Source organism: Pseudophryne corroboree, chromosome 6 (assembly GCF_028390025.1).
Source record: "Pseudophryne corroboree isolate aPseCor3 chromosome 6, aPseCor3.hap2, whole genome shotgun sequence".
Classification (NCBI taxonomy): Eukaryota; Metazoa; Chordata; class Amphibia; order Anura; family Myobatrachidae; genus Pseudophryne; species Pseudophryne corroboree.
The window spans coordinates 761734248-761806336 of NC_086449.1; positions in this window are offsets into that span (position 1 = coordinate 761734248).

Genomic DNA, 72089 nt, shown 5'->3' on the forward strand with positions numbered 1-72089 from the left:
CATTCCATCTCTGACCAAGGAGTTTACTGCCACACCCGTTGGTAACCCTTTAGGGTTTTGCTGTTGCCCTTAGCAACAGCATTTCGGGTTCTCTACGTATTAAAACACAACATCTTGCTTTTCCATCTGAGCAGTTCTCATACAAGGGAGATACCCAGTTCCTTAGCCTCTGGGCTTCTCTGTTCACTTTGTGTGTATTTTGTTACCCTATCACCTTCTGTGTACATTATGTCATATCCCCCAGTTTGTCTGTGAGTCCATCTGTTTTGCATAACAGTTCAAACACCAGTACATTCCTGCAGACACTGGAGTGCATAACAGTCCTGACACCAGTACATTCCTGCAGACACTGGAGTGCATAACAGTCCTGACACCAGTACTTTCCTGCAGGCACTGGTGTGCATAACAGTCGCTTAGCTTAGCCATCCAGCGACCTTGGTGCACCTCTTTTTGTCTTTGCATCATGTGCTGTTTGGGGACAATTTTTTTAAGTGCCATCCTGTCTGACACTGCAGTGCCACTCCTAGATGGGCCAGGTGTTTGTGTCGGCCACTTGGGTCGCTTTGCTTAGCCATCCAGTGACCTTGGTGCACCTCTTTTTTTCTTTGCATCATGTGCTGTTTGGGGACTATTTTTTTGAAGTGCCATCCTGCCTGACACTGCAGTGCCACTCCTAGATGGGCCAGGTGTTTGTGTCGGCCACTTGGGTCGCTTAGCTTAGTTATCCAGCAAGCTTGGTGCAAATTTTAGGACTAAAAATAATATTGTGAGGTGTGAGGTGTTCAGAATAGACTGAAAATGAGTGGAAATAATGGTTATTGAGGTTAATAATACTATGGGATCAAAATGACCCCCAAATTTTATGATTTAAGCTGTTTTTGAGGGTTTTTTGTAAAAAAAAAACACCCGAATCCGACAAAAAAATTTCAGGGAGGTTTTGCCAAAACGCGTCCGAATCCAAAACACGGCCACAGAACCGAATCCAAAACCAAAACACAAAACCCGAAAAATTTCCGGCGCACATTACTAGTACACAGTAAGATTAGCAGCCAGTTAACCCATCAGTATTTATTGATCAATAGACAGAAACTAGAGCACTCAGTGAAATTCATCACTATCTTGGGGAGAACGTACAATATCCCCCACAGATTGGACCCTAGCCAAAATCAAACCCATGGCCCCATAGATGTGAAACAGTAATGCTAAAATCCCAGCGGGATTTAAGTGGGTAGAGCATGTGTAGTAGACGGCCTATTATTTTCTGCCAGGATCATCCACCTGGTCTCCAGCGGCAGTCCAGTCCTGAAATGAAAGGGAAGCACCCCCACAATCACATGCTACCTGTTTCTGTATTTACATACAGTAGTGGAGGGTAAGCAGCTATTCCTGATCACATACTGTGCCCCCTTACCTCCATCCGATATCAACACTTCCTGATCTCTGCTCCTCCAGTGTTTCCGTCACATCACATTTTTGGAAATTGTTTATTTTAGAGTGAATTAACCCCTCCCCCTCCCCAGTGAGTCTGCCTACTTCTGTTTATCCTTCTAATCCCTACTACCCACCACACCTCCTACTTTTTTTCTGTGCCGCTCACTACCCACTGTTCCTGTGCTTTGATTTGGTTCCACACCTACTGTAGGGCTAGATGACGTTCTCGGCTTTGACACAAAAGATTTAAAGGGGCAATAACACACCACAATTTACTCTTAATATTATTGCTGCTTCACATTTTTTAGGTCAAACCCGCCTCCTTCGGAAATCTAGTCATAAGTAGAGATGAGCGGGTTCGGGTTTTACTCGGTTTTACTCAGTTCTCAAAACGGCATCTTATTGGCTATTCAAAACACGAGACATCCGTGAGCCAATAAGATGCCATTTTGAGAACCGAGTAAATCAGAGTAAAACCGAGTAAAACCGAACCCGCTCATCTCTAGTCTTAAGTGTCGGAATATTTTCCCATTGGATATATTGGTACTTGCTTAATTCTACAGAGTAGAAGGCACAACAATCTCTTAACCACAAATATTACAATTTCCTACTACTTCTTCTTGAATTAAATAAGACCTCTCAGCCAAAGAGATACAGTACATGGGAGCACATACTGTAAAGGGTTGCATTAAAACGTACAAGAATGGGTTCCTCCATGGATGTCCTTTGTGGCTAATTTGCAATTCCACCAATGTTTTTCTGTTTTTAATGACTGGCTGAGGGATGGGATCTATCAGATTGATGGACGCATTGGTAGTGATCCCATAGCTATATGGTACCTTTCCGTTATATACCAGGGGAAGTACCTACTGGTAGGTAACTTCTTAATTACTAAGAGCCTGCCAAGAGTGCTGCATTAAGGCATAACACCTTTGAACGTCTGCACATGGCTACTGCAAAATCCTGTGCGTATAAATTCCCAATTGTACAAGCTCATAATCGAGACCCTAAATAGCACACTGCTATGCTATACAAAGTCTAGAAGAAGGCCCCAGGTACTTAGTCAATGAAGAAAGATGGGCTAAAATCTTTCAACTAACACATGACGGCTCTCTAAGCACAACTGTGATTGAAATGCACTTCCAAGGTCTATCAAAACTGTACCGATACTCATTTATCAGGAGTACAATGTGCACAAGGGATTCCAAATCCCAGCTGGAGATGTTAGGTGGTACAGAACAACACACTACAGGGGAAATTTACTAAGGTGGGAGGTTTTTTTTTTTAGCACTGGTGATGTTGGCCATAGCAACCAGATTCTATTATCTTCTAGAAACAGCTAGATACATGTTAAGTAGAATCTGATTGGTTGCTATGAGCAACTTCACCAGTTCTAAAAAGTTCCCACCTTAGAAAATGTACCCCTATATATTTGGTGTGAGTGTTCCTAATGAACACCCTTTTGGAACAGCCTGAGACACATGTCCAAGGAGATTTTGTAAGAGATGTACCTAAAGATCCCAGCTTATGGTTCCTTAACTTGTCAGAAATATTCACAGATATCGATAAAAAATGAAAACATTGCTGAAACATCTAACTAATGATGCCAATGTGGTGATGCCACGAGACAGAGATTACCTCCAACCATGTCTGATTGATATTTGGGAGCTGTTTATTATATGAATATGGATGTCATCATTTCCACGGCAGATGACAGATATGAGATATTCAACTAGTAATTAATTCAGATTGGCAGTGGCTCTCCCGGAGACTTGCACTGCAGCCAGTCACTATTGTTAGCGCCGGTGTCCCAACGTGCCGCATTACAGGGAAGAAGATGCACTCAATAAACTGCAACTCCCAGCAGCCCTTAGCGCCGGAATGCTTCAGCGCTAAGAACTGCTGGGAGCTAGAGATGAGCGCCTGAAATTTTTCGGGTTTTGTGTTTTGGTTTTGGGTTCGGTTCCGCGGCCGTGTTTTGGGTTCGAACGCGTTTTGGCAAAACCTCACCGAATTATTTTTGTCGGATTCGGGTGTGTTTTGGATTCGGGTGTTTTTTTCCAAAAACACTAAAAAACAGCTTAAATCATAGAATTTGGGGGTCATTTTGATCCCAAAGTATTATTAACCTCAAAAACCATAATTTACACTCATTTTCAGTCTATTCTGAATACCTCACACCTCACAATATTATTTTTAGTCCTAAAATTTGCACCGAGGTCGCTGTGTGAGTAAGATAAGCGACCCTAGTGGCCGACACAAACACCGGGCCCATCTAGGAGTGGCACTGCAGTGTCACGCAGGATGTCCCTTCCAAAAAACCCTCCCCAAACAGCACATGACGCAAAGAAAAAAAGAGGCGCAATGAGGTAGCTGTGTGAGTAAGATTAGCGACCCTAGTGGCCGACACAAACACCGGGCCCATCTAGGAGTGGCACTGCAGTGTCACGCAGGATGGCCCTTCCAAAAAACCCTCCCCAAACAGCACATGACGCAAAGAAAAAAAGAGGCGCAATGAGGTAGCTGTGTGAGTAAGATTAGCGACCCTAGTGGCCGACACAAACACCGGGCCCATCTAGGAGTGGCACTGCAGTGTCACGCAGGATGGCCCTTCCAAAAAACCCTCCCCAAACAGCACATGACGCAAAGAAAAAAAGAGGCGCAATGAGGTAGCTGACTGTGTGAGTAAGATTAGCGACCCTAGTGGCCGACACAAACACCGGGCCCATCTAGGAGTGGCACTGCAGTGTCACGCAGGATGTCCCTTCCAAAAAACCCTCCCCAAACAGCACATGACGCAAAGAAAAAAAGAGGCGCAATGAGGTAGCTGTGTGAGTAAGATTAGCGACCCTAGTGGCCGACACAAACACCGGGCCCATCTAGGAGTGGCACTGCAGTGTCACGCAGGATGTCCCTTCCAAAAAACCCTCCCCAATCAGCACATGATGCAAAGAAAAAGAAAAGAAAAAAGAGGTGCAAGATGGAATTATCCTTGGGCCCTCCCACCCACCCTTATGTTGTATAAACAAAACAGGACATGCACACTTTAACCAACCCATCATTTCAGTGACAGGGTCTGCCACACGACTGTGACTGATATGACGGGTTGGTTTGGACCCCCCCCAAAAAAGAAGCAATTAATCTCTCCTTGCACAAACTGGCTCTACAGAGGCAAGATGTCCACCTCATCTTCACCCTCCGATATATCACCGTGTACATCCCCCTCCTCACAGATTATCAATTCGTCCCCACTGGAATCCACCATCTCAGCTCCCTGTGTACTTTGTGGAGGCAATTGCTGCTGGTCAATGTCTCCGCGGAGGAATTGATTATAATTCATTTTAATGAATATCATCTTCTCCACATTTTCTGGATGTAACCTCGTACGCCGATTGCTGACAAGGTGAGCGGCGGCACTAAACACTCTTTCGGAGTACACACTTGTGGGAGGGCAACTTAGGTAGAATAAAGCCAGTTTGTGCAAGGGCCTCCAAATTGCCTCTTTTTCCTGCCAGTATAAGTACGGACTGTGTGACGTGCCTACTTGGATGCGGTCACTCATATAATCCTCCACCATTCTATCAATGTTGAGAGAATCATATGCAGTGACAGTAGATGACATGTCCGTAATCGTTGGCAGGTCCTTCAGTCCGGACCAGATGTCAGCATCAGCAGTCGCTCCAGACTGCCCTGCATCACCGCCAGCGGGTGGGCTCGGAATTCTGAGCCTTTTCCTCGCACCCCCAGTTGCGGGAGAATGTGAAGGAGGAGATGTTGACAGGTCGCGTTCCGCTTGACTTGACAATTTTGTCACCAGCAGGTCTTTCAACCCCAGCAGACCTGTGTCTGCCGGAAAGAGAGATCCAAGGTAGGCTTTAAATCTAGGATCGAGCACGGTGGCCAAAATGTAGTGCTCTGATTTCAACAGATTGACCACCCGTGAATCCTTGTTAAGCGAATTAAGGGCTGCATCCACAAGTCCCACATGCCTAGCGGAATCGCTCCGTGTTAGCTCCTTCTTCAATGCCTCCAGCTTCTTCTGCAAAAGCCTGATGAGGGGAATGACCTGACTCAGGCTGGCAGTGTCTGAACTGACTTCACGTGTGGCAAGTTCAAAGGGCATCAGAACCTTGCACAACGTTGAAATCATTCTCCACTGCACTTGAGACAGGTGCATTCCATCTCCTATATCGTGCTCAATTGTATAGGCTTGAATGGCCTTTTGCTGCTCCTCCAACCTCTGAAGCATATAGAGGGTTGAATTCCACCTCGTTACCACTTCTTGCTTCAGATGATGGCAGGGCAGGTTCAGTAGTTTTTGGTGGTGCTCCAGTCTTCTGTACGTGGTGCCTGTACGCCGAAAGTGTCCCGCAATTTTTCTGGCCACCGACAGCATCTCTTGCACGCCCCTGTCGTTTTTTAAAAAATTCTGCACCACCAAATTCAAGGTATGTGCAAAACATGGGACGTGCTGGAATTTGCCCATATTTAATGCACACACAATATTGCTGGCGTTGTCCGATGCCACAAATCCACAGGAGAGTCCAATTGGGGTAAGCCATTCCGCGATGATCTTCCTCAGTTGCCGTAAGAGGTTTTCAGCTGTGTGCGTATTCTGGAAAGCGGTGATACAAAGCGTAGCCTGCCTAGGAAAGAGTTGGCGTTTGCGAGATGCTGCTACTGGTGCCGCCGCTGCTGTTCTTGCGGCGGGAGTCCATACATCTACCCAGTGGGCTGTCACAGTCATATAGTCCTGACCCTGCCCTGCTCCACTTGTCCACATGTCCGTGGTTAAGTGGACATTGGGTACAACTGCATTTTTTAGGACACTGGTGAGTCTTTTTCTGACGTCCGTGTACATTCTCGGTATCGCCTGCCTAGAGAAGTGGAACCTAGATGGTATTTGGTAACGGGGGCACACTGCCTCAATAAATTGTCTAGTTCCCTGTGAACTAACGGCGGATACCGGACGCACGTCTAACACCAACATAGTTGTCAAGGACTCAGTTATCCGCTTTGCAGTAGGATGACTGCTGTGATATTTCATCTTCCTCGCAAAGGACTGTTGAACAGTCAATTGCTTACTGGAAGTAGTACAAGTGGGCTTACGACTTCCCCTCTGGGATGACCATCGACTCCCAGCGGCAACAACAGCAGCGCCAGCAGCAGTAGGCGTTACACGCAAGGATGCATCGGAGGAATCCCAGGCAGGAGAGGACTCGTCAGACTTGCCAGTGACATGGCCTGCAGGACTATTGGCATTCCTGGGGAAGGAGGAAATTGACACTGAGGGAGTTGGTGGGGTGGTTTGCGTGAGCTTGGTTACAAGAGGAAGGGATTTACTGGTCAGTGGACTGCTTCCGCTGTCACCCAAAGTTTTTGAACTTGTCACTGACTTATTATGAATGCGCTGCAGGTGACGTATAAGGGAGGATGTTCCGAGGGGGTTAACGTCCTTACCCCTACTTATTACAGCTTGACAAAGGGAACACACGGCTTGACACCTGTTGTCCGCATTTCTGGTGAAATACCTCCACACCGAAGAGCTGATTTTTTTGGTATTTTCACCTGGCATGTCAACGGCCATATTCCTCCCACGGACAACAGGTGTCTCCCCGGGTGCCTGACTTAAACAAACCACCTCACCATCAGAATCCTTCTGGTCAATTTCCTCCCCAGCGCCAGCAACACCCATATCCTCCTCATCCTGGTGTACTTCAACACTGACATCTTCAATCTGACTATCAGGAACTGGACTGCGGGTGCTCCTTCCAGCACTTGCAGGGGGCATGCAAATAGTGGAAGGCGCATGCTCTTCACGTCCAGTGTTGGGAAGGTCAGGCATCGCAACCGACACAATTGGACTCTCCTTGTGGATTTGGGATTTCAAAGAACGCACAGTTCTTTGCGGTGCTTTTGCCAGCTTGAGTCTTTTCAGTTTTCTAGCGAGAGGCTGAGTGCTTCCATCCTCATGTGAAGCTGAACCACTAGCCATGAACATAGGCCAGGGCCTCAGCCGTTCCTTGCCACTCCGTGTGGTAAATGGCATATTGGCAAGTTTACGCTTCTCCTCCGACAATTTTATTTTAGGTTTTGGAGTCCTTTTTTTTCTGATATTTGGTGTTTTGGATTTGACATGCTCTGTACTATGACATTGGGCATCGGCCTTGGCAGACGACGTTGCTGGCATTTCATCGTCTCGGCCATGACTAGTGGCAGCAGCTTCAGCACGAGGTGGAAGTGGATCTTGATCTTTCCCTAATTTTGGAACCTCAACTTTTTTGTTCTCCATATTTTATAGGCAGAACTAAAAGGCACCTCAGGTAAACAATGGAGATGGATGGATTGGATACTAGTATACAATTATGGACGGACTGCCACGGTTAGGTGGTATAAAAAAACCACGGTTAGGTGGTATATATTGTAATACAATTATGGATGGACGGACTGCCTGCCGAGTGCCGACACAGAGGTAGCCACAGCCGTGAACTACCGCACTGTACACTGGTTGATAAAGAGATAGTAGTATACTCGTAACAACTAGTATGACTGACTATGACGGTATAAAGAATGAAAAAAAAACCACGGTTAGGTGGTATATATTGTAATACAATTATGGATGGACGGACTGCCTGCCGAGTTCCGACACAGAGGTAGCCACAGCCGTGAACTACCGCACTGTACACTGGTTGATAAAGAGATAGTAGTATACTCGTAACAACTAGTATGACTGACTATGACGGTATAAAGAATGAAAAAAAAACCACGGTTAGGTGGTATATATTATAATACAATTATGGATGGACGGACTGCCTGCCGACTGCCGACACAGAGGTAGCCACAGCCGTGAACTACCGCACTGTACACTGGTTGATAAAGAGATAGTAGTATACTCGTAACAACTAGTATGACACTATGACGGTATAAAGAATGGAAAAAAAACCACGGTTAGGTGGTATATATTATAATAATACAATTATGGATGGACGGACTGCCTGCCGAGTTCCGACACAGAGGTAGCCACAGCCGTGAACTACCGCACTGTACACTGGTTGATAAAGAGATAGTAGTATACTCGTAACAACTAGTATGACTGACTATGACGGTATAAAGAATGAAAAAAAAACCACGGTTAGGTGGTATATATTGTAATACAATTATGGATGGACGGACTGCCTGCCGAGTTCCGACACAGAGGTAGCCACAGCCGTGAACTACCGCACTGTACACTGGTTGATAAAGAGATAGTAGTATACTCGTAACAACTAGTATGACTGACTATGACGGTATAAAGAATGAAAAAAAAACCACGGTTAGGTGGTATATATTGTAATACAATTATGGATGGACGGACTGCCTGCCGAGTTCCGACACAGAGGTAGCCACAGCCGTGAACTACCGCACTGTACACTGGTTGATAAAAAGATAGTAGTATACTCGTAACAACTAGTATGACTGACTATGACGGTATAAAGAATGAAAAAAAAACCACGGTTAGGTGGTATATATTATAATACAATTATGGACGGACTGCCTGCCGACTGCCGACACAGAGGTAGCCACAGCCGTGAACTACCGCACTGTACACTGGTTGATAAAGAGATAGTAGTATACTCGTAACAACTAGTATGACACTATGACGGTATAAAGAATGGAAAAAAAACCACGGTTAGGTGGTATATATTATAATACAATTATGGATGGACGGACTGCCTGCCGACTGCCGACACAGAGGTAGCCACAGCCGTGAACTACCGCACTGTACACTGGTTGATAAAGAGATAGTAGTATACTCGTAACAACTAGTATGACACTATGACGGTATAAAGAATGAAAAAAAAACCACGGTTAGGTGGTATATATTATAATACAATTATGGATGGACGGACTGCCTGCCGAGTGCCGACACAGAGGTAGCCACAGCCGTGAACTACCGCACTGTACACTGGTTGATAAAGAGATAGTAGTATACTCGTAACAACTAGTATGACTGACTATGACGGTATAAAGAATGAAAAAAAAACCACGGTTAGGTGGTATATATTATAATACAATTATGGATGGACGGACTGCCTGCCGACTGCCGACACAGAGGTAGCCACAGCCGTGAACTACCGCACTGTACACTGGTTGATAAAGAGATAGTAGTATACTCGTAACAACTAGTATGACACTATGACGGTATAAAGAATGAAAAAAAAACCACGGTTAGGTGGTATATATTATAATACAATTATGGATGGACGGACTGCCTGCCGACTGCCGACACAGAGGTAGCCACAGCCGTGAACTACCGCACTGTACACTGGTTGATAAAGAGATAGTAGTATACTCGTAACAACTAGTATGACACTATGACGGTATAAAGAATGAAAAAAAAACCACGGTTAGGTGGTATATATTATAATAATACAATTATGGATGGACGGACTGCCTGCCGACTGCCGACACAGAGGTAGCCACAGCCGTGAACTACCGCACTGTACACTGGTTGATAAAGAGATAGTAGTATACTCGTAACAACTAGTATGACTATGACGACGGTATAAAGAAAGAAAAAAAAATACCACGGTTAGGTGGTATATAATTATACAATTATGGATGGACGGACTGCCTGCCGAGTGCCGACTGCCGACACAGAGGTAGCCACAGCCGTGAACTACCGCACTGTACTGTGTCTGCTGCTAATATAGACTGGTTGATAAAGAGATAGTATACAACAATATACTACTATACTGGTGGTCAGGCACTGGTCACCACTAGTCACACTGGCAGTGGCACTCCTGCAGCAAAAGTGTGCACTGTTTAATTTTAAATTAATATAATATTATGTACTCCTGGCTCCTGCTATAACAACCTGCAGTGCTCCCCAGTCTCCCCCACAATTATTATAAGCTTTTATACATTGATGTGCAGCACACTGGGCTGAGCTGAGTGCACACAGACTGAGTCACACTGTGTGACTGCTGTGTATCGTTTTTTTCAGGCAGAGAACGGATATAGCAGAGAACGGATATATTAAATAAAAGTTAACTTAACAACAACTGCACTGGTCACTGTGGTAAACTCTGTCTGCACAATCTCTCTCTCTCTCTCTCTCTTCTAATCTATTCTAATGGAGAGGACGCCAGCCACGTCCTCTCCCTATCAATCTCAATGCACGTGTGAAAATGGCGGCGACGCGCGGCTCCTTATATAGAATCCGAGTCTCGCGAGAATCCGACAGCGTCATGATGACGTTCGGGCGCGCTCGGGTTAACCGAGCAAGGCGGGAAGATCCGAGTCGCTCGGACCCGTGAAAAAAAAAGTGAAGTTCGTGCGGGTTCGGATTCAAAGAAACCGAACCCGCTCATCTCTACTGGGAGCTGTAGTTTATTTAGTGAGTGTACAGTACTTCCCTGTAATGCGGCGCGTTGGGACACCGGCGCTAACAATAGTGACAAGCTGGCAGAACTGACTGACTCGCTGAATTAATGTAAAAGGTGAGAGTGCTGTGCAGTGTCAGTGACACTGCACACCCACTACACTGCACAGCACTGTCACCTTTTACATTGATTCATCGTCCAGACATTGCCCTCCGCAAAATCAACCACTCTATCCATTACATTAGCCATCTCGGGGCTCTCAGGTCGGCAGCCCAGGTGCTGTGTTGCGGAGTCAGGGCCTCTGGGGATCTGGGCGCGGCTGTGGCGGGGAGGCACTTCTGTGACATCACGCGCAGGTGAGGCTCCAGGGCTCAGAGAGTATGCGGCGCAGGCAGGGCTGTGAAAGCCTTCCGCTGTGTCGCTTTCATTCACATCTATGCCGGTGGCCGCAGCTGCTTTTGTTCCACCTGTGCCGCGGCTAGGGAGTGGGGATTGTTGATGTTGAAGGGGGCATGCGTACTGGCAGCAGGACACAGGACGCTGCAGTAAAAGGATTTTTTTCCCCTATCTACAGTGCAGAGACTTGCTGCAGATGCAGTGGCATACCCTCCAGCTGCCACTCATTGCAGTAGCTTGTGATTTAAAAAGCAAGATAACATATCTCCCTCTGTGGCATATGATACAAGCTCCAATAATACGGAAAATATAGATCTCGATTAAATCTAGCACTGTTACAGTGCATTATAAATATACATACGTTCATGTACATTTAGAACAATTCCCAAGGGAATATATAAAGGACACGACACATTAGCATTGTTTTTAAATCTTTATTCACATTTGTTGTATTTCTGTTAGAGATGAGCGGGTTCGGTTTCTCTGAATCCGAACCCGCCAGAACTTCATGTTTTTTTTCACGGGTCCGAGCGACTCGGATCTTCCCGCCTTGCTCGGTTAACCCGAGCGCGCCCGAACGTCATCATGACGCTGTCGGATTCTCGCGAGGCTCGGATTCTATCGCGAGACTCGGATTCTATATAAGGAGCCGCGCGTCGCCGCCATTTTTCACACGTGCATTGAGATTGATAGGGAGAGGACGTGGCTGGCGTCCTCTCCATTTAGATTATAAGAGACTGAGAGAGATTTACTGGAGCTGACTAGGAGGAGTACTGTTACTGTAGAAGTGTAGAGACTGAGTGGAGAGAGTTTACTAGTGAGGACAGTGCAGTTTACTTTATAATCCGTTCTCTGCCTGAAAAAAGCGATACACAGCACACAGTGACTCAGTCACATACCATATCTGTGTGCACTGCTCAGGCTCAGGCCAGTGTGCTGCATCATCTATTATCTATATATAATATTATATATATCTGTCTGACTGCTCAGCTCACACAGCTTATAATTGTGGGGGAGACTGGGGAGCACTACTGCAGTGCCAGTTATAGGTTATAGCAGGAGCCAGGAGTACATAATATATTATATAGTGAGTGACCACCAGACACACAGTGCAGTTTATTTAATATATCCGTTCTCTGCCTGAAAAAAGCGATACACACAGTGACTCAGTCAGTCACATACCATATCTGTGTGCACTGCTCAGGCTCAGGCCAGTGTGCTGCATCATCTATATAATATATTATATATCTGTCTGACTGCTCAGCTCACACAGCTTATAATTGTGGGGGAGACTGGGGAGCACTACTGCAGTGCCAGTTATAGGTTATAGCAGGAGCCAGGAGTACATAATATTATATTAAAATTAAACAGTGCACACTTTTGCTGCAGGAGTGCCACTGCCAGTGTGACTAGTGACCAGTGACCTGACCACCAGTATATATAATATTAGTAGTATACTATCTCTTTATCAACCAGTCTATATTAGCAGCAGACACAGTACAGTGCGGTAGTTCACGGCTGTGGCTACCTCTGTGTCGGCACTCGGCAGCCCGTCCATAATTGTATATACCACCTAACCGTGGTTTTTTTTTCTTTCTTTATACATACATACTAGTTACGAGTATACTATCTCTTTATCAACCAGTCTATATATTAGCAGCAGACACAGTACAGTGCGGTAGTTCACGGCTGTGGCTACCTCTGTGTCGGCACTCGGCAGCCCGTCCATAATTGTATATACCACCTAACCGTGGTTTTTTTTTCTTTCTTTATACATACATACTAGTTACGAGTATACTATCTCTTTATCAACCAGTCTATATATTAGCAGCAGACACAGTACAGTGCGGTAGTTCACGGCTGTGGCTACCTCTGTGTCGGCACTCGGCAGCCCGTCCATAATTGTATATACCACCTAACCGTGGTTTTTTTTTCTTTCTTTATACATACATACTAGTTACGAGTATACTATCTCTTTATCAACCAGTCTATATATTAGCAGCAGACACAGTACAGTGCGGTAGTTCACGGCTGTGGCTACCTCTGTGTCGGCACTCGGCAGCCCGTCCATAATTGTATATACCACCTAACCGTGGTTTTTTTTTCTTTCTTTATACATACATACTAGTTACGAGTATACTATCTCTTTATCAACCAGTCTATATATTAGCAGCAGACACAGTACAGTGCGGTAGTTCACGGCTGTGGCTACCTCTGTGTCGGCACTCGGCAGCCCGTCCATAATTGTATATACCACCTAACCGTGGTTTTTTTTTCTTTCTTTATACATACATACTAGTTATGAGTATACTATCTCTTTATCAACCAGTCTATATATTAGCAGCAGACACAGTACAGTGCGGTAGTTCACGGCTGTGGCTACCTCTGTGTCGGCACTCGGCAGCCCGTCCATAATTGTATACTAGTATCCAATCCATCCATCTCCATTGTTTACCTGAGGTGCCTTTTAGTTGTGCCTATTAAAATATGGAGAACAAAAATGTTGAGGTTCCAAAATTAGGGAAAGATCAAGATCCACTTCCACCTCGTGCTGAAGCTGCTGCCACTAGTCATGGCCGAGACGATGAAATGCCAGCAACGTCGTCTGCCAAGGCCGATGCCCAATGGCATAGTACAGAGCATGTCAAATCCAAAACACCAAATATCAGTAAAAAGCCTCTTTTTTTCTTTGCGTCATGTGCTGTTTGGGGAGGGTTTTTTGGAAGGGACATCCTGCGTGACACTGCAGTGCCACTCCTAGATGGGCCCGGTGTTTGTGTCGGCCACTAGGGTCGCTAATCTTACTCACACAGCTACCTCATTGCGCCTCTTTTTTTCTTTGCGTCATGTGCTGTTTGGGGAGGGTTTTTTGGAAGGGCCATCCTGCGTGACACTGCAGTGCCACTCCTAGATGGGCCCGGTGTTTGTGTCGGCCACTAGGGTCGCTAATCTTACTCACACAGCTACCTCATTGCGCCTCTTTTTTTCTTTGCGTCATGTGCTGTTTGGGGAGGGTTTTTTGGAAGGGCCATCCTGCGTGACACTGCAGTGCCACTCCTAGATGGGCCCGGTGTTTGTGTCGGCCACTAGGGTCGCTAATCTTACTCACACAGCTACCTCATTGCGCCTCTTTTTTTCTTTGCGTCATGTGCTGTTTGGGGAGGGTTTTTTGGAAGGGCCATCCTGCGTGACACTGCAGTGCCACTCCTAGATGGGCCCGGTGTTTGTGTCGGCCACTAGGGTCGCTTATCTTACTCACACAGCGACCTCGGTGCAAATTTTAGGACTAAAAATAATATTGTGAGGTGTGAGGTATTCAGAATAGACTGAAAATGAGTGTAAATTATGGTTTTTGAGGTTAATAATACTTTGGGATCAAAATGACCCCCAAATTCTATGATTTAAGCTGTTTTTTAGTGTTTTTTGAAAAAAACACCCGAATCCAAAACACACCCGAATCCGACAAAAAAAATTCGGTGAGGTTTTGCCAAAACGCGTTCGAACCCAAAACACGGCCGCGGAACCGAACCCAAAACCAAAACACAAAACCCGAAAAATTTCAGGCGCTCATCTCTAATTTCTGTCACATCTAATTTTTCTCCCCCCCTTTTTTTTGGATTTTAATATTTCGCTCTATTATTAATAAAGGACATTTCTTAGTCCCATGAATAACAATAATCTTCAGTACTAATTTAGGTAATGGGCATTTGAGCCTTTACTTGATACTACAGTGTGGATATACATCTTTGAGAATAAATACATTGAAATCTGTTAAGTTGGGTTGAGTGCACCTTAAATTGTACCTGGTTTCTCCTTCCTTTCCCCTCTCTATGGGGATTTGATTCTATATCCCTGTTCAAACCAGTTGGTAGCACCTTGTGAGCCTTAATCCCTGTTTTACATATACATATATGAGACCCCAAAATAAGGGTGGAATTGATATTATGGAAGGCACCCCAACAGTATAAATTAAATTATTCTATCTTGGCGCGGGTTACTCTCCTGATTTGGTGGGAGCTTTATGCTTGACCAATATCGGAAATATTTTTGATACCCTCCGGCTGTACCTTTTTAGCAGGTACAGTACCTTTTTTTATGATCTGTACCGATTTTTGGCTCTTCAAACGTCCATTGAAAGTATAGGAAACGGGCGTGACCACGCCCACTTTATATGTGGCCACACCGACTTCCCGAATTTGAAGAGATTTTGATGTGTAAATTGTTGGAGGGCATGTTGCTGCAGATGCAGTGGGCCTATTTTAGGGTGTGGACCTGGAGCTGCAGCTCCATCAGCCCCATTGTTAATCCTGCTCTGTTAACACACAGCAGCCAAAGGGCAGAGCCAGTAGCGGATCTTGCCACGGGCAAGCAGGACTTTTGCCCGGGGCGCCTCCGGAAGGCGCCGCACCAGGGCAAGATCCGCTGCTGCTGTGTGCCCCCCGCTGCCCCCCTGCTGCCGCTGGCCGCTGCCCCCCCCCGCTGCTGCTGTGAAGGGAAACTAGACGCGTACGTGTCTAGTTTCCCTTCGTGGAGAGGTCCTTTACTGTGCGGTGCGCGATGACGTCATCGCGCACCGCACAGCAAAGGTCCTCTCCACGAAGGGAACTAGACGCTACGCGTCTAGTTTCCCTTCGTGGAGAGGACCTTTGCTGTGCGGTGCGCGCGTCTAGTTCCCTTCGTGGAGAGGACCTTTGCTGTGCGGTGTGCGATGACGTCATCGCGCACCGCACATCATTTCAGTCTGTACAGGGGGCTAAATGACCACGCCCCCTTACAAAGCCACGCCCCCTTTTGCCGCCCGGGGCGCACAGAGCGCCAGAACCGGCCCTGGGCAGAGCCTCCCATTGGATGTAACCTGTGTGGGAGGGCGTTTCTCGCCCAATCAGCTGTGGACTGGGTGTGATAGACCTGCTGCTAACCCAATGATAGCTTCTAGCCACTCCCAGCGTTATATACACAGTCACAGAGTCACAGATCTGGGCTATTATATGGGAGATTATTATTATTATTATTATTATTAATAATAATAATAATAATAATAATAATAAAAAATACCAGAAAACATTTATGCCCTTAGTTATCAATGAGTGATAAATTTCACTGTGAGTCATAAATTGCACCAGCCAATCAGCTCCTAACTTCCATGTCACAGGCTGTGTTTGAAAAATGACAGCTAGGAGCTGGTTGGCTGGTGCAATTTATCACTCACAGTGATATTTATCACTCATTGATAAATAAGGGCATTAGTATGTCCACCTGCAAGTCAGCAGCTACCATGATAGGGAAAAAGTACAACTTCAGGTTAGCCATAAGGCCCTCAAAAATGACGCTCCTTCAGGCCCCTGTTTCCTCCTCCTTAATTTCCCAAGTGAGTGACAGGTTGTTTGGAGGAGGCAACAAGGGTGGCTAGTAATATGCAGGTGTGTTGGGACGGTTTTCTAGGTATGCCATAGTCAGCCACTGCAAATTCTTATGCAGCTGGAAGCGCTTAGCCTGAGACAGCATAGACTGGTGCAGGTCCATTGGTGTGAGTGACGTGTAACCATGTTCTCGATGTTTCCACTTTTGTATGTAAGCTGCAGATGTGAGACCCTGGCAGTGGGCATCTGTATGCACAATGCCGTGTCTGAGTCATTAGCATATTTCTGCATCTCTGAAACAGGCCCTATGTTTTCCTTAAGCTGTAATGCACTATGGGCCTGATCCATGTTTGTATGCAAGCCCGATGGTTTGCGTACAAATACGATGACCAGGGGTCTGCGCATGTGCAGAATGGGTCTTAACAATAACACTTACAGCCCCCTGCCAGTCACAGCATGATTAACATGCTACGGCATTTTTAGGGGTGGAGCAGGTGCATCGCCCCCCATTTTGAAGGTGTGACGAGTCCATGCAGACTTCCTGGACCCCCGTGTCTGGATCTGACCAGTGGTGCTGAGAGAGGAAGGGAGAGGGTACAAATGACCCGGGCCTAGGTCTAATGGGGTGGGGGGGGGGGGGGGGGGGGGGCAGTGAGGGCCCCAAGCTTCCTCCCCATTAACTGACAGTAGCAGCTGCACATCTTCTTTTCTAAGGGTGCATGACCACGCCTCCCGTGATTAGGCCATACATACTTGCCTACCTGACCCTCTCCATGAGGGAGAAAATGCTCTGTTCCTGGACTTTCCTGATAATGTATGATTGCCATCACCTGTGGTGAAACACCTTTCTTATCAATTAACTAGCTCACCACAGGTGATGGCAATCATACATTACTAGGAAAGTCCAGGAACAGAGCATTTTCTCCCTCATGGAGAGAGTCAGGTAGCCTAGGCAAGTATGGATTAGGCCACACATCCTGAATAGTACCTGGGCCCAGCCAGGCTCTCTACTGCCCTGGGTCTGATGACCAGCTTGAGAAAGCTTAAGCTTGCGCAGGCTGGCTGATCCCTATAACCAGTGGGATTCATGACCGATGGTTGCGCCGGTCAGGATGGTGATCCGAGGCTACATCCTCAGACGCAGCACTCGGATCATTGCTATTGCTAACAGGAGGCGTCTATCTCTTACCGATGCCTCCTGCTGCATTAACATTTTTATTAGATGGAATCGCACCGTCCCTACCTTGAAGCTGTGCAATTTCATACACACATAAATTGGGCCCTATGGCCACTATTTATCACTAGTCACATTTTACATACGATAAATTGCCTGAAATAGCATTGCGATAATGAAAAATATTGCATGCATTAATCAGAATGCAGCTGCTGGGACAGAGTTTGCTTCCTGGGGATGCATAGATTCTGCAGTGGTCCCTCAGGGAATTTCTCACAATATAAGTTTAATAAATATTCCTCTCAATGACTTTGGGCCTTATTCAGGTTTGCAAACCAAAAAAAGACATTAATGGGCAAAACCATGCTGCACTGCAGGTGGGGCAGATGCATACCTCCCAACTTGTCATTCTTAGAAAGAGGGTTACCGCGCGCTCCCGAAAAAGGGATGTGGCATAAGAAAAGGGGGCATGGCTTCACAAGAGGAACCACGATCGCGAGCCACGCCCCATTTCCGTCACTGAGGGGGCATGCCCAGCGCTCTGTGAGCCGCTGGCATGCCCCCTCTCCCTCTGACTCCAATGAATAGACGCTGTGCGTCTATCCACCGCTGCTCTGCTAAACAGGGCAGCGAGAGCCTCCCAACTGCCCCCCCCCCCACCCACTGTGGGACACTGCGGCCCGCAGGTGGGACAGCGGGACAGTCCCCAAAAACCGGGACTGTCCCGCGAAAATCGGGACAGTTGCGAGGTATGCAGATGTAACATGTGTAGAGAGATTTTTATTCGGGTGGGGTCTGTTGAAACTGAAATCTAATTTGCAGTGTAAAAATAAAGCAGCAAAGTATTTACCCTGCACAGAAACAATATAACCCACCCAAATATAACTCTCTCTGCCCCCCCCCCCCCCTCCCCTGCACTCCACATGGTTTTGCCCGTTAGTGTGCTTTTTTGGGTTGCTAACAAACCTGAAAAAAACCCTTTGTGTCAGTTTAGCAATACTGTATAGAAAGATGACAATTACACAGTATTTTTTCTAATCTCTATGGGAAACCTATAAAAGCAAAGTAAGCAAGAAATGGAAGTTAATACTTATTTTTTATTTTTATTAAATAGTAAATAACTGTCTTATATCTATAAAAAGAAAATACTACTTTTATCTCAGTTTAGAACCAAAAAGTTTAATTGACCTCTAGTTTAAGGACAGTTTGCCTAGAACGTCTGCTTCCTCCTTTCTCCTGCTTCCTGCTTCTTCCTTTCTTAAAGAATTTCTACTGTGTGTGTGTGATATAATATCGTAGTGAAAAATATGTGGGCCATTTGATTATGTGAGCTTTTTAGGTACATGAATTATGCAATGTACAGTATGCAGTATTTATACGCAGCATTTCTGTGTGTGCGGACATTATATAACGCCTACTGCTATAGCGTGGAAGTGATAATTAGGAATGGCATTTTTTTCACCTCAGCAATTCCATAATCAATATATGTTTACCTATATTTAAATGATTCAATTAAATAACTGATTTTCCTAGTTAACTCTGACAGTATGTGCCATTATAGGAGAGTGTCTGATGATAAGTTATTAGTAAGAAGACCCCGCTGACGTATTTATTTTTTAATAGCTCATTAAAGCTATTCCAAAGTGCCTGTAGGCAAAGCCATCTGTTTTACAATAACTCCAGATTTATCAAGTTCCTTTCTGAGTAAACAGTTGCGCTACAGTAATAAATCTTGATGACTCAAATGCAAGTTAACTTATGGAGGGATGAATTAACATTGTGGCCATTCTCAAAATACGTAGATGCTGGTAGCTGTTGTTTAAATGATCCTTGTCTGCAGCTGGCTGGTTAATTTAATATGTACAGGAAATATCTTGTTTTTGTTTTGTTTGTCGGTGGTAATTTTCAATTAACACAGAACCTTTTCAATCCGACCTTCCTAGTGGAATTTCATTCTGTTCTTCATAATACCATGTCATTGTGCTGAAACCTCAACCACAAGTTACAGTCTTAAACCAAATGCAATGTTTTCCTGTGAAACACATTTAGATGTATACTGTGTTACGACCTTATCACCCCGCATGTAACCATTGCTTTCCTAAAGGCGTAGAGGTTATTGATATTTGTATTCTCTTTATCTGGCGGTATTGATTTCAGAAGCTGTTTTACCCAGTAGTGATATTTGTTCCTGAAAATATTAGAGATGAGCGGGTTCGGTTCCTCGGAATCCGAACCCCCCAGAACTTCAGCCTTTTTACACGGGTCCGAGGCAGACTCGGATCTTCCCGCCTTGCTCGGCTAACCCGAGCGCGCCCGAACGTCATCATCCCGCTGTCGGATTCTCGCGAGGCTCGTATTCTATCGCGAGACTCAGATTCTATATAAGGAGCCGCGCGTCGCCGCCATTTTCACACGTGCATTGAGATTGATAGGGAGAGGACGTGGCTGGCGTCCTCTCCGTTAGTAGATAGAGACACTTGAGTTGATTACTTAGTAATTTTGGGGAGCATTAGGAGTACTCAGAGTGCAGAGTTTTGCTGATAGTTAGTTACTAGTGACTGACCACTTTATTATTTAATATAATCCGTTCTCTGCCTGAAAAAAACGATACACAGTCACATACCATATCTGTGCTCAGCCTCAGTGTGCTGCATGATAATATCATCTATGTATATCTGACTGTGCTGAGTGCTCACTGCTCACACAGCTGAATTGTGGGGGAGACTGGGGTGCAATTATAGCAGGAGTAGAGTGCACACTTTTGCTGCCAGTGTGACTGACCAGTGACCACCAGTATATTGTCTGCCTGAAAAAGTTAAACACTCCTGTGGTGTTTTTTTATTTTATTCTATAAACGCATTCTGCTGACAGTGTCCAGCAGGTCCGTCATTCATTATATTATATAAATATTTACCTGCAGTAGTGTTATATTTTTTTTGTTCATCTCTATCATCTTTATCATCTCTATATTAGCAGACGCAGTACGGTAGTCCACGGCTGTGACTACCTCTGTGTCGTCAGTGCTCGTCCATAATTGTATACCTACCTGTGGTGGGTTTTTTTTTTTCTATCTTCTTCATACTAGTAGTTTAGGAGTCTGCTGACAGTGTCCAGCAGGTCCGTCATTATCTTATATATACCTGCAGTAGTGATATATATATATTTTTTATATCATTATCATCTCTATACTAGCAGACGCAGTACGGTAGTCCACGGCTGTAGCTACCTCTGTGTCGTCAGTGCTCGTCCATAATTGTATACCTACCTGTGGTGGGTTTTTTTTTTCTATCTTCTTCATACTAGTAGTTTAGGAGTCTGCTGACAGTGTCCAGCAGGTCCGTCATTATATTATATATACCTGCAGTAGTGATATATATATATTTTTTATATCATTATCATCTCTATACTAGCAGACGCAGTACGGTAGTCCACGGCTGTGGCTACCTCTGTGTCGTCAGTGCTCGTCCATAATTGTATACCTACCTGTGGTGGGGGATTTTTTTTTTTCTATCTTCTTCATACTAGTAGTTTAGGAGTCTGCTGACAGTGTCCAGCAGGTCCGTCATTATATTATATATACCTGCAGTAGTGATATATATATATTTTTTATATCATTATCATCTCTATACTAGCAGACGCAGTACGGTAGTCCACGGCTGTGGCTACCTCTGTGTCGTCAGTGCTCGTCCATAATTGTATACCTACATGTGGTGGGTTTTTTTTTTCTATCTTCTTCATACTAGTAGTTTAGGAGTCTGCTGACAGTGTCCAGCAGGTCCGTCATTATATTATATATACCTGCAGTAGTGATATATATATATTTTTTATATCATTATCATCTCTATACTAGCAGACGCAGTACGGTAGTCCACGGCTGTGGCTACCTCTGTGTCGTCAGTGCTCATCCATAATTGTATACCTACCTGTGGTGGGGGTTTTTTTTCTATCTTTTTCATACTAGTAGTTTAGGAGTCTGCTGACAGTGTCCAGCAGGTCCGTCATTATATTATATATACCTGCAGTAGTGATATATATATATTTTTTATATCATTATCATCTCTATACTAGCAGACGCAGTACGGTAGTCCACGGCTGTGGCTACCTCTGTGTCGTCAGTGCTCGTCCATAATTGTATACCTACCTGTGGTGGGTTTTTTTTTTCTATCTTCTTCATACTAGTAGTTTAGGAGTCTGCTGACAGTGTCCAGCAGGTCCGTCATTATATTATATATACCTGCAGTAGTGATATATATATATATTTTTTATATCATTATCATCTCTATACTAGCAGACGCAGTACGGTAGTCCACGGCTGTGGCTACCTCTGTGTCATCAGTGCTCGTCCATAATTGTATACCTACCTGTGGTGGGTTTTTTTTTCTATCTTCTTCATACTAGTAGTTTAGGAGTCTGCTGACAGTGTCCAGCAGGTCCGTCATTATTTTATATATACCTGCAGTAGTGATATATATATATTTTTTATATCATTATCATCTCTATACTAGCAGACGCAGTATGGTAGTCCAGGGCTGTGGCTACCTCTGTGTCGTCAGTGCTCGTCCATAATTGTATACCTACCTGTGGTGGGGTTTTTTTTTCTATCTTCTTCATACTAGTAGTTTAGGAGTCTGCTGACAGTGTCCAGCAGGTCCGTCATTATATTATATATACCTGCAGTAGTGATATATATATATTTTTTATATCATTATCATCTCTATACTAGCAGACGCAGTACGGTAGTCCACGGCTGTGGCTACCTCTGTGTCGTCAGTGCTCGTCCATAATTGTATACCTACCTGTGGTGGGTTTTTTTTTTCTATCTTCTTCATACTAGTAGTTTAGGAGTCTGCTGACAGTGTCCAGCAGGTCCGTCATTATATTATATATACCTGCAATAGTGATATATATATATTTTTTATATCATTATCATCTCTATACTAGCAGACGCAGTACGGTAGTCCACGGCAGTGGCTACCTCTGTGTCGTCAGTGCTCGTCCATAATTGTATACCTACCTGTGGTGGGGTTTTTTTTTCTACCTTCTTCATACTAGTAGTTTAGGAGTCTGCTGACAGTGTCCAGCAGGTCCGTCATTATATTATATATACCTGCAGTAGTGATATATATATATATTTTTTATATCATTATCATCTCTATACTAGCAGACGCAGTACTGTAGTCCACGGCTGTGGCTACCTCTGTGTCGTCAGTCACTCGTCATCCATAAGTATACTAGTATCCATCCATCTCCATTGTTTACCTGAGGTGCCTTTTAGTTGTGCCTATTAAAATATGGAGAACAAAAATGTTGAGGTTCCAAAAATAGGGAAAGATCAAGATCCACTTCCACCTCGTGCTGAAGCTGCTGCCACTAGTCATGGCCGAGACGATGAAATTCCATCAACGTCGTCTGCCAAGGCCGATGCCCAATGTCATAGTACAGAGCATGTAAAATCCAAAACACAAAATATCAGTAAAAAAAGGACTCAAAAATCTAAAATAAAATCGTCGGAGGAGAAGCGTAAACTTGCCAATATGCCATTTACCACACGGAGTGGCAAGGAACGGCTGAGGCCCTGGCCTATGTTCATGGCTAGTGGTTCAGCTTCACCTGAGGATGGAAGCACTCAGCCTCTCGCTAGAAAAATGAAAAGACTTAAGCTGGCAAAAGCACAGCAAAGAACTGTGCGTTCTTCGAAATCACAAATCCACAAGGAGAGTCCAATTGTGTCGGTTGCGATGCCTGACCTTCCCAACACTGGACGTGAAGAGCATGCGCCTTCCACCATTTGCACGCCCCCTGCAAGTGCTGGAAGGAGCACCCGCAGTCCAGTTCCTGATAGTCAGATTGAAGATGTCAGTGTTGAAGTACACCAGGATGAGGAGGATATGGTTGTTGCTGGCACTGGGGAGGAAATTGACAAGGAGGATTCTGATGGTGAGGTGGTTTGTTTAAGTCAGGCACCCGGGGAGACACCTGTTGTCCGTGGGAGGAATATGGCCATTGACATGCCTGGTGAAAATACCAAAAAAATCAGCTCTTCGGTGTGGAAGTATTTCAACAGAAATGCGGACAACAGGTGTCAAGCCGTGTGTTGCCTTTGTCAAGCTGTAATAAGTAGGGGTGAGGACGTTAACCACCTCGGAACATCCTCCCTTATACGTCACCTGCAGCGCATTCATCATAAGTCAGTGACAAGTTCAAAAACTTTGGGCGACAGCGGAAGCAGTCCACTGACCAGTAAATCCCTTCCTCTTGTAACCAAGCTCACGCAAACCACCCCACCAACTCCCTCAGTGTCAATTTCCTCCTTCCCCAGGAATGCCAATAGTCCTGCAGGCCATGTCACTGGCAATTCTGACGAGTCCTCTCCTGCCTGGGATTCCTCCGATGCATCCTTGCGTGTAACGCCTACTGCTGCTGGCGCTGCTGTTGTTGCTGCTGGGAGTCGATGGTCATCCCAGAGGGGAAGTCGTAAGACAACTTTTACTACTTCCACCAAGCAATTGACTGTCCAACAGTCCTTTGCGAGGAAGATGAAATATCACAGCAGTCATCCTGCTGCAAAGCGGATAACTGAGGCCTTGGCATCCTGGGCGGTGAGAAACGTGGTTCCGGTATCCATCATTACTGCAGAGCCAACTATAGACTTGATTGAGGTACTGTGTCCCCGGTACCAAATACCATCTAGGTTCCATTTCTCTAGGCAGGCGATACCGAAAATGTACACAGACCTCAGAAAAAGACTCACCAGTGTCCTAAAAAATGCAGTTGTACCCAATGTCCACTTAACCACGGACATGTGGACAAGTGGAGCAGGGCAGACTGAGGACTATATGACTGTGACAGCCCACCGGGTAGATGTATTGACTCCCGCCGCAAGAACAGCAGCGGCGGCACCAGTAGCAGCATCTCGCAAACGCCAACTCTTTCCAAGGCAGGCTACGCTTTGTATCACCGCTTTCCAGAATACGCACACAGCTAAAAACCTCTTACGGCAACTGAGGAAGATCATTGCAGAATGGCTTACCCCAATTGGACTCTCCTGTGGATTTGTGGCATCGGACAACGCCAGCAATATTGTGTGTGCATTAAATATGGGCAAATTCCAGCACGTCCCATGTTTTGCACATACCTTGAATTTGGTGGTGCAGAATTATTTAAAAAACGAGAGGGGCGTGCAAGAGATGCTGTCGGTGGCCAGAAGAATTGCGGGACACTTTCGGCGTACAGGCACCACGTACAGAAGACTGGAGCAACACCAAAAACGCCTGAACCTGCCCTGCCATCATCTGAAGCAAGAAGTGGTAACGAGGTGGAATTCACCCTCTATATGCTTCAGAGGTTGGAGGAGCAGCAAAAGGCCATTCAAGCCTATACAACTGACCACGATATAGGAGGTGGAATGCACCTGTCTCAAGCGCAGTGGAGAATGATTTCAAGGTTGTGCAAGGTTCTGCAACCTTTTGAACTTGCCACACGTGAAGTCAGTTCAGACACTGCCAGCCTGAGTCAGGTCATTCCCCTCATCAGGCTTTTGCAGAAGAAGCTGGAGACATTGAAGGAGGAGCTAACACTGAGCGATTCAGCTAGGCATGTGGGACTTGTGGATGGAGCCCTTAATTCGCTTAACAAGGATTCACGGGTGGTCAATCTGTTGAAATCAGAGCACTACATTTTGGCCACCGTGCTCGATCCTAGATTTAAAACCTACGTTGTATCTCTCTTTCCGGCAGACACAAGTCTGCAGGGGTTCAAAGAACTGCTGGTGAGAAAATTGTCAAGTCAAGCGGAACGCGACCTGTCAACATCTCCTCCTTCACATTCTCCCGCAACTGGGGGTGCGAGGAAAAGGCTCAGAATTCCGAGCCCACCCGCTGGCGGTGATGCAGGGCAGTCTGGAGCGACTGCTGATGCTGACATCTGGTCCGGACTGAAGGACCTGACAATGATTACGGACATGTCGTCTACTGGCACTGCATATGATTCTCTCTCCATTGAAAGAATGATGGAGGATTATATGAGTGACCGCATCCAAGTAGACACGTCAGACAGTCCGTACGTATACTGGCAGGAAAAAGAGGCAATTTGGAGGCCCTTGCACAAACTGGCTTTATTCTACCTAAGTTGCCCTCCCACAAGTGTGTACTCCGAAAGAGTGTTTAGTGCCGCCGCTCACCTTGTCAGCAATCGGCGTACGAGGTTACTTCCAGAAAATGTGGAGAAGATGATGTTCATTAAAATGAATTATAATCAATTCCTCCATGGAGACATTCACCAGCAGCAATTGCCTCCACAAAGTACACAGGGAGCTGTGATGGTGGATTCCAGTGGGGACGAATTGATAATCTGTGAGGAGGGGGATGTACACGGTGATGAATCGGAGGATGATGATGAGGTGGACATCTTGCCTCTGTGGAGCCAGTTTGTGCAAGGAGAGATTAATTGCTTCTTTTTTGGTGGGGGTCCAAACCAACCCGTCATTTCAGTCACAGTCGTGTGGCAGACCCTGTCACTGAAATGATGGGTTGGTTAAAGTGTGCATGTCCTGTTTATACAACATAAGGGTGGGTGGGAGGGCCCAAGGACAATTCCATCTTGCACCTCTTTTTTCTTTCATTTTTCTTTGCGTCATGTGCTGTTTGGGGAGTGTTTTTTGGAAGGGCCATCCTGCGTGACACTGCAGTGCCACTCCTAGATGGGCCAGGTGTTTGTGTCGGCCACTAGGGTCGCTTATCTTAGTCACACAGCTACCTCATTGCGCCTCTTTTTTTTCTTCTTTGCGTCATGTGCTGTTTGGGGAGTATTTTTTGGAAGAGCCATCCTGCGTGACACTGCAGTGCCACTCCTAGATGGGCCAGGTGTTTGTGTCGGCCACTAGGGTCACTTATCTTAGTCACACAGCTACCTCATTGCACCTCTTTTTTTTCTTCTTTGCATCATGTGCTGTTTGGGGAGTATTTTTTGGAAGGGCCATCCGGCCTGACACTGCAGTGCCACTCCTAGATGGGCCAGGTGTTTGTGTCGGCCACTAGGGTCGCTTAGCTTACTCACACAGCTACCTCATTGCGCCTCTTTTTTTCTTTGCGTCATGTGCTGTTTGGGGAGTGTTTTTTGGAAGGGCCATCCTGCGTGACACTGCAGTGACACTCCTAGATGGGCCAGGTGTTTGTGTCGGCCACTAGGGTCGCTGAGCTTAGTCACACAGCTACCTCATTGCGCCTCTTTTTTTCTTTGCGTCATGTGCTGTTTGGGGAGTGTTTTTTGGAAGGGCCATCCTGTGTGACACTGCAGTGCCACTCCTAGATGGGCCAGGTGTTTGTGTCGGCCACTTGGTTCGCTGAGCTTAGTCATCCAGCGACCTCGGTGCAAATTTTAGGACTAAAAATAATATTGTGAGGTGTGAGGTGTTCAGAATAGACTCAAAATGAGTGGAAATTATGGTTATTGAGGTTAATAATACTTTGGGATCAAAATGACCCCCAAATTCTATGATTTAAGCTGTTTTTTAGGGTTTTTTGAAAAAAACACCCGAATCCAAAACACACCCGAATCCGCCAAAAAAAATTCGGTGAGGTTTTGCCAAAACGCGTTCGAACCCAAAACACGGCCACGGAACCGAACCCAAAACCAAAACACAAAACCCGAAAAATTTCCGGTGCACATCTCTAGAAAATATACTGTATCTGAAGTGTGTGTGTGTATATATATATATATATATATATATATATACTAGGTGCTTCATCGCGCCCTACGGGCGCTCTTCACACCGTCGCAAGGGGCTACGCCCCCTTAACCCTTGCATGCCTTTCTGGGGTTTAATATTTGTATTATATGGAGTATTACCTGCATTCCTTTGTTAGTGGTTAAATATTGCACAATGAAAGGGCGTGCGATGGTGAAGGAGGCGCAGCCCCTTGCGACGGCGTGAACAGCACCTGCAGGGCACGATGTACAGAATGTAGCGGGTGCGGTGGGGACTGCGGATGGTGTCTGTAGATGCTGCGGGTGGAGGGGAGGCAGAAGTGGGGGTGGGGCCTGGATGGGGAAGGTTTGGGAGGTGCTGCGTGTGGGGGAGGGGCAGAGGAGTGGGGGATGCAGATGGGGGAGGGGTCCGGAGGCACTGCAGGTGGGGGAGGGGCAGGGGTGCCACGGGTGGGAGAGGGGCAGGTGTGGGGATGTTGTGGATGGGTGAAGGGTTCCGGAGGTGCTGTGGGATGGGAAGGGACGGGAGTGCCGGGGGTTGGGTAGGGGACAGCAGGCACCATGGGTAGGGGCAGGTACGGGTGTTGCGGCGGATGGGAAAGGAGGTCCGGAGGTGCTGCAGGTGGTGGAGGGGCAGGTGCGGGGGTGCCATTGGTGGGGGAGGGGTGGGTGTGGGGGGGACCGCTGATGGAGGAGGGTGTCTGCAGATGCTGCGGATGGAGGGGGGCAGGTGTGGGGGGAGACATATAAGGGGGGTGAATGGTGGAAGGGGCCTGGAGGTGCTGTGGGTGGTGAAGGGGTGGAGGAGTGGGAGCCACGGGTGGTGTAGGGGGTCTGGAGGCACAGCATGTGGGGAAGGGGTGAAGTGCCGCTTGTGGTGGAGGGGAAGGTGCGGAGGTGTGGTGCATTGGGGAGAGGTCTGGAGGCGCTGCGGGTACTGTACATGCCATAAAAGGTAGTTGGAGGGTATGCAGTAACAGGGTCAGGACAGGGGTGACAGGGTCAGAACATGGGTGACGGTGCCAGGACAGGAGTGACAGGGCCAGGACAGGGGTGACAGGGCCAGGACAGAAATGATAGGGACAGGATAGGGGTGACAGGGCCAGGGTAGGGGCGGCAGGACCAGGACAGGGGTGACGGGGCCAGTATAGGGTTGACAGGGCAAGCACAGGGGTGACAGGGCCAGGATAGGGGTAACAGGGCTAGCATAAGGGTGACAGGGCCAGGATAAGGGTGAAAGAGCCAGGATAAGGGTGGCAGGGCAAGGCCAGGGGTGACAGGGACATGACAGAACACAGGGCACGGGAGAGATTGGTATTAGGGACAAAACAGTGGTGACAGACAGATGTGTCTTACCGGAGTCACTGCTGCTGGCTGCTGCTGTTCCACTCCAACCTGTTGGGATCTGCTGCTGCTGGAGACTTGGCATGGCTGACTCTCTCAGGCTGGAGTCCTGCTTTCTCTGCCAGTCCGCATCCCTCCCCCCCCTCCTCAGTCACACACCGCAGACCTCGCGCAGCTGCCGGGCACTGTGGTAAGGTGAGACTGGAAATGACTGGTTAGCCCCCTGGAGATGCTGCGGCTGGAGGGAGGAGGGGGTCATAGCATGCACGTGGCGCGGACCTCACGGCTTCCAGGCACTGTGGTAAGGGGAGACAGGGAGTGACTGGTTAGCTCCCAGGAGACGCTGCGGCTGGAGGGAGGAGTGGGTCAGAGCCTGCAAGCAGCTCGGATTTCTGCAGCGCTACCCGCCAGCTAAAGTGTGTAAATGAGCTGGGCGCACTCCACTGCGGGTGGCAGCGCTGCAGCTAGCGGTGGGGTTGCCGGGGCTGGAGATAACAGAGGCAGTATGAAACCTGCACAGCGGCAGGTGCCCCACAAAACTGCAGCTAAGAAGCGTGGAGTGTGCCAGAAAGTGACGCTCCTCTGCACCAGAGAGACCCTGCTGAGTATGCCGATGTGGGGGGTCAAGCACACAGTGAGCCGGTGCCCGTCTGTCTGTATGACATACCCCTCACACAACCCCATAACTCCCAAATGTCCAGATTTTCGCGGGACAGTCCCATTTTTTGGGGTCTGTCCCGCTGTCCCACCCGCGGGTCGCAGTGTCCGGCGTGGGGGGGGGGGCATTTGGAAAGCTCCTGTACTCGCTGTTCTGCTTAGCAGAGCAGCGGTGAATAGTGGAGACAGAGGGAGAGGGGGCATCAGGGGGTACGGATTAATGGGGGGGTTCCAGCAGCAGAGCCGGATTAAGGGGGGGGGCAGGGGATACGTACCGTTGGCCCCACAGTTTTAGGGGGCCCCCCGGCTGGAGTAGCTCTGTCCCAGCTCAGAAGCCCCCCCCCCCCCGTCCTGCCAGCAACAGCGGCAGCATTGTGCTACAGTCAGCACACGCTGCTGCATATTGGCAGGTCTGTGGTGTTGCAGGGAGGCAGCAGTCTCCCTGCTTTCTTCTCCCTGTGCGGGTGTGTAAGGGGGAGCGACCACCCCCTCTGGATTTAGCCCTAGCTGAGGGGCCAAAATCCCATTAAAAAAAAAATATTGGAATTTGCATAAGGGGGCGTGGCCGCGCGGTCCGCGATTAGGCCACGCCCCCAACCCCCAGCAGGCACAGCAATGAGATAGGGCTCCCCTGTCTCAAGTGCCCTGGGCCCCCCAGACTCATAATCAGCCCCTGGGAGCATGCCAGCAGCTCACAGAGCGCTGGGCATGCTCCCTCACTGACGAAAACGGGGACCCTCCCGTGAAGCCACGCCCCCTTTTCGCCGAGTGTGTTTCCTTCCTTCTGCCTGGAGAAAGCTCCTGCAGAAAGCTGGGAGGTCTGCACCCCTGCCTGTGCCATGCCCAATGCCCATGCTATCTGCTTCTGCTCCTAGTCTCCTGTAGATTTGGCCAGATCTCTGTGACTCATTTGACTAACTCCGCCCACTGTTGTGACTCCGCCCAGCGTTAGCAAATGAATCACAAGGTCACAGAATAGGGCTATTATATAGGAGATATATATAAATATATTAGAGATGAGCTAGTTCGGTTCGTCGAGAGCCGAACCACCCCGAACTTCACCTATTTTACACGGTTCCGATGCAGCCTCGGATCTTCCCGCCTTGCTCGGTTAACCCGAACGCGGCCGAACGTCATCATCCCGCAGTCGGATTCTCGCGAGATTCGTATTCTATATAAAGAACCGCACGTTGCCGCCATTTTCACTTGTGCATTGGAGATTGAACGGAGAGGACGTGGCTATGTTCTCTGCCTGAAAAGCTCCATATCTGTGCTCAGTCTGCTGCAAATATATGTGCTCAGTGTGCTGCATTTTGGTGACCAACAGTATATAGTTGTACAGTACAGCAGGCCATTGCTGTATCTTGCAGCTCTGTGTCACTGCAAGTATCCATTCCATACCTGTGCTGCATTTTTGTGAGCAGTATATATAGTAGTACAGTGCAGCATTTTGGTGACCAACAGTATATAGTTGTACAGTACAGTAGGCCATTGCTGTATCTTGCAGCTCTGTGTCACTGCAAGTATCCATTCCATATCTGTGCTGCATTTTTGTGAGCAGTATATATAGTAGTACAGTGCAGCATTTTGGTGACCAACAGTATATAGTTGTACAGTACAGTAGGCCATTGCTGTATATTGCAACCCCGTGTCACTTCAAGTATCCATATCTGTGCTGCATTGTTGTGAGCAGTTTATAGTAGTATAGTGCAGCATTGTGGTGACCAGTATACTACAGTTCAATAGTCCAGTGCTGTTCTCGCTGCTCAGTGTCAGTTCTAAATAGTATCATCAGTGCTCAGTAAAATTAGTGCTCAGTAGAATCAGTGATTGATCAGTATAATCATTTCTCAGTATAATCAGACGTGCGCCCGTTTTCAGCCATTAGTGTATTGGGATTTAGACAATTGATGAAGTTATTGTGTCCCCGGTACAAAATCCCATCTAGATGCTACTTCACTAGGCAGGTGATAGCGAGATTTTACCAATTAATATCCGTGATTTATAATTAATTATTAATTACAGTGATCTTGCCAAATGATTTCAGTGATTTTGTCATTTTCTTCCAGTGATTTGGACTAATAATACCATTGATTAGAACGAATAATTCCTGTGATTTTGTCATTTTCTTCCAGTGATTTGGACCAATAGTACCATTGATTAGAACAAATAATTCCTGTGATATTGAGGTGTTTGTGTCGCTTAGCTTAGCCGTCCAGCGACCACAGTGCCCCTCTTTTTCTCTTTTCTTTGCATCATGTGCTGTTTGGGGCCAATTTTTTTAAGTGCCATCCTGTCTGACACTTCCGTATATGTCCAGTGGTACTGCCATTTGATATAATTCCCGACAATACTGCCATTTAATTCCAGTGATTTTGTCATTTTCTTCCAGTGATTTGGACCAATAATACCATTGATTAGAACGAATAATTCCAGTGATTTTGTCATTTTCTACCAGTGATTTGGACCAATAATACTATTGATTAGAACGAATAATTCCAGTGATTTTGTCATTTTCTTCCAGTGATTTGGACCAATAATACCATTGAATAGAACAAATAATTCCAGTGATTTTGTCATTTTCTTCCAGTGATTTGGACCAATAATACCATTGATTAGAACGAATAATTCCAGTGATTTTGTCATTTTCTTCCATTGATTTGAACCAATAATACCATCGATTAGAACGAATAATTCCAGTGATTTTGTCATTTTCTTCCAGTGATTTGGACCAATAATACCATTGATTAGAACAAATAATTCCTGTGATATTGAGGTGTTTGTGTCGCTTAGCTTAGCCGTCCAGCGACCACAGTGCACCTCTTTTTCTCTTTTCTTTGCATCATGTGCTGTTTGGGGCCAATTTTTTTAAGTGCCATCCTGTCTGACACTTCCGTATATGTCCAGTGGTACTGCCATTTGATATAATTCCCGACAATACTGCCATTTAATTCCAGTGATTTTGTCATTTTCTTCCAGTGATTTGGACCAATAATACCATTGATTAGAACGAATAATTTCAGTGATTTTGTCATTTTCTTCCAGTGATTTGGACCAATAATACCATTGATTAGAACGAATAATTCCAGTGATTTTGTCATTTTCTTCCAGTGATTTGGACCAATAATACCATTGATTAGAACGAATAATTCCAGTGATTTTGTCATTTTCTACCAGTGATTTGGACCAATAATACTATTGATTAGAACGAATAATTCCAGTGATTTTGTAATTTTCTTCCAGTGATTTGGACCAATAATACCATTGATTAGAACGAATAATTCCAGTAATTTTGTCATTTTCTTCCAGTGATTTGGACCAATAATACCATTGATTAGAACAAATAATTCCAGTGATTTTGTCATTTTCTTCCAGTGATTTGGACCAATAATACCATCAATTAGAACGAATAATTCCAGTGATTTTGTCATTTTCTTCCAGTGATTTGGACCAATAATACCATTGATTAGAACGAATAATTCCTGTGATATTGAGGTGTATGTGTCGCTTAGCTTAGCAGTCCAGCGACCACAGTGCACCTCTTTTTCTCTTTTCTTTGCATCATGTGCTGTTTGGGGCCAATTTTTTTAAGTGCCATCCTCTCTGACACTTCCGTATATGTCCAGTGGTACTGCGATTTGATATAATTCCCGACAATACTGCCATTTAATTCCAGTGATTTTGTCATTTTCTTCCAGTGATTTGGACCAATAATACCATTGATTAGAACGAATAATTCCAGTGATTTTGTCATTTTCTACCAGTGATTTGGACCAATAATACTATTGATAAGAACGAATAATTCCAGTGATTTTGTCATTTTCTTCCAGTGATTTGGACCAATAATACCATTGATTAGAACGAATAATTCCAGTGATTTTGTCATTTTCTTCCAGTGATTTGGACCAATAATACCATTGATTAGAACGAATAATTCCAGTGATTTTGTCATTTTCTTCCAGTGATTTGGACCAATAATACCATCGATTAGAACGAATAATTCCAGTGATTTTGTAATTTTCTTCCATTGATTTGGACCAATAATACCATCGATTAGAACGAATAATTCCAGTGATTTTGTAATTTTCTTCCAGTGATTTGGACCAATAATACTATTGATTAGAACGAATAATTCCAGTGATTTTGTCATTTTCTTCCAGTGATTTGGACCAATAATACCATTGATTAGAACGAATAATTCCAGTGATTTTGTCATTTTCTTCCAGTGATTTGGACCAATAATACCATTGATTAGAACAAATAATTCCAGTGATTTTGTCATTTTCTTCCAGTGATTTGAACCAATAATACCATTGATTAGAACGAATAATTCCAGTGATTTTGTCATTTTCTTCCAGTGATTTGGACCAATAATACCATTGATTAGAACGAATAATTCCTGTGATATTGAGGTGTTTGTGTCGCTTAGCTTAGCCGTCCAGCGACCACAGTGCACCTCTTTTTCTCTTTTCTTTGCATCATGTGCTGTTTGGGGCCAATTTTTTTAAGTGCCATCCTGTCTGACACTTCCGTATATGTCCAGTGGTACTGCCATTTGATATAATTCCCGACAATACTGCCATTTAATTCCAGTGATTTTGTCATTTTCTTCCAGTGATTTGGACCAATAATACTATTGATTAGAACGAATAATTCCAGTGATTTTGTCATTTTCTTCCAGTGATTTGGACCAATAATACCATTGAATAGAACGAATAATTCCAGTGATTTTGTCATTTTCTTCCAGTGATTTGGACCAATAATACCATTGATTAGAACGAATAATTCCAGTGATTTTGTCATTTTCTACCAGTGATTTGGACCAATAATACTATTGATTAGAACGAATAATTCCAGTGATTTTGTCATTTTCTTCCAGTGATTTGGACCAATAATACCATTGATTAGAACAAATAATTCCTGTGATATTGAGGTGTTTGTGTCGCTTTGCTTAGCCGTCCAGCGACCACAGTGCACCTCTTTTTCTCTTTTCTTTGCATCATGTGCTGTTTGGGGCCAATTTTTTTAAGTGCCATCCTGTCTGACACTGCAGTGCCACTCCTAGATGGGCCTCCCTCTTGGGTCGCCTAGCTTAGTCATCCAGTGGACTCGGTGCAAATTTTAGGACTAAAAATAATATTGTGAGGTGTGAGGTGTTCAGAATAGACTGGAAATGAGTGGAAATTATGGTTATTGAGGTTAATAATACTATAGGATCAAAATTACCCCAAACATTCTATGATTTAAGATGTTTTTGAGGGGGTTTTGGAAAAATACACCCAAATCCAAAACACACCCGAATCCGACAAAAAATTTTCAGGGAGGTTTTGCCAAAACGCGTCCTAATCCAAAACACGGCCGCGAAACCGAATCCAAAACCAAAACACAAAACCTGAAAAATTTCCGGTGCACATCTCTAATATATATATATATAACTTCCAATAAAAGAAACGGCACTGTAGGCATTTGATTAGTACAAAAGAATCCTGTATTGTGGGCTACAGCTGTTTCAGGGCGTCAGCCCTTTCCTCAGGCCCCAGAACAGACAATACAAAACAACATAAAACATACACTTGCCCTCCTAAATACCTCCGATCGACGGCGTCTTCTCCCGTTGAGCCACGACTTCCGGTCATGTTGCCTCTCATACGGACTTGCGCCGGCATCACTGTTGCCATAGTAACAGTGATGTCGGCGCAAGTCCGTATGGGAGGCAACGTGACCGAAAGTTGTGGCTCAGCGGGAGAAGACTATTATTGCAGCAGTGAGTGTATGATATATATATATATATATATATACACTGCTCAAAAAAAATAAAGGGAACACTTAAACAACACAATGTAACTCCAAGTCAATCACACTTCTGTGAAATCAAACTGTCCCCTTAGGAAGCAACACTGATTGACAATCAATTTCACATGCTGTTGTGCAAATGGAATAGACAACAGGTGGAAATTAGAGGCAATTAGCAAGACACTCCCAATAAAGGAGTTGTTCTGCAGGTGGTGACCACAGACCACTTCTCAGCTCCTATGCTTTCTGGCTGATGTTTTGATCACTTTCGAAAGCTGGCGGTGCTTTCACTCTAGTGGTAGCATGAGGCGGAGTCTACAACCCACACAAGTGGCTCAGGTAGTGCAGCTCATCCAGGATGGCACACCAATGCGAGCTGTGGCAAGAAGGTTTGCTGTGTCTGTCAGCGTAGTGTCCAGAGCATGGAGGTGCTACCAGGAGACAGGCCAGTACATCAGGAGACGTGGAGGAGGCCATAGGAGGGCAACAACCCAGCAGCAGGACCGCTACCTCCGCCTTTGTGCAAGGAGGAACAGGAGGAGCTCTGCCAGAGCCCTGCAAAATGACCTCCAGCAAGCCACAAATGTGCATGTGTCTACTCAAACGATCAGAAACAGACTCCATGAGGGTGGTATGAGAGCCCGACATCCACAGGTGGGGGTTGTGCTTACAGGCCAACACCGTGCAGGACGTTTGGCATTTGCCAGAGAACAGCAAGATAGGCAAATTCGCCACTGGCGCTCTGTGCTCTTCACAGATGAAATCAGGTTTTCACTGAGCACATGTGACAGACGTGACAGAGTCTGGAGTCGCCAAGGAGAACGTTCTGCTGCCTGCAACATCCTCCAGCATGACCGGTTTGGCAGTGGGTCAGTAATGGTGTGGGGTGGCATTTCTTTGGGGGGGCCGCACAGCCCTCCACGTGCTCGCCAGAGGTAGCCTGACTGCCATTAGGTACCGAGATGAGATCCTCAGACCCCTTGTGAAACCATATGCTGGTGCGGTTGGCCCTGTGTTCCTCCTAATGCAAGACAATGCTAGACCTCATGTGGCTGGAGTGTGTCAGCAGTTCCTGCAAGACGAAGGCATTGATGCTATGGACTGGCCCGCCCGTTCCCCAGACCTGAATCCAACTGAGCACATCTGGGACATCATGTCTCGCTCCATCCACCAACGCCACGTTGCACCACAGACTGTCCAGGAGTTGGCGGATGCTTTAGTCCAGGTCTGGGAGGAGATCCCTCAGGAGACCATCTGCCACCTCATCAGGAGCATGCCCAGGCATTGTAGGGAGGTCATACAGGCACGTGGAGGCCACACACACACTACTGAGCCTCATTTTGACTTGTTTTAAGGACATTACATCAAAGTTGGATCAGCCTGTAGTGTGTTTTTCCACTTTAATTTTGAGTGTGACTCCAAATCCAGACCTCCATGGGTTAATAAATTTGATTTTCATTGATAATTTTTGTGTGATTTTGTTGTCAGCACATTCAACTATGTAAAGAACAAAGTATTTAATAAGAATATTTCATTCACTCAGATCTAGGATGTGTTATTTTAGTGTTCCCTTTATTTTTTTGAGCAGTGTATATATATATATATATATATATATATATGAAATAGGATAGAAAACAAGATGATTTTGCTATTTTAATAACAAGGTACACAGAGAAATGTTGGGTATCCCGTCTTTAGGTCTACAGCACTCAGGTTGACACTCATTAGGTCGACCACTGTTGGTCGACATGCATTAGGTCGACATGATCTATAGGTTGACATGGTCACTAGGTCGACATGGAAAAAGGTTGACATGAGTTTTTCACATTTTTTACAAATTTTTGAACTTGTACTCATACTTCGCACTCCATGTGGACTACGATTGGGAATAGTAACCTTGCCCGAAGAATGGTGAGCGAAGCGAGTGATGCAAGGGGACACGGTGCACTAATCGGGGTTCCCGGTCACTTTATGAAGCAAACAACACCAAAAAAATAAAAATACTCATATTAACCTTTTTCCATGTCGACCTTGTCCACGTCGACCTAATGACAATGTCATCCTATTTCTGGTGTTGACCTAGTCACTGTCAACCAATAGTGGTCAACCTACTGTAGTGACTGTCGTCCTACTTACAGTCAACCCAATGATCCACACCCAAATGTTGTGCTGTAATCTATAACACTCAGGGGGAGATGTATCAAAACTTGGAGAGAGATAAAGTACCCACCAATCAGCTTTTGACTGTTATTTTTCAAAGAGACTGTAACATGAGAGGAGTTGATTGGTTGGTACTTTATTTCTTTCCGCTTTGTCGCTCTCCAAGCTTTGATACATCTCCCCCCAATCAGATCTCAAGTTTAATAAAAAAAATAGTCCAATTAGGTATCAATTTTTAGAAACAGACATCACTCTTAAGAAGTATAGTGCAACTGTATTAATGAAAACTAATATCTGATTGTTTGTTATAAACCAACTTCCACAATTTTGCTAAATAAGGCAGTTTTACATTACATTTACAGTAGGTGCCACATGTGCAATTGACCAGCTGATCAGTAATTAGCTTTTATCTGGCAGGTTGCTCATTGGTTGCTAAAAGGCACTTAGTGGCAGTGGTGTCACAAGGGGGGTGCAGGCCACACCCGGGTGTCACCAGCCGAGGGGTGGCACCAAGGTGCCAGCTCCTGCTCAGTGACAGTGACTTTCACCCTGTAGAAGCCAGCACAGCAGGCATGTCAGTCTTCGGGGGCAGGCCTCATCTCCTAGACCCAGTAGTGATGAAAATGGGGGTCGGGATGCTTAGCCCTGCCCCCTCCCGTAAAGCCCCGTCCCCACCCCATGAAGCCACACACCCTTTTCATTTGCAGCTGCACCGGGTGTAATTTGGGTGAGTGACACCTCTGCTTAGGGGGTATTACTTTTGCCCAAAATGCCCACTCCTCTCAAAATATACTGGCTGCTAAGGAACAGATGTGCGTGGCAGAGCACCATTGTAAGCTGTGAGTCCCGCACGGTTTTGTGTGAAGAAATTGTTCCCCCAGAGCCATAATGGAACTACAAATTTTAATGACTGGTACAAGAAGGAGAACTAATGGCTCTGAACCCTCAGTTGTAACCAAATTAATGTAAAATATTATTTACCCCGTATACCCTTCAGCATGTCATCCTGGCACTTGCCCCCTTGCACAGTCAAAGGTATGACACATGTACCTTAGGAAATACCCAACAAATAATTCCAGGAAGAGGGGCATCTGTAACTTCCTCAAAAGCATTGGGCCTAGAGGGGGCTTAAAGAGGGGGTGGGTACTAATTACCGAGCCCGAGCTTGTTGGAGGGGCCTAGGTCCACCCCCCTTCCAACCCCTCCTAACCCCACCCTGAGTATACTTATCATGCTCTGGGAAACAGGCCTCACATCCTCTGCTTCGCCATCTTCCCAGTGCCCCCCCCCCCCCCCCCCAGACATGCACAGTGACCCTCACCCATGGAGGGGGGGGGGTAACACAAGCGCAGCAATTACTGAAGAAGTTAGACCACTTCTTTTGTTGTACTGATATGCAGGCAGTTCCAGGCAAGGGTGTGAGCCCTGTCAGCTGCCACTGCTGCCACATACAGGGGCGAACTCTGCTCAAGGTAACCGCCATCACAGCTCCTCCCAGCATTTTTGGTGGCGGACCCCATCCTACCTGGCAGCTGAGGTTCCTCTTGAGTGACTCAAGCTCAGCAAGACCAGCAAGCCCCAGCCAGTCAGTCAGCAGTTAGGGGTGAAAGAAGCACAAGGAATGGTATAGCGTATACAGTGGAGAGGGAGAGGAAGGTGACCTGTTCATCTCAACACTAAAGCAAACCTACATGAACTGGAATGGAGCCAGAGGAGGCAAAAGGTAAGTGGCAGCGGGAAGCTCCCTACAGCAGTCACAATCTTCATGTTTAGGGGTAGCTCTTCACTACCTTCTTGCAAGCAGCTGCAGATGAGACCGTCCCTGAGACACTGCCACTAAACCTACGCCAGTGGGTGAGTTTTCATTGTATGCAGTTTCAGTGCTGGGGAGGGGGCGTCTGACAGTCTGGTAAAGGGAGTAGGAGCTGAATACTGGTTATATCAAGGGTGGGTTGGCTGGTGCTCTAAATGCAAGAGGTGCAGAATGCAAAACTTGGGTGTAAGGCCATCTTTAAAAATGTGACGTCCTTTCCTTGCCACAAGGCCATCCTTTCTTTTTTGGGTGTGTGGGCGTACAAAAGTCCCATCCAATGCTTCCCAATATTATTTTTTTTAAATCCCCAAATTATTAACATCATTTTTTTCCTTTGAAAAAAGATACTAAATATATATTTAATTTCAATACTTTGTATCAATTTTTATTACATTGTTTTTATATTTTATGGCATCTGCTGCAGGATCCCTAAGCTCAGGTTTCTCTTACATTTTGCCTGATTGTAGGCAGGACCTAGAAGTGACATCTTTACCTATTCCCAAGGCCACTTCCAGACCACGTGGAGCTCAGGTTGAATGTTCCCACTCTCTCACCACTCTCCTCCTAGAATGCCAGCATGACGACATCGGCTGTTAAACATCGATGGTCGATGGCCATCCCTACAACATCTACAGCCACCAAGACTAGAAGGCACCAGAAAAGTGACTCTGGCTACAGTCCAGGCGCCAGCACCGCAGGCAAAGTCCCTGCCAGCCCGCCTATCAGCCTCCCTTACTTATTCCACCATGCTTATTTCATGCTGAGAACACCATCCTGCAAAAGTAGGTGCATTGATTTCCATAATTAATTGCAATGAGAAAACAAATGTGGACATGTACATTTGCAAGGCAGATTACCAAATTCTAAAGCATATTAGTTTTACCAATAAGAATGTATTCTAGGAGCGTGTTTTGTTCCTTAATTTTTTTTATGAGAACCAATGTACTTATACTGTAAATAATCTCTAGAAGATATCCAATTCATACCTAGCTGCATCACTTTAAGATGTACATCGTTTCAAAAACTATGGGGGTCATTCCGAATTGATCGCTAGCTGCTGTTGTTCGCTGCGTAGCGTTCAGTGAAAAAAATGGCTAATCTGAGCATGCGTATGCACCGCAATGCGCACGCGCGTCGTACGGGTACAAAGTCCTTTGTGGTTTTGCACTGGTTCTAGCAACGATTCCAAACGCACAGCCGATTGCAAGGAGATTGACAGGAAGAGGGCGTTTCTGGTTGGCAACTGACCGTTTTCAGGGAGTTTTTGGCAAAACGCAGGCGTGACTGAAAAAATGCAGGCGCGGCTGGGCGTTCGCTGGGTGGGTGTGTGACGTCAAAAGCCGCCCCTCCGTCGTTAGAATCAACGCACACGAAGAGTAACTACAGGGCTGGTCTTGCTTTGCACAAAACGATTTTGCAGGCGCTTTGCTGCACAAGCGTTCACACTTCTGCAAAGCGAAAATACACTCCCCAGTGGGTGGCGACAATGCGTTTGCACGGCTGCTAAAAACTGCTAGCAAGCGATCAACTCGGAATGACCCCCTATGTCCGACTTGTTTAGTTTACAATTAAGACAGAAGTTGATCAAAAAACAGCTATTCGTTCTAACACTCTATACGACCTGCGTAATTGATCATCTTATAAAGTATCGCTCCTGTGGATATTGATGCTAGCTAGAGGAATTTATTGAACAAATTGAGAAGATTAACCACAGATGTAAAGGAAAAGCAGGAAACAAAGCTTAAATGCCGGAAACAACGAGGAAAACAAAGTCGCAATGCAGATAAAAATAGCAGGAGATCATTGTAGCAAAACCGTTGCAATTTGTTGATTTAGCACAAGGGGGGGGGGATCAAGATGAGATGTAAGAAGAAAAAAAAATAGTGAACAAAATAAACTACCAGAAGGCAATTGGGAAGAAAGAAAGAAAAATCAATTGGTTTAATACGGCCGTCTCTGTTCACATTTACATAACCTCTTCTGTGAAAAATTCTAAAGCATCCTAATCTGGTAGATGATCATCACTTTGTAATTGAGAAATTACTTTTTGAATTTTTTTTAATAAATATTGTTTAAAGAGGGAGAACAGAAGCACCTCCAGTATTTGCTTGTAGAGAAAGTTTAATATTGGCAGGATAGAGTGAATAGGGAAGACTTGTCACCACGGCATAGCAAATAAGGGCGCGCAGCAGAGCAGTACACCCCCCAGGCAGAGCAATAAGGTGCAATTATAGCGTGGCTTGGACAGTTATGAATGAATCTTAAGAAACGCCTCCCGGCTTTGTAATGTGTCTGTCAAAGGGAATTCATGCCAGCCTTTAACCACTGCTTCTCGGAAATAAAGAAATAAAGCCATAAAAAGAATTAAGGGGGGGGGGGGGAAACGGCAAATCGTTTCTCCACTCTAAGCAAATGAAACCGTACAGTCTCAGCGGTGACTTTGATTCCGTACAGAGACATGTCCAGCATTTGGCAAGGGTCATCCGGTATGTTTTTTTTTTCTTAGCGAGCAATTAGTGTTGACTCTGAACTTCTCATGTCTTTATAATCGTAAGCCTTGGGATATAACATAGAACTGGAGGATGAAAATTTTCCAATTCTTCCGCGTACCCAGGCCGGAGGGTAAAACAAGGCTACTAGGCAAGGCAATTCTTGCCAATTAAAGCCAAGCCATGATGTATTATTGCTATTAGCATCATTCATTTGTAGAGTACAAACATGGCCAGCAGCAGAGAGCAAGGCCACGGACGACAGTCTTTGTCTGTAAAGCTGACAAATCGCATACAGTAGGCAATGTGTGCTGGTCCCTTTACAGTTGTAATTCCACCTATACTGTACCTACTGACTGCACAGAACAAATAGCTGAAGTCCAGGGCTATTTTATAAAATGACAATGCGAAAGCTGGTTGTAAAATGCCTCAGATATTACGCTCAGCCTTATAGCGAAAGGAGTTTATTTTGATTAAATCTGTCCAGTTTTCGTCACACTTAGGTATGAGCTTAAGGAGGTGCTTTGTAAGATGAATTATCATGAAACGTACTTGAATAGGTTGTGGAGAGTGTTCAATAGGCCATTTGCCTTATGAAATAAATGAAAGAAATTAAACGTGGTCTTCCAGAGGGCACTAGGACACGCCGGTGGTTTTCTCCTTGGAGGTCTGACCTTCAATATGTGCTACTGAGAAGGCGCGACTTTACCGTACGTTTTTCTTCGCTAGCATCCATGTCGTATGGACATGCCCCTGAGACTCACCACTCCACCAAGCCATGTAAGGATCCCCTGTACCACTACCACTAAATACCACCAGCGCACATGCCGCTGGGCTACTACTATCTGGTGCACTACAATGTCCAGCATAACTCATACACTCCAAGCACTCTATCTGGAACCTGTACCTGTGTTTAGCCCTGTGTCTTACGCCACCTGTTTCTACCTGGTTAATAAATCAACAAGCTGGTTAAGCTGACAGCGGTGTGGCCTTCCGTCCATTCCCACACCCACTGCGCACTCAAACACTTCTGCATATGTGACCAAACTCTGTTACTAAGTTCTAAGCCCAGGTTACCTGGCACTAATCTGTGCAAAGCTCCTTAACACTGCTAATATTATGTTCCTTCCCTAATAGAGTCAATGTGTAAAATTTACACCAGTCTCCATACTACGGGGGAGCCTCTCTATCTTATATCACTCTGAGTAAGCTGTGTCAGGGTGACAAACTTGCAGACTTGCTCTGCAGATAAACATAGTGGGGCTGAAGCATGGGTGTGGATCATAGGGTCGACAGTAACTAGGTCAACAGTCATTAGGTTGACCATTATTGGTCGACAGTGACTAGGTCGACACCTGAAATAGGTTGATGTGGTCATTAGGTTGTGTCATTTTCTTTGTAAAGTGACGGGGAACCCCAATTAGTGCACCGTGTACCCTCGCATGGCTCGCTTCACTCGCCATGCTTCGGGCAAGGTGCCTCTCTCCGCTACCGCTGCGCTCAGCACAGGTTACCGTTCCCAATCGTAGTCCACGTGGATCATAAAATATGAAAAAGTAAAAAAAATAAAAAAGTGAAAAACTAATGTCGACCTTTTTCAATTTCGACCCAATGACCATATCGATACATATAGACCATGTCGACCGAATGCATGTGGACCAATAGTGGTCAACCTAATGAGTGTCAACCTAAGTGCTGTCGACCTAAAGACCGGATCCCTTGGCATCTTGAGACATACTAGTTGCAAAAAATATGCCTCCAAAAACCATATGTACTATTCAGTGTTGGCATTTGTGTGACCAATCCTTGTGTTTATGTGGGACTGGGAACATCCCTTCTCACCCCCAATCCTCATCTCCAGTCATAAGTGTAGATACATTCAGAATGTAGGGGACTAGGACTTCTTGTGCATGCGTGTGCTGATATTCGGAGCGTGTGTGAATTCACAATATGAGCCCGATTCAAAGAAGCGCACATTGCCGATCTTCACATACTTGAGTGATCTTTTGGTACTGTGGGGCAGATGTATTAACCTGGAGAAGGCATAAGGAAGTGATAAACCAGTGATATGTGCAAGGTGATAAAGGCACCAGCCAATCAGCTCCAATATGTAAATTAACAGTTAGGAGCTGATTGGCTGGTACCTTTATCACCTTGCACATATCACTGGTTTATCACTTCCTTATGCCTTCTCCAGGTTAATACATCTGCCCCTGAGTGTCATCCCTGAAATCCCCTCTGGCACATGCGATACACAGACTGTACACACGAAGGCGCTGTTGCACCCTGTACCAGAGGGTGTGGTATGAGAAATGTCTTGGAAAAGTGATGGTCGTTCCTGGGCGGTAACAGGGAGGTGGCTTTGCCATACCTCCCAACTTTGATGAGGTAGGAATTGGGACTCTGGCGCAGCATAGCCTACCCAGAAAAATTGGGTGTGGCCTCAGTAAAGGGGGCGTGGCTTCACGGTAATGCTGCAATTGCGAGCCACTAGCCTCTAGTGAATAGACGCTGTGCGCACAGTGTCTATTCACCGCTGCTCTGCTAAGCAGAGCTGCGAGTGCAGGAGCCTCCCAACTGCCCCCCTTCACCGTGGGATAGTCCCAAAAAAACGGGACAGTCCGCGAAAATCGGGACAGCTTGGAGGTATGCTAATGAGTGTCAACCTAAGTGTTGTCGACCTAAAGACCAGATACCTGGAAATCAGGCTTAAAAAGTGATATTTCTGTTTAGCAATTTTTTAATCCCTTGCCTATAGATAGACGCTTGTTACTCTTGTTTGTTATACATTGATTAATGCACTTTTGTTGTTTGATGCATGAATTATACCCATATCCCAAACTTTATAAAAGTATGTAATATCTCTGTATGAGTACCAGCAACCAGCTATAATATCTCTGTATGAGTACCAGCAGCCAGCTATAATATCTCTGTATGAGTACCAGCAGCCAGCTATAATATCTCTGTATGAGTACCAGCAGCCAGCTATAATATCTCTGTATGAGTACCAGCAGCCAGCTATAATATCTCTGTATGAGTACCAGCAGCCAGCTATAATATCTCTGTATGAGTACCAGCAGCCAGCTATAATATCTCTGTATGAGTACCAGCAGCCAGCTATAATATCTCTGTATGAGTACCAGCAACCAGCTATAATATCTCTGTATGAGTACCAGCAGCCAGCTATAATATCTCTGTATGAGTACCAGCAGCCAGCTATAATATCTCTGTATGAGTACCAGCAACCAGCTATAATATCTCTGTATGAGTACCAGCAGCCAGCTATAATATCTCTGTATGAGTACCAGCAGCCAGCTATAATATCTCTGTATGAGTACCAGCAACCAGCTATAATATCTCTGTATGAGTACCAGCAGCCAGCTATAATATCTCTGTATGAGTACCAGCAGCCAGCTATAATATCTCTGTATGAGTACCAGCAGCCAGCTATAATATCTCTGTATGAGTACCAGCAGCCAGCTATAATATCTCTGTATGAGTACCAGCAGCCAGCTATAATATCTCTGTATGAGTACCAGCAACCAGCTATAATATCTCTGTATGAGTACCAGCAACCAGCTATAATATCTCTGTATGAGTACCAGCAGCCAGCTATAATATCTCTGTATGAGTACCAGCAACCAGCTATAATATCTCTGTATGAGTACCAGCAGCCAGCTATAATATCTCTGTATGAGTACCAGCAGCCAGCTATAATATCTCTGTATGAGTACCAGCAGCCAGCTATAATATCTCTGTATGAGTACCAGCAGCCAGCTATAATATCTCTGTATGAGTACCAGCAGCCAGCTATAATATCTCTGTATGAGTACCAGCAGCCAGCTATAATATCTCTGTATGAGTACCAGCAGCCAGCTATAATATCTCTGTATGAGTACCAGCAGCCAGCTATAATATCTCTGTATGAGTACCAGCAACCAGCTATAATATCTCTGTATGAGTACCAGCAGCCAGCTATACTAAATCATTGGCACTTAGTAGTGTTAATCAGTCACTTCTATATGAAAACACTTTCCCGCTGACATCTGGCCTTTTAGATTTGACCTTATCAATTTGGTGTTGGCAAATCACACAGCAACTGGTTCCGGCAGAAATGTACAGTAGCAGACTTACAATTCATTCCACTAAGACGAGCAAGTTATTGCTTAATTGTATAATTTTACCTGCAAAACGCTGTGTTTTCCTGGATGGTGGCTGGGTGGACCTGACCTTGGTACCTGTGGTATACTGCTAACCTGAAGGCTGCTTGTTTCCGCCTCTTCCCCAGTTATTTTCCAGTTGTCTGTCATATAGGAATAAAACAAATCTCATTAATGCAACCTCAGTGAAAGTCTAATTGCAGTATATGGGATTCGGTCCACAGTATATGGTTATTACCACCGTACTTCTTAACATTTCAACCCAGAAAATTACGATTAACTAATTACACTCCTGATCTCTGTACAAAACAACTTTCACCGACACACCCGCAGCATTCCCATAACATGCCCATACTGCAAGACAGACCATCTCCGCGCATGCGCTAAGCCACACCTCTCAACTGTTCACGGGACAGTCCATTTTGTTAGGACTGTCCCACCCGCGGGCCGCAGTGTCCCGCGGTGGGGTGGGGAAGTTGGGAGGCTCCATGCACACTGCGTCTATTCACGGAGACAAGAGGGCCTTGAGGCATTCCAGCAGTTCATAGAGCGCTGACCATGCCCCCCATAGTGATGGAAAATGGGGGCGTGGCTCGCAATTGAGGCACTCCCGTGAATCCACGCCCCTTTCCTACAGGCCACACCCCTTTTTGGGTGGCCACGCCAAAGCGTCCCTCCTTCTCTCCTCCCAATGTTGGAAAGTATGCATTAGATCGACCACTATTGGTCGGCATGCATTAGGTCGACATAGTCATTAGGTCATCATGGTCACTAGGTCAACATGGCAAAGGTCAACTTGAGTTTGTAAAAAAAAAAAAAAATTGAACTTTTTCATACTTTACGATCCACGTGCACTACGATTGGGAATAGTAACCTGTGCCAAGCGCAGTGGCAGCGGAGCGAGGCACCTTGCCTGAAGCATGACGAGCGAAGTGAGCCATGCGAGGGGACATGGTGCACTAATTGGGGTTCCCGGTCACTTTACGAAGAAAACAACACCACAAAAAAAACAACTCATGTTGACCTTTTTCCATGTCAATCTTATCCGTGTCGACCTATTTCATGTGTCGACCTAGTCACTGTCGACCCATAGTGGTCGACCTAATGACTGTCGACCTAGTTACTGTCGACCCAAAGATCCACACCCGATTTCCAAGTGATGCTGTTACAACACAATAGGTACAATGATAATAAAAATATACTTTTTTTTTTTTTTATTCCACATTGGCTCATACACAAAACAAGTGGGAAAATAAGACGCACAAAAGACCAACTACACAGTGGGAAAATGTTTTTTATTCACAAATTGTTGACCTGTACCAGCGATTTATGTGTGCATTTACTGAAATGGCCTTACTCGCTGCTTTATGTGGGGAAGACAGTTAAACCATTTAAGAGGAGATTTTCAAAGCACGGAAGTGACATTAAGTTGTCACTGGAAAAGGTTGCGAAGAGTGAGTCAAGATGCAATGAACCTTCAGCTGTACATTTTCTGACTGTTAGACATCAAGTCCATAAATTATTAATAGAGATGTGCGCAGACCTCCGTGTTTTCATTTTGGTTCTAATTCATTATCGTGTTTTGATTTTGATTTTGCCAAAACCGCCCTCAAGTATTTCGGTTCAGATTTGATTTTTGGTTTGGTTATAAAATCAATAATTATTGATACAAATCCAGGGGTTAAAGTGAGGGGCAACGAGGTGGAACTGAGTTCCACCACCTGTAATGGTAGGGGGAACTAGATCCACTTCCTCCATTGCCCTGCACAGTAATTCCAACCGAAAAAGCCCGCCCCATTACCTATGTCAATTGATGATGCAGGTGGTGCTCGTGTTATTGATGAGCTGCAACCACCTCCCCCTTCCTCAGGTCCTGGTGGATCCATGGTCCTCCTCCACCCACAGCCCACCCCTCCTGGTACTCACACACGCTGTCTCTATTGGGAAGCAGTCATACCCTCCTCAGGTCCCAGCACTACTGTGGTCATTATGTGTAAGGGGCACTACTATTGTGGGCATTATGTGTAAGGGGCACTACTACTGTGGGCATACTGTATATAAGCGCCACTACTACTGTGGGAATTTTGTGCATAAGCGGCACTTCTGTGGGCATTATGTGTATAAGTAACACTACTGTGGTCATTATGTGTAAGGGGCACTACAACTGTGGGCCTTATGTACAAGGGGCACTATTATTGTGGGAATTGTGTATAAGGAACACTACTGTGGGCATTGTATATACCGGGCACTACTGTGTGTCATAGCATGTATAAAGGGTACTATTGTGTAGCACAACGTGAATAAAGGGCACTACTGAGCGACGTAACCATAGTAAGAGGCATTACTATGTGTTGTGAATCAGGGGCACTACATGCAGTGTAATGTGAATAAGATTGTGCTACTGTGTGGTGCAATTTGAATTGGGGCTTCTAGTGTTTGACCACGCTGCTTCTTTGTGAGATCAATGTCCTTTTATACAGTATGCTAAATAGGGCACTAATTTATAGTTTGCAGGCGGCACTGGCCCTGGGTCAACATAATGTGTGTGGGGGGGGGGGTAGATTGCCCTGTGTAAATCTATAAAAACAGCTAAAATCATGTAATATTTGCAATCCAAAACACAAGATTTGGATTTAAAATCTGAATTCCAAGCTACAGGAGTAGCCCAACCGGGATTTGGTTTGGATCAGATCTCCCCGGGAGATCCGGACTGGGTTTTGGTTCAGTACGGACCCACAAAATTCGAGTGGATTCGGATTACTGAAGAACTGAACCACACATCTCCAATCATAAATATGGTGATTCACCACATTGATAAACTGCCCTGCGGGGGTAGTAGTTGAGCCCCAATGTCATTGTGTCATGAGACATACTGGATCCCCATTTTGCTAAAATATATATCAGTTATTTAAAATGATTTAAGGTTCTAGGCCTGGATGTAATGGATTGCGAGACGGCCGGCGCTCCGAGACTCCGGCCGAACTCATACGTTTTTTTACAGCAACAAACGGTTACAAGGCAAAACCAACCAGGATTTGCCTTATAAATGTTTGCTGTTTAAAAAAAACGTACAAGTTCAGTCAGAGTCTCAGAGTTCCGGCCGCCTCACAAGACATTACATCCAGGCCCTGGTCTCTTTGTTGTACAATTCTATTTAGTACAAATAAGTGCCACAAGATATGGACCCGATGAATACCGGGTCATCTCTGCAACGGCCTGCCTCTATTATTTACCAGGCCGGCATTGCAGGGCTCTCCCTAATCCTGGCCTGTGCTGCCTCCGCTGCAGCAGTGACGGCCATTTACTCCCACTGTGCGTGTCCATCTCAAGTCATGCAATTCCCAATTATTCTGTAGATTACAATTGATCTACAGTAGTGTCTGATTGATATTGTTACATTGATAATGATATCAATAGACTATTACATTTTATATCACATGAATGTTGATGTGATAATTTTCCTTGATGGTGCATAAGGGTGGTTACACTGCAATCCCGTCACTGCTTCTTAGGGCACCGTGCGCACTACTGCTCATTTGCGGTCTGCTGACCAAGCCTGCGTGAGTGAAGAGTGCTGGGGAGGCATCCTACGGATCCCTCTCCTGGTACTGTTTGCAAAATGTAGCCTATAGGCTGCAATGGCATGCGTTATCATCAGATTCTGGAGTTACAGGCTGATAAGAGTCATAACCAACTGAGGGGCAGATGTATTAAGCCTGGAGAAGTGATAAAGCGGTGATAAGTGCAAGGTGATAATGCACCAGCCAATCAGCTCCTAACTGTAAATTTACATATTGGAGCTGATTGACTGGTGCTTTATCACCTTGCACTTATGACTGCTTTATCACTTCTCTAGGCTTAATACATCTGCCCCTGAATGTGTCTGATACTGTGGGGTGTGTAACAGCACAGACAGTGATAGAGGTTAGTACAGAGTTTCAGAGCCCAGGGCTACTAAAGACGTGTAGCATGATATGCCGGGCTATTCATCCTACTGGCACTGATGTGAAGGGGACCAAGATTCCCAATGTGGTGTGGCCACATCTAGCTCATAGTGCGCCTGTCATTTCTCTTGGTACAGTAGCTCTGGGTATGTGGCTCTTCAGACTAATATGTAGCCACCGGCCCTGTGCCTTAAGCTTCATATCATTCACATGCCCCCTAGACCCCTTGGGGTATATTTACTAAAGGTCGATTTTGGTCGATGTTGGTCGATTTTATATCGATTTCAGATCGATGTTGGGCTTCCAGGTTTAAAACACACATTTACTAACATTTACAAATTAATGTAAACAATCATCTGCTAGTAAATGTATGTTTTAAACCTGGAAGTCCAAAATCGATTAATATCAATCTGAAATACTGTAGACCAAAATCGACCTTTAGTAAATATACCCCCTAGTCTGCACATGCTACATTTGCACAAGGGCCCTCATTCCGAGTTGTTTGCTTGCAAGCTGCTTTTAGCAGCTTTGCACACGCTAAGCCGCCGCCTACTGGGAGTGAATCTTAGCTTATCAAAATTGCGAATGAAAGATTAGCAGAATTGCGAATAGACACTTCTTAGCAGTTTCTGAGTAGCTCCACACTTACTCGGCAACTGCGATCTGTTCAGTCAATTTCGTTCCTGGTTTGACGTCACAAACACCCCCCCGTTTCTTCAGACACTCCCGCGTTTTTCCCAGAAACGGCAGCGTTTTTTCACACACTCCCATAAAACGGCCAGTTTCCGCCCAGAAACACCCACTTCCTGTCAATCACATTACGATCACCAGAACGAAGAAAAAACCTCGTAATGCCATGAGTAAAAAACCTAACTGCATAGCAAATATACTTGGCGCAGTCGCACTGCAGACATTGCGCATGCGCATTAGCGACTAATCGCTCCGTTGCGAAAAAAAAATAACGAGCGAACAACTCGGAATGACCACCAAGATCCCCAGAGCAAAACTTTTTTTACTTTTTACCATATACTGTATTTCTTTAACCCCTTGCAATTAAGCTGAGCATACAGTAGCACAGTACTGGCTGTTGGTGCACATGTAGATGCAGGACGAATACTGTAGGTTATTTTTTCCATAGCACTCATTTACATATACTGTACGATAGCTTCTATAAACTGCACTAGGGGGGTTATTCAGAGATGGATGCAGCAAAATCTGCGTTCATGTACTCACATGCTGGGGACCGGCCAGCACAGAACAAGGCCGCCCAGCAGTGTCGTACTGGGGCATAAAAGGCCCACCGGGGGAATGTACTGATAGGTGGCACATGCTTAGGGGTGAGGCTTTTAACCACAGAGGTTTAGCTAACTATTACAGATTGTGGGCGGGATGTACTAAGATGTTACATTGCGCTGAGCTGCATTGCGCTGCCCTAATAGCTATCTTACCGCTCCAGAGCATGTTAGAATCCTCCTCAGCCTCCAGGCGCTGTCATTCTTTCCAAGCAGTTTCCACATCACGTGAACTCTATGCACTAGCCAATGGAGTCAGGAGACAAAGGGATCACGTGATGCGGAAACTGTTTGGAAAGAATGACAGCGCCGGGAGGCTGAGGAGGATTTCTAACATGCTTCGGAGCGGTAAGAGGATATAGGACACAGGCGGCCGTGTTATCCGCTCACTCACTGCCGCCTGTAGCCAGTGTCGGGAGGGGAGAGTGTGTGCTGCTCTGGTGTCGCTGCGCAGCCGGGAAAGGTGGAGGCTGTGGAGGGAGGAGGAGATGGTGGAAAGGGGTGTTTGCTCCCGGGTGTCCTCGCTTCCCGGGGAAGTGGCTGCGCTGCTCCGGGGGAGGAGGAGATGGGGGGTGGGGGCTTTGGAGCGTTGAGATAGCTATTAGTGCAGCGCAATGCAGCTCAGCGCAGCGTAACATCTTTGTACATCCCGCCCTGTATGATTTGGGCCCCTTTAAGTAAATATAGTAATTACAGTTAGTGCATGCATGATAATGTACCAGATTAATAACAGCAATGCATTGCAGTGAATACACCATAGCCTTGTGCAGTATTATCTAACATGTATAATGTATAACAATCAAAAACTTGATCCCTAGAGGAGAGGGTGGGCGCTCAGGCAGTGGCCCACCGGGGGTTTCCTCTGTACCCTAAGGGCCAGTCCGAACCTACTGCCCAGCATGTGTGTGGTGCCGCCTCACGATGCGTTTGCAATCTAATTGCGAACGCATCAATTAGAGGACGACCCCTGCCTGCGCAGCCTGGTGCCTTTTTTTCCTGTGTTGTCTGCACCACGCCCACTAAACACCGCATTGACGCCTCTCCCCCACAATGGCCATCAGTGTCAATCACCTTGCGGTCGCATCCTTCCGGGATGCAAACACATGGTAAAGGGTCATGCATGTACACTATGGCAAGTGCATGTGTGCAGACCCGATGGACGTGGCCGCTGCATGCGAACGCAACGGCTGCGTCCATCTCTGTATAATCTCCTAGAATGATCACAAAAGGGTAGTGGACAAGTGGAATAGCCTCCCATCAGAGGTGGTAGAGGCCAAGACTGTAGAGCAATTTAAACATGCTTGGGATAGGCATATGAATATCCTTACAAAGAAATAAGGTTATAAAAAGGGTTGAGATTACCTAAAGGATAAAAAAAGGGGCAGACTAGATGGGCCAAGTGGTTCTTATCTGCCGTCAAATTCTATGTTTCTATGTAATGATAGAATAGAATTAGTGGCTATGGGTAATATAATACCAGCTCTTTTAAACCAAGGTTTAGAAAATCTTTCTGAAGCAAATTTGAACTATTTGGGCATTTTCTGACCCCTATTCTCCAGCTGTACCATGTCACTTAGCCATACAGGGGAATTCTAGTCTACAGACTTGGGGGGTCATGCCGAGTTGATCGCTAGCTACATTTGTTCGCAGCGCAGCGATTAGGCTAAAAAACAGTAGTTCTGTGCATGCGTATGCGGCGCAATGCGCACGTGCGATGTACGGGCACAACAAACGATGTAGTTTTGCACAGGGTCTAGCGATGCATTTCAGTCGCACTGCTTGCCCCAGAGTGAGTGACAGGAAGTGGGCGTTTCTGGATGGCAACTGACCGTTTTAAGGGAGTATTTGGGAAAACGCAGGTGTACCAGGAAAAACGCAGGAGTAGCTGGGCGAATGCTGGGCGGGTGTGTGACGTCAAATCCGGAACTGAATAGGCTGAAGTGATCGCAAGCTAGGAGTAGGTCTGGAGCTACTCTGAAACGACACCATTTTTTTTTGCATGCACTCTGCGATCCTTTCGTTCGCACTTCTGCTAAGCTAAAATACACTCCCAGTGGGCGGCAGCATAGCGTTTGCACGGCTGCTAAAAACTGCTAGCGAGCGATCAACTCGGAATGACCCCCTTGTTCAGTAATTCATTTTTCAGTTCATCCACAGCAGCAATTGGGTGATATAAGCCATCATTCTAACAATGGCCCTCATTCCGAGTTGTTCGCTCGCTAGCAGATTTTAGCAACATTGCACACGCTAGGCCGCCGCCCTCTGGGAGTGTATCTTAGCTTAGCAGAATTGCGAATGAATGATTAGCAGAATTGCGAACAGAAAATTCTTAGCAGTTTCTGAGTAGCTCGAGACATACTCCTACACTGCGATCAGCTCAGCCCGTTTCGTTCCTGGTTTGACGTCACAAACACGCCCTGCGTTCGGCCAGCCACTTCCCTGTTTCTCCAGACACTCCCGTGTTTTATCCTGGCACACCTGCGTTTTTCCGCACACTCCCAGAAAACGGTCAGTTTCTGCCCAGAAACACCCACTTCCTGTCAATCACACTCCGATCACTTCAACGATGAAAATTGTTCGTTCGGACGTGAATAAGTCTACTAAGTTTTGAGCTAAAATACTTAGCGCATGCGCACTGCGTACCATGCGCATTTTCACCTTAATCGCTCCGTTGCGAAAATTGGCAACGAGCGAACAACTCGGAATGACCCCCTATATACAGTATGCAGATTTTCTGCTTTGCAAATTGTGAAACTCACTAGGAGAAAGAGTCAAGGTATAGTGCGTTAATGTGTTTCTCAATGCATGCAGCTAAGTAGGGCATCACCTTTAAGAAAGAGATTTAAGCGTCTAAGTAATGATGTCTAAGGAAGATAAATTTGCTTATGGGAATCAGTGTAGCACAGAATAATGACCAATAAGAAGGCACTAGCAAATCAGGATTCATAAATGTGGTTTGGGCTCATAATGATCAGTTTAAACAACAATTTGCTTTTAAACTGTTTATTTATAACTGGTTTGGAGACGAGCCATCCAAACAAACAAGATAAGCAAATTATCCATTACCACTGACTCACACTGTTATTGCAGCAATGCATCCCAAGGAGATCTCCCAGCTTCTCGCACTCCGTCCACAGTCCTCTGCTGTGCATCTTGCTTTTCCATTGAAAGGAGAACATTTAAAAAGAAAATGCTTAAACTGGATGTTGATAGCTTCGTTATGTAAATATGCATATGGCTCCAATTTATTACAAGACGCTGTTTGCAGGGCTTTCAGATGTAGGACATTTATATTTGCATTGCTCTTCTGGATTCACGAGGGCTGTAATATATGTGTGTATCTGAGCTCGAAGTAACTGGAAGAAAAAGTATTATTGTCAATTGTATTGCTCCAGAGCAGTTTCCTTTAGCTATAGGAGGAAATAATAGGAATTAACACAGGCCAATAAAACTGTTACACAGTCTGGCAATGAGGTGCAGTAATATGTAGTCAGATATGTGTACAGTACGTAGGTATGTGTGGGTGGGTGTGTGTGTGGGTGGGTGTGTGTGAGTGGGTGTGTGTGTGGGTGTGTATACGATGCAGAATATAACTTTGATTACTTACATTGTGATTGGATTATGCCTTATACCAGATTGCGGGATCCGTATGAGATCCCGGTGGTCAGGAGATCAACGCCGGGATCCCAACAGCTGGAATCCCGGCGGCGAGCGCAGCTTGTCCCTTTGCAAGCTCCTTTAGTCGCCACAGAGTTCTGTTCCCCCTTGGGTAGTGGCGTGGACCACCACCCAAGTCGGTGACCCAGTCGGCAGTTGGGACTCCGACCACCGGTATTGCAGTCAGGATTCCGGCGTCAGTATATTGACTGCTGGGATCCTGTCCGGCAATCAATTGACTGCCTCCCCAGATTGCAGAGTAAACTGTGTTATTCTATTCAGGGCCGGTTCTGGCGCTCTGTGCGCCCCTGGGTGGCAACAGGGGGCGTGGTCATTTATGCCCCTGTATAGACTGAAATGATGTGCGGTGCGCGATGACGTCATCGCGCACCGCACAGTAAAGAACCTCTCCACGAAGGGAAACTAGACGCGTACGCGTCTAGTTTCCCTTCACAGCGGCAGCGGGGGGGGCAGCGGGCAGCGGCAGCAGGGGGGCAGCGGGGGGCACACAGCAGCAGCGGATCTTGCCCTGGTGCGGCGCCCTGTGCCCTCCGGAAGGCGGCGCCCCGGGCAAAAGTCCTGCTTGCCCGTGGCAAGATCCGCTAATGATTCTATTGAATTATGGGCCTAAGGCCTTATTCAGGTTTGTTAGCAAACCAAAAAAAGCACACTAATGGGCCAAACCATGTTTCACTGCAGGTGGGGCAGATGTAACATGTGCAGAGAGAGAGTTAGATTTGGGTGGGGTGTGCTCAAACTAAAATCTAAATTGCAGTGTAAAAATTAAGCATCCAGTATTTACCCAGCACAGAAACAATATGACCCACCCAAATCTAACTCTCTCTGCACATGTTACATCTGCCCCATCTGCAGTGCACATGGTTTTGCCCAGTTGTTTGCTTTTTTGGTTTGCTAACAAACCTGACTAATCCCCTTTATATGTGACCCTATCTCTGTTAAGATGGGGGAAAGTACAGCAAGAAAGTGGTTTCAGAGGACCAGTCTACATCATGGGACCTCCTCTCTGCACACATTGCACCCATTCCAATCCACAAGCCATCATGGGGGACCAGGAAATATTATTCACAGAATAATATTCCAGTAGCTGGAGACAAAGGGAAGTACCAATTAAGGAGGCAGGATGGATGAATACTGGTGATCTGGTAAAGTCCCTGAGATTACCTATTATCTGTTAAGTTCAAGTATGTTGGAAGATGTTCCACTTACTTTAAGTCCATCAAAATGTTTGAGGATTTCCCTTCAAAACTGTGAACTTGATAGTAGTGATGTGCACCGGAAATTTTTCGGGTTTTGTGTTTTGGTTTTGGGTTCGGTTCCGCGGCCGTGTTTTGGGTTCGGACGCGTATTGGCAAAACCTCACCGAAATTTTTTTGTCGGATTCGGGTGTGTTTTGGATTCGGGTGTTTTTTTCAAAAAACCCTAAAAAACAGCTTAAATCATAGAATTTGGGGGTCATTTTGATCCCATAGTATTATTAACCTCAATAACCATAATTTCCACTCATTTTCAGTCTATTCTAAAACACCTCACATCTCACAATATTATTTTTAGTCCTAAAATTTGCACCGAGGTCGCTGGATGGCTAAGCTAAGCGACCCTAGTGGCCGACACAAACACCTGGCCCATCTAGGAGTGGCACTGCAGTGTCAGACAGGATGGCCCTTCAAAAAAATTGTCCCCAAACAGCACATGATGCAAAGAAAAAAAGAGGCGCAATGAGGTAGCTGTGTGACTAAGATAAGCGACCCAAGTGGCCGACACAAACATCTGGCCCATCTAGGAGTGGCACTGCAGTGTCACGCAGGATGGCCCTACAAAAAAATACTCCCCAAACAGCACATGATGCAAAGAAAAAAAGAGGCGCAATGAGGTACCTGTGTGACTAAGATAAGCGACCCAAGTGGCCGCCACAAACATCTGGCCCATCTAGGAGTGTCACTGCAGTGTCACGCAGGATGGCCCTTCAAAAAAATACTCCCCAAACAGCACATGACGCAAAGAAAAAAAGAGGCGCAATGAGGTAGCTGTGTGACTAAGCTAAGCGACCCTAGTGGCCGACACAAACACCTGGCCCATCTAGGAGTGGCACTGCAGTGTCACGCAGGATGGCCCTTCAAAAAAATACTCCCCAAACAGCACATGATGCAAAGAAAAATGAAAGAAAAAAGAGGAAGGTCAGGCATCGCAACCGACACAATTGGACTCTCCTTGGGGATTTGTGATTTCGAAGAACGCACAGTTCTTTGCTGTGCTTTTGCCAGCTTAAGTCTTTTTTTTTTCTAGCGAGAGGATGAGTGCTTCCATCCTCATGTGAAGCTGAACCACTAGCCATGAACATAGGCCAGGGCCTCAGCCGTTCCTTGCCACTCCGTGTCGTAAATGGCATATTGGCAAGTTTACGCTTCTCCTCAGGCGCTTTTAATTTTGATTTTTGGGTCATTTTACTGATCTTTTGTGTTTTGGATTTTACATGCTCTGTACTATGACATTGGGCATCGGCCTTGGCAGACGACGTTGATGGCATTTCATCATCTCGGCCATGACTAGTGGCAGCAGCTTCAGCACGAGGTGGAAGTGAATCTTGATCTTTCCCTATTTTTTTAACCTCCACATTTTTGTTCTCCATATTTTAATGCGCACAACTAAAAGGCACCACAGGTATACAATGTAGATGGATAGATAGTATACTTATGGACGACGAGTGACGACACAGAGGTAGGTACGGCAGTGGCCTACTGTACTGCTATATACAGTATAATAAATGGACCTGGTGGACACTGTCAGCAAACTGCTAAACTAGTATAAAAAAAAAAGCCACCACAGGTATACAATGTAGATGGATGGATAGTATACTTATGGACGAGTGACTGACGACACAGAGGTAGGTACAGCAACGGCCTACCGTACTGCTATATACAGTATAATGGACCTGGTGGACACTGTCAGCAGACTGCTAAACTAGTACTACTAGTATAAAGAAAAAAAGCCACCACAGGTATACAATGTAGATGGATGGATAGTATACTTATGGACGACGAGTGACGACACAGAGGTAGGTACAGCAGTGGCCTACCGTACTGCTAAATACAGTATAATGGACCTGGTGGACACTGTCAGCAGACTGCTAAACTAGTACTACTAGTATAAAAAAAAAAGCCACCACAGATATACAATGTAGATGGATGGTAGTATACTTATGGACGACGAGTGACGACACAGAGGTAGGTACAGCAGTGGCCTACCGTACTGCTATATACAGTATAGTGGACCTGGTGGACACTGTCAGCAGACTGCTAAACTAGTACTACTAGTATAAAAAAAAAAGCCACCACAGGTATACAATGTAGATGGATGGATAGTATACTTATGGACGACGAGTGACGACACAGAGGTAGGTACAGCAGTGGCCTACCGTACTGCTATATACAGTATAATGGACCTGGTGGACACTGTCAGCAGACTGCTAAACTAGTACTACTAGTATAAAGAAAAAAAGCCACCACAGGTATACAATGTAGATGGATGGATAGTATACTTATGGACGACGAGTGACGACACAGAGGTAGGTACAGCAGTGGCCTACCGTACTGCTATATACAGTATAATGGACCTGGTGGACACTGTCAGCAGACTGCTAAACTAGTACTACTAGTATAAAGAAAAAAAGCCACCACAGGTATACAATGTAGATGGATGGATAGTATACTTATGGACGACGAGTGACGACACAGAGGTAGGTACAGCAGTGGCCTACCGTACTGCTATATACAGTATAATAAATGGACCTGGTGGACACTGTCAGCAAACTGCTAAACTAGTATAAAGAAAAAAAGCCACCACAGGTATACAATGTAGATGGATGGTTGGATAGTATACTTATTATTATTAATGGATGACGAGTGACTGACGACACAGAAGTAGGTACAGCAGTGGCCTACCGTACTGCTATATACAGTATAATGGACCTGGTGGACACTGTCAGCAGACTGCTAAACTAGTATAAAAAAAAGCCACCACAGGAGTGTTTTTCAGGCAGACAAACGTATACTGGTGGTCACTGTCAGCAAAACTGTGCACTGTACTCCTGCTATAGCTGCTCCCCAGTCCCCACAATTAAGCAGTGTGAGCACTCAGCACAGATATATCATGCAGCACACTGAGCACAGATATGGTATGGAGCGTTTTTTTCAGGCAGAGAACGGATAAAAAAAAACTGGTGGTCACTATCAGCAAAACTCTGCACTCTACTCCGAGTCCTAACAGCTGCTCCCCAATCCTCCCCACAATTAGTAATAAAACAAGCAATCAACTGTCTCTTCTACAATTATAAACGGAGAGGACGCCAGCCACGTCCTCTCCCTATCAATCTCAATGCACGTGTGAAAATGGCGGCGACGCGCGGCTGCTTATATAGAATCCGAATCTAGCGAGAATCCTACAGCGGGATGATGACGTTCGGGTGCGCTCGGGTTACCCGAGCCATACGGGAGAATCCGAGTATGGCTCGGACCCGTGTAAAAAGGGTGAAGTTCGGGGGGGTTCGGTTTCCGAGAAACCGAACCCGCTCATCACTACTTGATAGCCAGTCTGCTTAATTAGAAACACTTTTAAGTTTGAGATTCTGTACTGAAAGCCTGAGCAGGAGCGGAATTGTATCATGAAGAAGGGATGGTTTCCCTTCAAAATTTTGCGATGGGCCTTCTTTCCTGCTCAAATGTATTAATGGGTCCCTTTTATTCCCAGATAAGCCCCCTTTTGCAACTATATCTTTAACATTACAATTATCAGGAGTGACTAAATATAATCTCTATATATATATAACAATGGACGTGTGTATGTGTGTGTGTATGCATGTGTGTGTGTATGTAGGTTCCAGCATAACTCTGGAATGCCTGGAGCAATTTACACCACATTTTTTTGGAACACGTATGACTTACAATCTGGAAAGAAATTCTGTGGGGGTAAGACACCCCTAGCACCCCTGAGGTGGGGGGAGGAAGTGACATGTAAAAATGCAAAGTCTTCGGGCAGAAATTCTGGAATGCCTGGAGCAATATACACCAGACTCGGTACACATATTACTTACAGACTGGAAAAAAATACTATGGGGGGTAAGACATCTCTAGCACCCCTAGGGGTGGGGGTGGGATGGGGGTGACATGTAAAACTCCATAGTTTATCGGCATAACTCTGGAATGCCTGGAGCAATTTACACAGAGGCACCCACGTGTAAATGTAGAGGCACCCACGGGTAGGGGCAGAGGCACCCACAGGTAGGGGCAGAGGCACACACGGGTAGGGCAGAGGCACACACGGGTCAGGATAAAGGCACACACGGGTAGGGGCAAAGGCACACACAGGTAAGGGCAGAGGCACCCACAGGTCAGGATAGAGGCACATACGGGTAGGGGCAGAGGCACACACGGGTAGAGACATAGGCACACACGGGTAGGGGCATAGGCATACAGGTAGGAGCAGAGGCATCTACGGGTAAGGGCAGATGCACACACGGGTAGGGGCAGAGGCACACATGGGTAGGGGCAGAGGCACACATGGGTAGGGGCATAAGGATATGGGTAAGAGCAGAGGCACCTACGGATAAGGGCAGAGGCACACACAGGTAGGGGCAGAGGCACACACAGGTGGGAGCAGAGGCATACTGTAGTTTTGAAGCTAAGCAAGGAGACCTAGGGCCCTTTGACATAGAGTCAGCCTGCAAGCCTAACATATTTAACATACAGCGGGCGGAGCATGTCCTGTTGTCCCAGCATTTACAGCACTGAACAGGGCAGCATCAGAGGTGGGACAGGGCAGAGAAGGAGGCGGATTATTCTCCTCAGCACCAGCATTTTGACAGCACCAATCAGAGGAAGCCCAGAGGTTCGGCCTGACAAAGATGGGCATTGTTCTTTAAATTCCATAGCGAAGCTTGGTTATTCAGTTAGTCTACTATATAAAAGCGAAAATTTGTCCTTCTGTCTTTCTATACAAATCCACAGTTTATAAGCGAGGATCGTGAAATTTTACATACAAACGTATTAAAAGTTTTAAAACACGGCCGACGCAACTAAAACAATTAGACATCCCTACTCCCTAGCACCCTGTTATATCCTGATGTACATCTCTTTATTTCAATGAATCATGCAGTATGAAGATTATGCTTTTCTCTCCTTCTACATCCTGATCACATGTTGATCTGTGCAGCCAGATTCTTAAATTTACACTACCTCATCTAGCTAATGCACATAAACTATCTTCATAGATACTACACAGTACACACCCCAAGGGGGAAAGGGGGGGGGGGGGGCGCACAGAGTATATCAGGAGACAGCATAACTCCGGAATTGCTGGAGCAATGTACTCCAAAATTGGTACACATCTGACTTACAATCTGGGAACAAACTCTGTGGAGGCTAGACACCCCTAGCACCCCTAGGGGTGGGACAGCAGCACAGAGTACTTCAGTAGACAGCAGAGCTTCCGAATGCCAGGACCAATTTACAACAAACTTGGTACACATATGACTTACAAGCTGGGAACAAACACTGTGGGGGTAACACACCACTAGCACCCCTAGGGGTGGGCCAGCAGCACAGACTATATCAGGACATGCATGATATGTCAGTGATGACAGGGCTGCATGTAACAGGGCCAGTGACATGATGTGAGGAGGAGAATGGAGTTAGCACAAACCCACACACTGAGAGTTATATAGTGGAAGTAGCACAGTCCCCCAGCAGCACAGAGTATATCAGGAGATACATAATGTGCTGCGCTATATAAGAAACTGTAAATAAATCGATATTTTCACAGGGGCACTGACATGATGTGAGGAAGGGAATGGAGGCAGCAGGAAGCCACAGACTGAGAGTTGTATAGTGGGAAGAGCAGGGTCACTTGGAGGACAAAAAAGGGGTCCAGCCACTACACAAAGTGCATCAGGGAAGCAAGATTTGCCTATATACTGGATCGTCAACCAACGTAAATTAACGAACAACTATCATTCTAATTTACCATCCTCATCCCGTAGCAAAGCACGGGTATTCAGCTATCTACAATGTTATTTATACTGTGTGTTTAATATTTACATTTGTTTTTGTAAACAGACATTCTTAAAATCCCGGGCAACGCCGGGTACTCCAACTAGTAGTAATACATAAAACGTTTATGGCTGCACTCCTGCTGATAAATACAACTGTGCATAATAATTGTGGAAATAAAATGTATCTTTTTTTTTTTTAAACAACAACAAAATAACGTGACATGTTAAGCTAGGCGCACACTATAAAATTTGTCCCAATGTAGTCCGATTCAGGCCGACCAAAAGGATCCCGATGTACATCATATGTACACACTACCCAATAATATTTTAGTTCTAAACGTTTCCTTTGATTCCAAATTATCTCAGCAATAGCCTCCGTACATTACACAACAGACATCGGGCTAAGGTCCGTACACAGTGCATTTTCTGAACAATCCCAAAACGACGTGAATGACACAGTGTGTGCGCCACACACTATATCGGGAGCTGATTTTACATGATTTAGACTGACCGTTGGGCCCTGGTGCAGCATACACACTACACAATGATCAGGCCAACACCTCAATATCTGTCAGGTCAGTCCAAAACATGTATAATGTGTACCTACAGTAGCTTTAGGTTGCAAATTAAAGAAAAAATATAGGGGTCCATTTATCAATGAATTTTAGCTATTTAAAACTTGTTGCCTTTGATAAATGGTCCTCCAGCCAATTAGCTGCTGTCTTGTGTTTGAAAAATGACAGTTGTGAGCTGATTGGCTGGAGCACCGTATATCATACGCAATGAGTTTTAAGTAGCTAAAACTCATTGATAAATTGGCCTCATAGTGTCTTTTATTTTGCTTTCCTTCTAGCGCCATCATATGTAAGTGCGCACTTTCCTTAATCGCATATCTATTTAAAGGGCACTGTACCTGTCAGGCAGGTGTAAAAATTCCGAGATGAGCAGCGCAGCCTTTTAACAGCATAAATGTAATTAACACCTACTATTCAGGAGATAATTAACCACTAAACATTTTCTTGTCTCCCCTTCCTTCCTGTGCTTTGTGCCTTCATCACTTTTACATACCTAAGGCACTATGCTAATTATTTGTCTGAAGAATTAACGACATGAGTTATTTCTCCATAATGTGATAATAACTCGTCATACTGGCTGCCCTGTGTGGAATGTAATGTCTCTTTAGCATGGTGGGTATCATAACAAAGAATATACACTCAACAGCAATGATATAAACAAAGATGTTGGTATACAACTGGGTGAGTATTATAATATACTGTAAACTAAAAGTACATGCACACCCTCCTGGAATATCCACATAGGCAATGTTATCAAATAGGCAATGTTACCCTAGACACATTGACAGGAGTAGCCATAAAATCATGTTTGGTGACAGCTACCCTATACATTTCTAGACCATATCAACACCAGTGAGGAGATTGATGAAGGAGTCTCTAGGAGACCACATGACCTCTCCTAGCAACATGGCCACATCAGCGCCAGTGAGGAGATGGATGAAGGAGTTGCTAGGAGACCACATGACCTCTTCTAGCAGCATGGCCACATCTGCGCCAGTGAGGAGATGGATGAAGGAGTCTCTAGGAGACTACATGACCTCTCCTAGCAGTATGACCACATCAGCGCCAGTGAGGAGATGGATGAAGGAGTCGCTAGGAGACCACATGACCTCTCCTAGCAGCATGGCCACATCAGCACCAGTGAGGAGATGGATGAAGGAGTCGCTAGGAGACCACATGACCCCTCTTAGCAGTATGATCACATCAGCACCAGTGAGGAGATGGATGAAGGAGTCACTAGGAGACCACATGACCTCTCCTAGCAGCATGACCACGTCAGCACCATTTGCTAGTTTGGAAATGAGCATCATCAATTTGTGGCATAATTACGTGAGCCGGGGCACCAGCTAAAATATTGCATAAATCGGGGCACCAAATCGGTCATAGCTGCCTCTGTTTCTCTAAATATTTTATAGCACCATCTGTAGTTTCCTAGTTCTAACCTTAGATTTATTATACTTTACTTAGTGTTGCATTATGCAGTTTGTTTTATTAGAGTAGTTTATGTAATGTTTACGCTAGTTGATAAATTGTTAATGGCATAAGAGTTTTATCTTCTGAATAGTGTACATCAAATATTCATTACCTGGCCACACACGGCACCAGTCGCAAATCTATGTCGAATGAAGGGTGTGCGGTCATTTATGTAATCCAAAACCTGAAATTCTGATTTAAAATACAAATTCGGAACCGCAATAATTGAGTGGGTTCGGATTTCTAAAGGACCGAACCTCACATCTCTAATATAAAGGGCATATTTAGGTATTTGTAGGTCTCCTGCACAAGTTGTGGACTCTTATGTTGGATTCCATACTCTGATGGAGCTAAGCTGTACTGTGTATTGAGAATTGTGGTGCTCTTTGTTACCTGTACTCAATTTTTGTTATTTTTTTTACTGTAATGTTAAGTTCTGTCTCCCTGTACTGTTTTATTGTATGCCCAGTTTCTACGGCACTGTGAAACACTTGTGGCGCCTTTTAAATAAAATGTAATAATAATAATAATAATAATAATAATGGGGATTCTGCACCTGGAATGCTGCTGGTGCAACTTTCAATGATGCCTCTGATGGTTCCATCTAAAGATGCATCAAGCGGGGGCAGTGCCTGACACTGTTGTACAAAACAGGCGCGGGTCATCCCCGTTTTGTAAGCATAACGGGTCCAGGGTCTGCATAGTCAGACGCAGACTACCGATGGTCACAATGGTGATCTGAGGCTGTGTCTTCAGCCACAGCTCTCAGATCTCACAATTGCATGCAGGAGGCATCTATCTACTACAGACGCCTACTGCTGCATTTGATTTCTAATTACACGGAATTGCACAGCCACTTCCTTGCAGCATGAATTAGCCCGACAGTGTGCCCTGCTGTACTTCTCACAGGGCCGAAACTAGGTGTGTGCGGAGGGGGCACCGCACATAGCGCTGCAGGGTAGGAGGCACTGTTGGTGGCACTTGTCAATTATCTGTTTTATTTACTTTCACTTGTTTTATTTATTTTCCCTTTTTGAAGACCAGCATCTCCTGACCGCTCCTGTCTCCTACCCCCATTCCTTCTGTCACAAATACCTATACACATTCATGAACTCAACTTGCTATTTCTTTGTTACAGTTCATTACATTTCAAGATGCTGACATACCCAGGATTCGCACCCATTGCCTGTGGAATTGCAGTCAGACAATCTATTCATTGAGCTATCTACCCTTGCATAGAAAGGTAGAGAATTCTAAGCTAGAGAATTCTTAATATTTGAAGCTTACATTGTACTTTGTGAAAAAATGATCAGCATTGCGGCTGAGCAGATCTATGTAGTGTGTGGCTGCAAGAGATTGGATGTGTGACTGCACACACTTACATTACAATGCTGATTATTATTTTTTTACAAAGTACCAGTAGCTTCATATAGTGTTCATAGTTTTTATGCAGGATCAAATAGCTCAATGAGTAGGGTGTTTCATTAGAATTCTACAGGTTATAGGTATGAATCCAGGGTATGGCATATGGTATATTTAATTGTGTTATTTAATAAAGGTTATTGTAACTGAATAACAACCAGCTCTCAAGTTAAGTGTATGAATGTGGTATAAAAAGGATTTATATATATAAAATGTGAGATGGGGCATCATAGCATGGGCTTTCTCTGGGATCATTCTGGTCATGCCCCTTCCCCACTAGGCATGCAACTATGTCCCTATTGGAAAAATGGGTGAGAGGGGGCGCCAATTCTCTCTCTGGCGCCACAAAATCTAGTTACGCCTCTGATCGTCTCATGTATTTAGCGCATGTGATCAGTACAGTAGATTGCATCGGTGAAACTGCAAATGGTAAGCAAATTGAAAATTCATCAAAAACACATAACACGTGTTCATAAAAATCACATATTAATTTTTATGTGTTCTTATCAACCTCCCCAGCACATGTGTGTACAAGCCCCGAAGGCTGTCTTTGTACAGACACATATATTTCTTTATACAGACTAAATCCATTCGTATTTTATTAGGTGAGGGGCTATGGTGCCTGTGGGGCAGCACACTCAGCGCCTGACAGTCAGGCTAAGACTAGTCGCTTGTGACAGGAGGGGTGGAAGGAATAGAAAGTATGAAGAAGACAAAAAACAATTATCTCTGTGCTAAATTTGGAGACATTATGTTCTGCAGCACTGTCATACCCTCGCAGTGACAGCTATGGATTGTTGACTGACACTGATTGGCAGTAAAACATGAGCTGTCTTTAACAGACCTCTGTGTGAGAAGGATTGAAGAAAACAGCCAGAGAGCATTTTTCAGCTTCCTGTCCCCTCAAACTTTCTTCGTTGGGCCTTTAAACTACAGCCTAAAGCACATTTATGCTAACAGTGCTTCATCTTATGACAGAGCTGTCCTCTTTCACATTTTTTTCTAAGCTGCTAAAATCACTTCAGACTTTTATATCATGAGCCATGGCCACCTCACTACCTCCACCGACCATGTCCTCTCTCTGGCTCTCCATAGTCAGGACCATGAACCTTAAAGCCTTTCATACTATAGAGAGACGTGTAATACTGGTGTACTGTAAAGCTGCTGTGCTGAGAATGCATGGACTGTCAGTGCTTAGTTCAAAGACCTGGAGAATAATGTGACAAATAAGTATAAGCCAAAAATCCACTATGTTGCAATTTCGCATATTTTAATATTCACAGCCCGTGCTGTATCGTTTTGTTGTATAGGAGCAATTATATTTCCAGTACTGATACATGTTAGTGGAGGAACAAAATCTTTCTCTGTCATTATTTTATGTTTTCGTGTGGGCCCAAAGCACAAATGTTCTTTCGTGACATTGGGGGTCATTCCGAGTTGTTCGCTCGCTAGCTGCTTTTAGCAGCATTGCACACGCTAAGCCGCCGCCCTCTGGGAGTGTATCTTAGCTTAGCAGAATTGCGAACAAAAGATTAGCAGAATTGCGAATAGAAAATTCTTAGCAGTTTCTGAGTAGCTCGAGACTTACTCCTACACTGCGATCAGCTCAGCCCGTTTCGTTCCTGGTTTGACGTCACAAACACGCCCTGCGTTCGGCCAGCCACTCCCCCGTTTCTCCAGACACTGCCGTGTTTTATCCTGGCACGCCTGCGTTTTTCCGCACACTCCCAGAAAACGCTCAGTTTCCGCCCAGAAACACCCACTTCCTGTCAATCACACTCCGATCACTTCAACGATGGAAATTCTTTGTTCGGACGTGAGTAAATCTACTAAGTTTTGTGCTAAAATACTTAGTGCATGCGCACTACGTACCATGCGCATTTTCACCTTAATCGCTCCGTTGCGAAAATCGTCAATGAGCGAACAACTCGGAAAGACCCCCATTGTGCATCTATTTGTGTGTGATTGTACCCAGGTATACAGGCACGTGTAACACTCCTGGGGCTGGCAGGGTATGCAGTATCTGAGGACCTTGATAAAGACCCCAGAAGGGGTGTAAGCGCGTTGGACCCGATCTGTTTCCACACGGGGGCCAGAGCGGAGCAGTACCTGACTACGGTGACACACGCAGTCTGTGACAGTGAATCCGGAGCACACTCAATCAGACAAATTACACACGGTTCACACCAGCTCCGGTAATTGTTACCATTTCTGACCTCCTGTGGATAGATGTTTTTATAGGAAATAATGTTTTAATCATGGATATGCCCTAATGTTTTATGAATTCTATCTTTGTATATGTTACTTATTATCAAAGAGTGTGCTTCACTATATATATACTAATTTCCTTCTATTGAGCTGAAGCTATATCGTGCCAAGGAGTGAGGATCTCTTCAGGATTGTTACAAGCGCTGACAAGGTTCTGTTTCACTATTTTTTGTTGTGCAGTAGGGTATGCCTAGGTGGTAGAGAGAAGTATCACAGGTGTGACTGACCTTTTCCCTTAAGTGTTGTTCTCCGTACCTTGTCTCATAGTACCATGCTCAGAGAGATAGGAGAGATTGATATGAATCAGAAGTGAGTCGGCAATTCCAACAGGAAGTCTTTTTATTAATCTGCAATGAACTCTGGAGTTAGGATGAATGATGGATTTAGGAAAGTTACTTGGATGAGGAATTACAAAAATACTTTCATATAAGTAAAACAGGATTATACAAATTTCTCTACTGTTACACCACAAAAAGTCATCCAATTTGCAAAAGACAATTTATTAGAATCACAAAGAATTATTAGAATCAAGATGAAAAGCAATTCAAATGACACAAATTAACATAAAATCATTGGAATTAGTAAGATCAAATCAGATGCTGTGCATTACATTCTACAATGTGATCACAAAAAGAATAAAGACAATACGTTTCAGTCATTTTAGCTACTGACTTCTAACTTTCCCTAGCTAAGGCAACAAGTATCTTCTTTGGCAGTTATCGCTGGAGCTCGTGTTACAACTTGCTGTGCCACATCATGTCAATGAGGCAGAAATGAACACACAGTTACTGGGGGGCAGTCATGGGATCAAAATGTCTATTGGGCACAAATCTTTTTCTCAAAGAGGAAGGAAGAGCGAACGGAATAGCAATGTCTCTTACCAATGGCACTTAGATCACAATAAGGAGCTTTGGGTATGGAACAAACTCAGTTTCTTGTAATGGCAGGGTTAAATCAACACTTGTATAATTAGCTCAGTCCTTCAGCAGTGATTATCTTTCTGCGTTGCACAAACTCAGTCCTTTAGCACAGATGTGCCTCTTTTCCTTGCATCAGAAATACTAACACTTCCATTGAACTTGACATAAACTCAGTCCTGGTTTTAGACCTTCATTTATGGGATCTTGGCTGGTATAAAATGGCGCTGCTAACTGCACCCTTAACAGTCACTGGCTAACTAATAACACAGGTTGTAGAGGCTGAACAGTACACTGGTATGTGGGCAGCTGTCAGTATCAAACAGTACTCACTCAGACCCATGGATTGGTATTTCGAACTTTCTGTTCCCGCTGTATTGGCTATTCATTCTCCTTTGCAAGATGGCCATGGTTTCCGTGCTTAGTACTTGGCCTGGCAGTGTCCGGATCTCTGGCTGCAGCATATCAACACCCGCTCTACAGCAACACTCCCCAGCAACACTTTGCTGCTCTCTCCAGCAGCACTGCTCTCACCACCCAGCGTCCTGCGGCTCTCTCCAGTATACAGCTCCCAATCTGCTCCGCGTTCCTCCTTCAGCCAGCACACACCACGTTCTCCAGACTTCCCAGCATTCCCCTCTTCTCCCAGCAGCCTCCTTCCAATCCGCTCCCTCTCTTCAGGCCACGTTACCGGACCCAGGGCTCAGTTAACTCCTCCTGCACCAGCTTTTCTCCTGCTGCTGCAGAGCTACAGCAATGGGCTCTTAAAGGGGCACACACACACAGAGTCGGGGTACCAAACAAGCACATGGTTAGCATGACAGAGTAGTACGTAGTATGGTGGCGTCTGCAGGAGACTTAGATGAATTTGGATGTATAGGCTGTCTCACTTTTATCCCACGTGCAAAAGCTATTTTATTCCTTTTGAAGTAGGAGTCAAACAAGGTAAAAGTGTTGATATGCCACCTTCAATGAGTGTTCCATGAATTCAAGTAGGTCAGAGAATTTTCTTTCAGAAAATTACCTCTCTTATATCCCTTTCACATCGTCAAAATAACCCGGGTTGTTGCCGGGTCAACCCAGGTCGAGGTGCAGTATGGAAGCGCCAAAGTGATTAACCTGGGTCAAGCAATCCGGCATTTCAACCCAGGTTAAAAGAAGGGTTAAACATGGTTCAGACCCGGGTTGTTGTGCAGTTTGAAAGCCTTTGACAGAGGATATTCGACCTGGGTCTCAGAAAAAGGTGCCGATTGGCTGTTTATGTGTCTGCCCAGAGTAGTCCCCAGCCCCTCCTTTTATTTCCTTTACCCAGCCACTTGCATCGCTCACATTCACCTGATTCACAGCAACATAGAAATCCAGCTAACCTCATAAACATCACATGTCTTCCATCACCCTCCAGATCACTAAAATTTGCCTTATGGAATGCACGCTCTGTTTGTAACAAATTAACATTCATCCATGACCTCTTTATATCCAACAACATCAATCTGCTGGCTATAACAGAAACCTGGTTCACACAATCTGACACAGCCTCCACAGCAGCACTGGCACATGGTGGTCTCCACTTTACACACACCTCCAGGCCTGGTAACTATAAAGGAGGAGGAGTTGGACTTTTACTTTCCCAATCTTTCGCATACACTGTTCTACCACAGGTTCCATCACTCACATTTGCATCATTAGGGTTTACTCTCCTTTCTCTCTGCGTGTTGCAGCTATCTACCGCCCACCTGGGCATCCCAAACAATTTCTGGAAGATCTTTCTGCCTGGCTTCCTAACTTCCTATCCTCTGACATCTCCACCATTATCATGGGTGATTTCAATATTGCTATTGATTGTCCAAAATTTGCTGCTCACGCCTCTAAACTACTCTCTCTAACCTCCACTCTTGGCCTCTCCTAATGGACTGACTCCTCTACTCATCAGGAGGGCCACTGCCTTGATCTAGTATTCACCAGACTATGCTCCGTCTCTGAAGTTACTAACACTCCTTTCCCCCTCAGATCACAACCTTATCACCTGCATGCTCTCCTCCATTATTTCAAACCCTGTGTTGCTGAAGTCCTCCAATCTTCCTCAAACCCACAGAAATATTAACACAATTAATCTTCAAGAACTTTCCACTTCACTCCAACAACTGCTTTCACCTATTTCTGCACTTACCTCTCCTGAGATGGCTGGATCACACCTGAACGAGACTCTAGAACTAGCCCTTGATGAAGTGGCTCCAGCTACACGTCACACTCCACGTAGGCCTAGATGTCAACCATGGCATTCCAAATTAACAAGACAACTACAAAAACTCACACGAAAACTTGAACGTCAGTGGCGTAAATCTTGTATTTCAAGTGACTTCCTCACATATAAGACTGTCTACCACTCTTATAGAAATGCCCTGGACACTGCCAAAAAAACATATTTCCAAACTCTTATCTCTGCTCAAGCCTCTAACCCCAAATGACTCTTTAATACATTTAAATCACTTCTGAATCCTCCCTCACCTACCCCACCAGCCACTATCAAGGCACAGGATCTTGCTTCCTACTTCAAGGACAAGATTGATAAGATCCGAGATGAAATGGTATGCTCTTCGGCAGCCAGTGACCTGCTCCGTTCTTTACCTGAACCCTCTGGCACTCTCTCTTCATTTGATCCCACAAATGAAGATGAAGTATCATCACTCTTCTCATCCTGCTTCTCTACTACCTCTCCTCTTGATCCTGTACCCTCACAAATAAGTAAAGCTCTGTCTCTGGTGCTCATCCCTACCTTAACTAACATCTGTAATCTCTCTCTCTACTGGTATTTTTCCTTCACTCTTTAAGCATGCAGTGATTACTCCCATTTAAAAAAATAAAATTCTGACCCTAATGCTCTCTCAAACTACCGCCCTATCTCTCAGCTCCCTTGTCTCTCTAAGCTACTTGAAAGACTTGCCTACACTCGACTCACACACTTTCTTAACTCATACACTTTATTGGACCCACTTCAGTCAGGCTTCCGTTCCCAACACTCCACAGAGACAGCACTGACTAAAGTGGTTAATGATTTGGACACTACGAAGTCTAAAGTCCATTACTCACTACTTATTCTTCTAGATCTATCTGCTGCCTTTGACACTGTTGACCACTCTCTTCTCATACAAACACTACAATCTCTAGGTCTTAAAGACACAGTCCTTTCTTGGTTCCTATCCTACTTATCTAATCGCTCCTTCAGTGCTCGCTTCTCTGAATCTACCTCCTCTTCACTACCTCTTTCAGTTGGAGTACCGCAAGGCTCAGGTTTGGGTCCTCTGGTTTTCTTTATCTATAACTCATCTCTTGGTAAACTAATCAGCTCTTTTGGATTTCAGTATCATCTGTACGCAGATGATACTCAAATCTACCTTTCTTCCCCTGACTTGTCCCTATCTGTACAGAACCGTGTCACTGAATGCCACCTCAAAATTAATATTTCAAAGACAGAGTTAATTATATTTCCACCGGCCAATAGTAGGTACCAACCTGATATCTCTATCACTGTTGAAAACTCGACTATCTACCCTACCCCACAAGCTCGCTGCCTAGGTGTCATCCTTGACTCTGATCTATCCTTTGTTCCCCACATTCAATCTGTCTCAAGATC